Raw genomic sequence first — 55,968 nt, 5'->3', positions numbered from 1 at the left:
CTGGGCTCAGGGAGACTCTGCTGACCGTCTGTCCCGCGGTCATGCAGGGACTTCATCAAGCTTGGTTGTCTGTTCTTTGTGTGTTTGATTAAAGAATGTTAGCTACCGCTCACCGCTCGTCTGCAGGCTTTATTTAATGGAAAACTTCCACAACAGTATACACAGATGTGAGAGTGGCATACATTTTAAATCAGTTCACTGACTGAAAGCAAGAACACATAATACACTTATGTCAAACTGTTTTTAACCTCCTAAGACCCAAACTTTGTCATGGCATGCATTTTTAATTTCTCTCTGCTATTTGGGCTGATTGGGACCTGATGAAGGTAAAAACAAAGAATTATCTGATTTTTTTTTTTTTACCTGATTTTTGTTTCTGAGAAAAAAGAGCTCAACATAAGAGGACATTCATTTAAAATTTTGAAAGAACAGTGGCAGTATAACGTCCTCGTAAGTGGATATCAGGCCCATGTAGAGCAAAAATTAGCATTTGGGTCTAGACAACCCAAAATGTGATGTCCACATATTGGGACGCCAGGTCCTAGGAGGTTAAAAGTTGAACGAGCCCAATTTGTTTTGAGAAGGATGCCAGTGAACAGCGTGCTGCTGTATTCTAACTGTCCCAAGCAGCATACTGGGCAGCGAAGGCTGTCATCTGATTTTTAATTGCAAATGCAGTGGCCATAATCAGATCTTATTGGAATGTCTGTGCAAAGCCAACAACCTTGATCTGGAGCTGGAGACAGCCAGACATTGATTCCATAACCTTTTCTAAATTATACAGGCAACAGAAAGGATTGTGTCTGTTTGTCCCCTCTCGCTCTCACTCCATCTCCCTCTTATCAGCTGTCACAATAATGAGCAGCAGGGTTTTTTAGGGGGAGGGGGACAGCCTGTGAGCACAGCCTTTGGCGCAGTGTTGGGATGAACAGCAATTGATTAGCTGTGCGGCCATCTCAGACAGGGCCGTGCTTTGATACTGGATGACAGCAAAGTAAATGTCTGCTGAGATAATGAGGTGGCCTCAACACACCCTAGTGTGTCAGCGCGCTACCAGTCGTGTGTAAACAGCCAATAAAAATGGCCGTGTGTGTCTGTGGCATATATTAAACTGGCCCCAAAGGAAACAGGACAATTCACTGTGGCCTTTGTGCCAGTAGGGAGAGAGGCCACTTCAGTTGCTCTAGAAAGAGACAGGAGTGGTGAACGCCTGAAGGCTAAGGAAGCAGGCTTATGACTGGACATTTGCCAGTTAAGCTCCCAGATCAAGTGAAGGATTTGAAAGACTTCAAACCACTTCTGTTGGAACGTAAAACTCATAAACTACAACTATTTCACACAAATTACTGCCTCCTCTGTTCTTGGATGATATGACAAGCTGTACCCTTATTTATGTAAATTTAGATTAGCATTCGTTGTGGACCCATATCACTTACTGGCAAGACTGATATGATGAGAATCATAACTGAATTGTTTTGACATAACATGTCAAATAAAATGTCAGTGACTTAGCTGAGAGCGTCAAGCCATTTACTTTTCACAACACGCAGATGTGTTGCTGATGGCCTTTAGGGTTATTACCTGGCTCATAAGGTACAATATAAAGTGGAGACTGACATGGGTTTAATTCTTAATTACTTAATAATCTAAGATAGAAACAATAGCCAGGAGAGCATAACAATGACGTGTGAGAAATGGTGCCACTGCAAGACTACTGGGGTTTGCAGGGGGGTGCGAAAAGCAAAAAACATCACTGGCAGCCCAAATTTGAGTAGTACCATGCTGCCTTCTAGGGCTCATATGCAACAATTCCCTCTTTACCATTGCTTTGTGACTGGCAGTTAGTTCCAGTGACCCACATTTAAAGTAGAGTATTTACCATACTGTCATATGCCGGTCAGTGGTTTTCTCTACCAGCATTATTAGTTCAATTAATCTTCAATCACTTTGCCTTAAAGTCGCAGGTTATATAAGGTAACAACAACAACAACCTTTATTTATAGAGCACATTAAAAGCCTTAGGCATACCAAAGTGCTTTACAAAAAAAAACAATAAAATAATACAGTTAAGAACAGTTAAGGTAAATAGTATTTCCAGGTAGGATTTGGTTACAGATAGGCAGCAAGATATGGTTCACCAGCTCACCACTAACTTGCTCAGTCAACATAAATCCAATTTCCTGTTGTTTGAGATATTCTGCATTTCTTTGACATTAGCCTGCATAGCAGACGTGATCCCAGAAACCAAACTAGCCTTCCATCAACCAATCGTCCTACTGATGTTTACCACTGTTACCAAATGCATTCGTTTTCCCCTTTTGCCAGATAGAACCAGCTTTCTTCTGGCTAAGTGTTTGATGCCAGTGTCTTATGAGTCATAACATTTTGTAAAGGGAGGCTTTTCTCTTAGAACAACATATGGCTGCAGGTCCTAATAAGTTGTGAGCAGAAATAACTCAGTGATGTGTTTTCAGGGCAGAAAAATATTTTGGACCACACCACATAGTTGACAAGACATTTCACTCCAGTCCAAATATGCAAATCCCTAATAAACAACAGAACAGAATTAGCAGGATTCCCCCTAAGCAATGATTTTTTGTACCAAACATTGTGGTAATTAATTTGTGAATTGTTGTAATAATCCAGTCTGGTGACTGATATAGCTAAAAAGTACCGTCTGGCTGCTTTGCTGCTAGATAACAATTCAAGTCATGCAGACTTGCATTCAATTAGAAAAGAAATCTCGCATACAAACAAATACATGGTTTACTTGCAACAAACAAAAGACAAAAGGGCAGTACTGTAGTAACTAGCAAAACTCCATCAACTAACTAACTAACTAACTCTAGAGCAAAGCTAGAGCAGACATCTACACATCCTACTTTTAGAAACAAAACAATGCAGGGAAAAGAGCCATTCTTTTGAATCTAGTTTCAACAAAAGAACAGCATGCCCAGCCTGTTCCCTCTCTAGTAGATGCCCAGCTGGTCCCAGAAATCACATATATGGTTTCTGGTTCCGGCTTGTGTATGGGAACGCACAGTGAGGTTCATGACCAGAAAGCCACTGGTGTCAGAATAGCGCGGCCAAATAGGCAGACGCTGCTCCCGGCAGAAAGTTGTCTGTTGGCTCCTGGAGGAAGGGTCGCCGGTGTGAGCGAAGGCACCCCAGTAGCACAGCATTCGATTGGACAGCAGCTTCTCCGACGGTGACAGGGTGAAGTTGGCCACAGAGGCTGAATGAAAAAGAAAGGGCAGCTCTGCACCATGGCAGGAATGCTCATAGCAGAAAGTGAGACCTGACCAGACACTGCGGTCTGAGATCACATGGTCAAAAACATACATCCAGAACTTGCTCCCCGCTGCTGTGCCAGCACGTGCTGACCTCCTCGATGGACATAAGAAGACAAAATCCGTAACAATCTGAGGAAAGGAAAATAAGAGGGAGATGGTGAGGTCACATTATTTTAAACTGATTTCAATGATTTCTCAGCACTGTAGTGGCTCAGACTTAAATAACTTTATATGTCTTAATTGTCTTGTTATTAAATGTTTTACAAACAAGCATGTTGCATGAAGATAAAACCCACTAACTCTGATGATCAGCATTGTTTTTCCTGTAGTAACACCACCTGATCTTTGTGGTTTTTGCAGATTAAGATCAGATAAGACTGGAGTAAAACATAAATTATATAACTCCAGAAAACACAACCTTACTAATAGTACCACCAAAGTCCAATCAGACATCCCATGGGTGGGTTGGCACAAAATTGTCTTAGTGCCTGAACTATAATGAAATTTGGCAAATCTACACTCTCAGGATGATTTGTAATGACTTTCACAAACCTGGACTTTTTATCAGCTTTATGAGGCATGGGAATAGAGAACCGGTTCTTGTAAAGGACCAGCTCCTAGTACTTTAGTTCCTTGAAATTGTTGTTCTGCTTGCCTATCGGTTCTATCTGAACTTGTGCAATAGTCTGCTGATTGTAGGAAATGTACCAGGGGAGTGTGTGGAACTGTAGTCTATAGGTTTATATTTTTAGCTGACAATTATGAGACAATGCGTTTCAGGTTGTTTTGTAACAACTGCATCACTTAAGTGTTCCGGGTAATATGTGCACTACATTACTTTTTTGAGCAATAACACCAACACTGATCATAACAAAGAGCTGAAATACCTTGAACATGCAGAAACATTTGACCACACAGCATGCACAACAAGAACGAATACATGAATGTCATGTCTTTGATATGCTGCTTAACGATGGTGGCCACTCTCAAAGTGCAGCCAGTGAGAACCTAATGAAAGTCGATAAGAGAATCAATAAGATGAGGTTTATATGTGTATGAAAGACGCTATTCAAAATTGCCTTTTGCTTGACATGCAGTTCACTCAATATTCCTCATACAGTAATGGATCAAATCTTCATCAAACAGTTTTTTCTGGAACAATAAATGGTCATCATCATCTCACTCTTCAAAGTGAAGTTACTAATGAATTGCCTTAAACCCGCACTCATGTCTCTGGCCCTCTGCTGTAGTCTCAATTGTGAATTTCAAATCTCAGTAAAGCTCGATGCTCACCTTACCATTTACGGCTTAGAGAAAAGCACTATGTCTATTGGGTGCTGCTTTCGGAGTGACAAGTTGCTACCACAAAGTCCTTTAAATTTGCAGTCAGATCCACCATTCACATCTATGATGCTCACCTAAAGTTTGACACTGGCAAGGGTCATGTCAAGGTAGGTAAGCCCACCTTTGCGAAAACTGTCATTTACTTATGACCACTCAAGCTTTTCAAATAGTACTTTATTTCTGCACTTTACCCATCAGTGCAGTGTAAAATATTTGCTCCCTTCTGAATTCTTTTTTGCAAATTTGCCACACTTACAGATCATCAACTCATTTTAGATCACACACAAAGATTACCCTAGTAATTACCATGTTCTTATTATATTACTGTCTGTCTCGCTCCATATTACAGCTGAGATAGGCTCAATTCACCCCATGACCTTGAACTGGGGAAACAGAAGTGGGTGTGTGGATGGATGGATGGATGGATGCCTACTGCCTACCCTTTGCTTAAAGCCATAATAACCTGTGGGTTAAGGTTAAGTATGGACAAATTTCATGGCTGTATGTTCCATATGCTGGATAAGTAGCTCTATATTAATTAACTAGTCAGAGTATTACTAGTATTGAATAGTATTAAACCTGGAAACAAAATGAAAACAACGAATCTGATTTAAAATTAAAGAAACATCCAAGTCGGTACTTTACTGCGATTCTTGTGGAGTTTGCCGTGTGTAGAAAAGAAAAAGAATAACTAATTAGCCTTGCATCTACAAAGAGATGGGCTAAGGGCAGAGCAGCGAAAATGTTGTTCCCTCTCGGCTAAAAAGAAGCAAAGAAAATGAAGGTAGACCGTCTTCTCCTGCCTGTTACCTAGAAACCAATGTGTCTTTTTCAGCAGCACACAACCTGCACCCACACAGCTGAACATCTGAAAGCTGAAAACAACTTGCTGACTTTGACGGGACTCTCTCTGTCTCTCTCACTCAATTCTTTTTATTTACTTATTTATTTTTTGCCACACAGGTTTATGATCATGTCTTACACATTCAAGGCAATACGAGCACAAGTTATGTTTATTATATCTTTTGAAATGAATTTCTCCTCACAACTTGGCACTATTTTATCAACCGATTCACACTACAACCTGGTTTGCCTCTTATCTGTATTTAATTTAATAACGGTGTTACGTTCCCCTGGGGGGGTCTAGGCGTTAAGGGGGAAGCAACAAAAGTGACCGGGTCAGAAAAAGGAGTCAGGGAGGCGAAAGAGTTAGATAAAACAGTTTTATTGAAGTAATTCAACTAAAAGAGACGGACAAGCCGCTATCACCATAAAAGTAACACAAACAAAACTCAGGCGTTGGTCAGTAATGCCAAAAAGTCAAAAGGAAAACGCAGCTCACCAGCTGGAAACACCACAAACACTCAGCTCACTAGCTGTACCCACACAAATGGCACTCTGGCCCAGAGCTCACCCTGCTCTGGGCTTAAATACCTTTAATTGCTGATGGGAGTCAGCTGTACAGGAGGGAAAAGGTGGCACCTCAGGCAGGAGGTAGTGGGACACGCCCACACAGGCACCCTCAGGAGAGAGAGAGGCCCCGCTAGGGCCGTAACAGTACTCTGTTTTGGGTAACCACTGTCCTTGACGTAAATATGTAAAAATTGTGTATGTTTCTGTTCTGTGTCTTGTGTACTGTTTGTTTGTATATGTGTCTTTCTCGCTGCTGTTACACCCAAATTTCCCCTTGTGGGACAATTAAAGGATTATTCTATTCTATTCTATTCTATTCTATTCTATTCTGTTCTTCTCTCTCCCCCGTCCAACTTGCTCTCTCGTTGCTAAAATCTGTTCTTGTTTTTGGGCACGCTTCTTTTCTCCAGTGTCAGATTATTGTCATGTTCAGAAAGAACAAATGCTTTAAAAATTCCATTCAGTAGCTGTTGTGCATTTGAACGTATTCATCTATGGATGTCAGGCATAACATTCTGAGCACTGACAGGTGAAGTGAATAACACTGATTATCTTTTCACTGTGGCACCTGTTAGTGCGTGGGATATATCAGGGAGCAAGTGAACATTTTATCCTCAAAGTTGACGCGTTAGAAGCAGGAAAAATGGGCTGGTGTAAAGATTTGACCTGGTTTGACAGGAGCCAAGCTGTGATAGAAGACGGGGCAGAACATCTCCAAAGCTCCGGCTTTTGTGGGATACGGTGGTTAGTATCTATCAAAAGTCGTCCAAGGAAGGAGCAGTGGCAGCAAAAGAGGGAACGATGCAAAATTACCATGTTACCAAAGGACATTTCAATTTCAATTACTGACATTTTTATTTACATAAGAGAAGCAAACAACCATTTTTAGTAAATGTGGCCACTGAGGTCATGAGTTGGCTGTTCAGCAATGAACACTACTCATCTCCACACAGTTTCCAGGCTTTGTCATCTCTCCTAGGCCACAGCCACCAGGAAGCTCTTTCCACCACTTTCCTAAATGAGTTCTTCTCTTGGGAACCCTTAAGCCTAATGTTATCTGGAGATTCCAGAATGGTTGCGCTGGGCCACTTCCACTGTAAGCAGTCATGTAATGCTGGACCATTTGCTGATACTAGATTGTTTTCCTGTCTGCTGCTGCTTCCTAATATCCCACCTTCTGTTTTACTATTAGTTCCACCTTTGTGGTTTTATTTCCTACATGTGACCACATGATGACATCTGGTAAATACCACTTCTGAGACCTAGAGTGTTCCACCCAGACCGATCCTCATCTTCTACCCCTGGAATAACTTGCCCTTGCCTCTTTTCAGTAAAGTTGATTGTGTTCAATATATTGTTCTGTGTCATGGCACCATTTGCGTCTTCATGGAGATAATGTTTGGGGGGTTTTTAACATCCTGATAAGGTTCCTTTTGGGAATTTTTTTTAGTAAGAGATGATGACAAAAGACAGATAGCAAACAGAAATCTGCTTAAATGCCAAGCTTGGGAGTAAAAAATAGGTTATGGCTCTTTTTCATTCAGGTTGTTTGATAAAACATCTCAAGGTGCACCAGAGAGGGGAGGCGCGGCATCTACGTCAGAGCCCAAGTATGAGATTTTTCCAGTCATCAGTAGAAATCACACAGAAACAACACTACCCAAGTTGCATCACTCTGTATAAAGCACACTGCAGGACAGTCCAAGCTTTGGCCTCACTAGGCAAAGCTTTTTCAGCTTAGGCATGTCAGGTTTGCTCTTTCACCATAGTGCACCCCAAACAGTACTGTTCACACTGTGCTGTAGGACAAAAACAAGCTCAAGACCAAACTCTGAACTCTAGCTTGCTGTGTGCCTCTCACTAACTTTAGAGCATTATAGACTAAACCTGGTTAAGGGTCAGCTCACTGATTCTTGTCAGACTAGCTCACCAGACTTCAGAGAACTTTTTGATGTCTCTACTAGCTTATGACAATATTTATTTATTTATTGCATTTTGAGAGGTTGGCTAAGATACGACAGTGGTCTGCCTCTGGAGTAAGTACATTTGAACAGTTGGGGGAGCTTGTTTTGCTGGGCAGTTATGGTCCACTCTTCCTAAACGAGTAGCTACATACTTGAATGAGGAGAAAGTGAAGGCTGAGGCTAAATCTGCACAGGGAACTCGTTCAGTGAAACCTTGCCTTTGCAGTTTTGGCTGCCCCCATTGAAAGGAATAAGGTAATAGCTGCTGTGCAGTTTCACACTAGGTCTGCGATTACTCCTGGGATTATTCAAAGAAATTCACTGGATTTCCAGTTCACTGACCCAGGGTATAGACCATACGTATCTGCAGGTTTAGTCTCATTGGTGGGTCATGACCAGAAGATAGCTGTAAACATTCTTAGAGACAGAGGTGCTTTGGATTTATCATTTATTTATCCCAGTGTTGCCCTCAGAAATTGATACTGGTTGCTGTTCTAAAGTCCTGGGTATGAGTTGAAATGTAATGACTGTACCGTTACATCATCTGTTTTTGTCATTAGAGCTAGTACAGGGTGAAGTTGCTCTTGGAGTGTGCCCCAGGCTACCCACTGAGGGAATCCAGGTGATTTGGGGAAATGATTTCGTTGGGACTAAAGTGTGGAAAAGGGGTCTACCATCTCAAAATGTGCCACTAAGACACAGAGATGAGGTAAGCCAGAGTACTGTGTGATCACTCGGGCCAGGAGTAAAGACTCTCCCGAAGATTCTTTTTCAACAGCTTCTAGGAATAAAAACACAACCAATGTTTTAAATGTGTCACTTCCTCTGTGAGAATATGCTTTGTCAGTCATGTGTAGTGAGGGATGACGCATCTTTACAAGAACATTACAGTTGGTCCACCCTACAGATGAGATGGAGACAGCCAGGTATTTTTTGGATGATGGCTTTTGGTTCAAAAATGGACTCATCATGATAAGTTAAGCTGGGCAGACACTGTGCGATTTTTTCAGTCGCGTTATTCAGCTTCTGCTCAAACTGCACGATTGACTCGCAGGGGTTAGAAGTTGGTAGGTCACGATGCAGAGTCTCACACTATACTGCCTGATGCTGTGATGCGATCTGAGTGCTCACACTGTGCATAACATGAAGGTTATAACAGAACTTCTGTCGCTTGCTCTCCCTTTCTGTCTTTCACCACCACCATCAACTTTGCTAAATTGCTAATGAAAAACATTGATCAGGCAGCTGTGATTGAGCAGCAGTGTAGATCCAACTATTTTCACGGTTGTTGTGGTCGTGATAATTTTGTGAGGCCACATCGAAAAGGCTCAGATGAGCTTTCCAAAGTTCTACAAGTTGTGCCTCCATCGCTTGTGTCCAGATCACACGCTGCACCGCCATGCTGCTCCGTCTTTTTCACCGACATTTGTAGGTTTGCGCTTGCGCAGTGTGAGAAGCTGCAGTGACACCCTCACGACGGTCGCAAAGATTTCAAAAAGGTTCGAAATCCTCATGACCAAGCGATTGATGATCGGGAGCCGGTCGTGAGGCGTTAATCGCTTCTCGTTGCCCCACGTATACTACACGATGCCCGACACACGATGGTGGCCACCATCGTTAAGCAGTATATCAACTCGGGCCGATCACCAAAACGGTCGCACGACTGAAAAATCGGCTCAAAATGTTCCAAAAATCGCACAATGTACGCCCAGCTTTAATGGGACATGCTTTCTGTCATCTCACATAAACTTAGAGAGGATGTCTTGAAGACGGCTCATGATTCCACTGCTGGACATTTAGGTGTTCAGAAAACTTATGACAGAGTCCTTTGCCATTTTTTGGGGCCAAAACTGAAAAAGTTCATTTCCTTGTTCATTAAAACAGGTCACATTTGTCAAGTGATTGGAAAGCCCAACCAAGCAATTGAGCACCTTTATGTCCCGTTCCAGCAATTGACCAGCCTTTTGAGCATTTGCTGATTGATTGTGTGGGGCCGTTACCCAGGTCAAAGGCAGGAAATATCTACTTATTAACAGTGATGTGTTTATCTACTCGCTACGCAGCTGGTTACCCAATACCCAACATTACCAGAGAGCAGTGGTTAAAGCCCTGTCACAGGTTATCTCGGTTTTTGGTATCACAAAGATTGTTCAGAGTGACCGAGGGACAAATTTCACATCAAGTATGTTCACAGAAATATTGAAGCTCCTTCAGGTAAAACATGCCCAGTCCAATCCATACTATCCACAAAGTCAGGGAGCTATCGAAAGGTTTCACCAAACCTTGAAGTCCTGTTGCGTGCTTATTGTACGGAAGTGGATCGTGACTGGAAGGAGGGACTGCCTACCAATAACTGTTGGACGTAGAAACCAAAACAATGAGGGACTGGCTCATGCTAGTGGTACGAGAAGTTACTCAGGCTGGGACTGGGTTCAGCCCAAATTAATTGGTTTGTGGTCACACTGTTCAGGGTCCACTAGCAGTTTTACAGGATGATTGGAAGACACTGCGGCAGGTGTCAGATCGAAATCATCTGGTTGCTACTCCCAACCACAGAAGGAAATCACTTTTTCATGCATACCTGTTAAAGCCTTATCATGTCTGTGCACGTGGTGCAGAGGATGTTACACCAATGCGCGCCTGGCGATTCCATTTTACAGGGACATCTGAGCCACTCAGTAACTTGGTTGCTTTGTTGGGATTGTTGGCTACTACAGATAATTCAGTAAGAATTTTCCACTGTAGCTTCTAACCTTCTCAGCTACAAGCTTACGATTTTTGGACGCCACCTTGTCAGGAAGCCTTTCAGGAAGTGAAAATTTTGATTTCCTCTGTACCTGCTCTAGCGGCTCCCTGCATGGATAAGCCACTCAAACTACAGGTAGATACTGGTATGGTGGGAGCCGAAGCTGTTCTGTTGCAGGAGGGGGGAGGATGGAGTGGACCTTCCTGTCAGTTTTTTCTCCCAGAAGTTCAAATTATACCAAACGAACTACTCGATAGTGGAGAAGGGCGCATCGGCTTTAATATGGGCTCTACAACATTTTGAAGTGTATGTAGGGGCAGGGGGGAATCCTGTTTTAGTTTACACAGATCACAATCGCCTCACCTTCCTTCATTTTCTTCAGAATCCCCAGAATCCCAATCAGCGTTTGAGATGGTGCCTTTTTCTTCAGCCATATAATCTGGAAGTTTGACACAGGGAGCAGACAATGTTTTGGCTGATGCATTATCAAGGGCTGTGTCCTAGTAATACAACTTCAAGTGTTGGCAAAATGTTAACTAACTTCATGGCTGTCTAAGCCCTATTTTTATGGGTGGGCGCGTGATGGCCTGGTAGCACTGTTTGGGCCCTTTTGTGTTCCCTCCCCGCAGCACTGGTCAGATCGTTAATGATCTAACAGCACATGAGCGGTGGGAGTGACCGGAGTATAAAAGCTAGATCCTGCAATCTCTCTGGCCTTCACTCTCTCTTTGGGAGGCTGCTCGCCAACCTCCAGATGCTTTTCTTTCCAAGCTCCTTGGACTACGATGACCTGGATGACCGAGAACCTTCACAGACATAAAAATCTGTACCACGTCATTTCTAGTAGTCTGACAGAAGCTGCCGCTTTACTGAAACTGCTCATAGTGATGGCAGCACTTCACACAGAGTCGATGAGCTTGTCAGTGATTCAGCTGAAATTCCCTCGCTTACAAAATCAAGTCTCATTTTTCCTTAGGACAGCAGAGGTGTTTATAATTCTGCCATAGCGAGACTTGTCACAGAGCTCATAGACTTGGTTAGTGGGGTTTTCAATGGGAAGGAAGTTGATTATGTTAGTCGTATTGTTCAAAATGCACTCAGAAATACTGTGTTTGTCTAATGCAGAGAAAATGTATATACTCCATAAATATAAAAATTGTAGGACTAAAGCTGAGCTCTTCACATCTGCTTCCACTGTGACTGGTTGGTCTTTGCGCTGACCACTGCGGTTGGGAAAAGTGGCATTTATAAAGACACACAGTGTGTGTACGTGGAAGAGTAAGCTCCTGTTGTAATTTCACCAACTCCCAGCTGCAGAGTGAACTGCGACTGAATATTAAATATATCCAGCAGTGTCACCTCCTGACCCCCCTGGAGTTCCCTGGGGGAAGATACCTTCCATTCTGAATTGAAAAATGTGACAGAAACCTGCTGAAAGAAAGAAGAGTCCTGCACTGCCATGAACTTTATATTTGAAATGCTAACTCAGACCTGTAAAGTCTGAGGTGCATGTTTCACAGAGCATTTCACAATCTGACTTTGGGGTGAATTTGCTGCAACGATCATTTCTGCTATTGAGTTACGACACACCTGACTGCTTCAGACCAGCAAATCTTTTGCTTCAGTGCAGAAGTGGGCACAGCTGCTAATGACCAACTAATGAAGTGCCTTTGATTATCAGCCTCTTGATTCCTATAGAAGCTGTAAGGTTGTACTTCATTTTCCTCATGTGTATAGCTAAGGAATATATGAGGTTTGCTGGTTTTATTGGTGTTTATGATTTAAATTCAAGCAATAAATGCATCTTTCTGAAAGGTAAAAATGTTTTGCATGATTTTCCTTGGGTGGGAAAAGGCAGCACATAACCACAAACACTCACATCTACACCTACAGCCCATTTAGAACATCACCTGAGACGGCCACAGTGAAACATGAAGAACATGAAAACTCAACAAACACTGCTGGAAGATCAGAAATCCAAAACCTTCTAGCTGGCAACAGTGCTAACCTCTGTACACCATACTGAGACTGAAGTGTGGAACCAAGTCTTCCAAACGTACGTTTGGACAGAAAAAGAAACTTTCCAGTTAGTAAAAACGCAGCAAACGCTAAACATTAGTGTCACACGTGTGAAAAACGCAGCTCAAAATGGCAAAACAAGACTGATGCCATGTCATCAGTATGCTTCTTTAATTTTGTGGCAATTATACCTCTAATAGTTCATTCTGAATTATTGCAAATATGATGATGGTTATTTATAAGGTAGAACATATATATTTTACTTTTCAGTAAGTCGAACTTGCCCCCATGGCTCAGTATCGTTTTGCTTCAAAGCCACAATTTTGGAAAACATGCTACCAGTAATGGTACTACTACATATTGCAAGATAAAAAGCTGGCTAGCTGCATGTTTAATCTCAATCTGGCACTTGTATTTATTGCAGTTTATCTTGATTTTTGGACAGATACATTCTGACTTTGGATATTTCATTTTTTGCTTTGTTTAGTCTTTCTGGAAATAGCTTAACTGGAAAAATCTCCAGCATGTTTGCCAGCTAGTTCCTGACTTTATTTGCTGTTCGATGCCGACAGATAGTGCTGAGTATACCTCAGGCTATTTACTCTGGATTTATTAAAGCTCCCTCTCTGAAAGCAGCTACTTGAAAATGAGGTTGATGACATCAGTGAGACTAAACCATAGAAACAGCTGTTGGACGTAGGAACCAAAACAATGATGTAAGTGATGCTAAAACACTCAGTGGGGAACTGCAAAGTCAACAGCTAATTCTCTGTGGGTCAGTCTCAATGACTAACACTGCTCATATTACATGTAGCAAACGTATTACAGTTTTTAACATCAGTGATTATGACATTATTTAAGATTACACTCAGGTGACAGTTGTTTTTATATACTTAGTTTGAGCTGATGCAGTATAACACAGGCTGCAAGAGATTGTACCTTTATGGAGTTTACAATCTTATAATCATTTTGAAGGCCAATCAGAGTACGTCATTCTAAGAGATGTTTTTGTTATTCACTCTGCTCGCATTAATACAAACAGGGTGTCTTCCTCCAGTCATTGCTTCCTCCTCTGGAAGCCTGTCCTCTACTTCATCTGTGATTCCTCAGCTCGTCCCCCCTGTCATTGTAGATGTTCAGGAGAGACGAGTTGCTTCTTAGTGGAGCAGTCAAGCTGAATCTCAAGCAGACAACCTCCCTGACTCCAGGTGGTCCCAATGATTCACCCATACAAATGATGGAGGTGAGAAAAAAAAATACTGAATGAGAGACAGTGGAGCTGTAGCTCCCTCTGTAGGCAGCGTTAAAGCATGTTGTTTGATTTCCACTGAAATCTGGAAGGTTACTTATAATGCCAAAGTTTGATGCGTGGTGAAATCTTCCTGTCTTTTCAGTCTGGTCATAAGGAAATGCAACATTTATTTCAAACCAACTTCAGCAGCAAGAGTTCAATTGTTTTCAGTTTCCCATCACTCATTACACACAGACAGGCGGCAGACAGTACAACACAGCTGGGTCCTCATTACACACCAAGCACTGGCCAGGAGGGTTATCGATCCATACGTGATGTCCTGCCTCACACAGCCACGCAATGAGTAGTTATTGATGCATGTGTGTGGCAGAGTGTGTGTGAGGATTTACTGTTCAGTCTGTGAGCAAGAGGAGGAATGGAACAGAACAAAACCTCTTCAGATGCAGCTCATTATGTAAATGCATCCTTTTTTTTCTTTTACATAAGCTGTTTGACTTCTTGAACACAGACAGCACATTAGGTTTGTAGAGATGTTCGGCTCTGCAGGTTCTTGCAAATTATTGGCTGAATGTAAAGCTCCCTGACACTTTCCTGACAGCCACCAGATAGAACAACGATAGAAACGAAGCCACAGCAAACGGAGGAATATTAATTATATGCAATTTGTCGGCTCAAAAGCAGCATGCTTCAGAAACTTCCTCTTCTGTGAACTGAATATTTCTCTATTTCTGTGAACTCTTCTTCAAGTGTTAATCAGTGCACCCTGTAGCAGAGGCAATGCAAGCAAGGGACTCTAGATAATTAGCCTTTGGTCTCTTCAAAACTTTGTCTCTGGCAGGCAACCATAATTATTGTCATAATTTCAAGGCTGGCAATGGAGGCTAGGGGTTACACTTTTAATGAGTGAGGGAAAACATTTCCTCTTTATAAAGGAACAGCAATAATAAATCACAGTAGCATGGCAGGAAAAATTCAAAACAGCTTCTTTAAAATACATTTCCCAGCAATGCTCGGATATTTGCACTGACCCCCGGTCCTGTGAAGAAGCACCCTTCACGAAGAAATGCAGGACAGCCTCACTGCAGAGTCAGCTGTGACTGAATACTAAATAGGTGTCACCTCCTGACCCGCTCCCAGAGGCTGACACCTTACACTATTCATCAAAACCGCAGCCAGAATACTGCTCGGGGGTTTTCTCATTTTTCCCTCATGAAAATTAATGATAAACACAGCACACAAAGACGTTTATGCTAGCACATGCCAACATCAGACAATGTTGGTTTGCTTACCAACCATCATGTTAACCATTACAAATATCTGAAGCAATTTATCATAAAATTAGTGTCCGCTGGAAATTTAAGCAGTCATGAATAATTATTGATCTAAATCTGCTACTTCATGCTGCTGGTATGAAAAAAAAGACTACTACAAACAGCTGTAAGTGACACGTCTCCAAAGGTTGATTCTGTCCTGGCCTGACGAGGTGGCTCTTCTGTGTTGTGCCATCCGCTTCGCCAGAGGTTGTTTGGCTTCCCCGATGTATAAATCCTGGCAATCCTCCTGCACTTACCAGTGTACACTATGTTACTCTGTTTGTGTCGGGGGACCCGATCCTTGGGGTGGACCAGTTTTTGGCGCAGCGTGTTTTGGGGTTTAAAAGCCACAGAGACCCGGTGTTTAGAAAAAATGCATCTCAAGTGCTCCGATACTCCTGACACATATGGGATCACTACAGGTTTTCGCTTAGGCAGCGGTTGTCCTTCTCTCCTGGATCAGCTGGAGCTTTCTTTAGGTGCCTTCCCAGCTTTGACAAAAGTCCAGCTGGGATAACCACAGTTACTCAGGGCCTTCTTGATGTGATCTTCCTCTGCTTCCCTGGCTGCTGTGTCTGTGGGGATGGTGTTCGCTCTGTGTTGTAGCGTCCTGATGACACCCAGTTTATGCTCCAGTGGATGATGAGAGTCAAACCTTAAATACTGATCCGTATGTGTAGGTTTCCAGTACACATCAGCTTTTAGATGTCCCCCATTACTGATGGAAATCTCACAATCTAAGGAGGCTAACCTGCCACTTTTCATGGGGCCATTTATGTGAAAAGAGAAAGACCATCTCTGAATCGAGGAGGGGGCCTAAGGGTACATCTTTCACCATCTTACATGCTGTGATTGCAGCCATTCCCCAACTCTCTGTGAATGGGACTCATGGCCATTGATCAGTGGTTGTTGATCAATGGCCATGACAGTTTGCATAATTATGAAGGAGCTGACCTCCCAGCCCTTTGTCCCTTCAGTGGGCTGGTTTCAGTCATTATGCAAATGTACTGTTTATAAGATTGGAAACCTGCAGTCAGCTGAGGCTGAAGAAGTCACCTGGATGAGTGACGAAACATTTCTCCAACTGAAAACGCTACGTCCAGATGGACTTACCTGGATGATTGAGAATGCATCAAGAGGATGTAAGTGACATGGATTTTCTCCACCTGTTAAGTATGAGTGTGTGAGATAGAGATCAAAACCATGAGAGCTGTTGAAAAAACTAACAAGCTAGCACAGAGAGGACCTACGCGCCAACCAGCATGTTCAAACCAGAAATTGAACTTCTTTTACATGTGGACTACATTTGACCTGTTTTCAGTGTTAAACTGCACACCAGCCCTACCTATATAAAACTGAGGCTTAAAGTCAAACATTGCATCCTAATAATATGCACCATACTGGCACTTTTAAATATTTGCCAGTATGGTGCACTTTATATATTTAAAGTGGTAAAAGGTGTAAATTTTGATCATTTAGATTATTTCTTTTTTTTTCTTTTTTCTTTTTTGCATATATAAATATTAGACAAAGATAGCGCAAGTAAATACAAAATATACTTTTTAAATGATGATTTTGTTTAATAAGGGATAGAAGCTATCCAAAGTCATACGTGAGAAAGTAAAAAATCTCAAAGAAACACCACCATCATGCCATATTTTGAGGAAACTTGAGAATAGATGAGAAAAACATTCTGGAAAAGTTTACAAGGTCGTTGGGAGGAAAACTTTGAACAGTGGTGAAGTTCTCTCCAAAATGACTCCAAGCACAAACACAACTCATCCAGGAGACCACAAAAGAACTGAGAACAACATCTAAACAACTGCAGTTTTCTGTTGTCTCAGTTAAGGTCAATGTGTTCATCATTTACAATCAGAAAGCGACTTGGCAGAAATGGCATCTGTGTTCTAAGACGAAAATCACTGCTTACTAAAAAGAACAATAAAAGCTCAACTCACATTTGCTAAAAACTGATGATCCCCAAGACTTTGTGAAAATATTTTCTGGGTTGATGGGACAAAAATGAACTTTTGTTCAAGTTTTGTGTCCAGTAATCTCTGGTGTTTCATTAAAAAAATATCAAATAGTCAAACATGGTGGTGGTAGTGTGATGATCGGGGCTGCTACAAGACAAGACTCTCTGCCAGAAAGTGCTGAAGGAAATGCCAAAATGCTTTAGCAGGGCTTTAAACGGGTCATTCAAGTTTGAAAACGTCTGCAAGATTCTGCAAAACAAAAGCAGGCCGAAATTCCTCCCCAGCCATGTGAAAGACTCTTTTCCAATTTAAGAGCAATACTAACACTAAAAAGACGGTATTAAACTCCTCTTACCTGAGCCAGCATATTTCTGTGGTCAGCATCCCTGTACAGGGGCAGGTACTTGTGTAGGATCTGTAGGGTGTGTTGTTTAAAGATGGCTGTGATGTACACGGTGCACTCCACTGTGGAGACTGGCTTGTTGAAGACCCCATACGCAAACAGAACCCCCTCCTCGGACGTTGTACCTGCAGGACAGAAAACAACATTACTCTAAAGAAACAAGTAGATGTCTGTGTTGCCTGTGGACTTGCTGTGATTCTTTTGCCCAATGGCTTTTCTGATTGTCTCTGTACTTAAAAATCAAACATTGCCTTCAGCTTTGTCATGATGTCGGAATTTTCATATCAAATAGTTGTATAACAAGAACCAGTGGGAGTTAAGCAGAAAGCTGAGAGAATAAAATATAAATCCTGAATAATAACAGTAATAATACAATGTGGTTTCTCTTATTGCTCTTACCCAGCAGTATTGGCTTTTCTTTCTGCCAGCGCCCCTTTTGAAAGGCAGTGACAGCCTGCTCTTTGATTAACTCCCCATCGATATACGGACCCCACGTCTCAAAAACCTCCAGAAACCTGAATGGGTTCAAAATCTTGGAACCTGGGATCAAAAACAGATTGGCAAGTTAAAACACAGAGGGGAAAAAAGTATATTAAGCAATGCATCGTATGCAGTGTTATAAAAACTCAAAATCCTATTAATGTGATTTGTTTGTCTAAGGAAGGGAGCTTTTCAGTCTTATACTAAACTTCCTCTCCAGAGTGCATTTTCCTGCCTCAATTATAAGCTATAACCGTGAGTTCATCCATCCTGAAAACTGCTGTCGATGATGTAATCACAGTGATACAGATCAATAACAATGTCGGGCCTGCAGATATATCAAATTTATTCCTTGCTGTTAGACAGTAAAATTACTCTAATTGCCCCTTTAGAGGCTCATTGTTCAGCCATAATGATTTTGTTTACAAGTATCTCACTATGAACATGTTTTTCACAGTCATTTGCAGACAAATATACTATATCCTGCTTCCTTATGTAATATGTGGGCAGCAATGAGTGTTGCTCTAAATCTGGGGTTTGTGGCGTCCTACTTGTTTTCATCTGGGCAGCCAGGATGGCCTGCGGAGTGAGAGACAGCAGGCAGACAAAGTCGCTCACAGAGCAGTTCGTCTGTTTAGCAAAGCCTTTTCCCAGTTTCAGGGCATCATGTCTGGGAAAGATGTGCAGAAAAAAAGAAAATTACATTTCAGCTTGAAGTCATCCTGAAATGTGATCAAGATCTTTCACGTAATCTAATGCTCAGCTTTAAATCAAAGCATGCATCCATCTCACATCCATGCCCAGTATTGCCCTGAGCTGTTAGTTCCTCACCTGGTCTTCAGAGGGATGGAGAAGGGCAGGCTCTGCAGGATGGCCTGGTTAAACAGAGGCTTGCTGCTTTGGATCATCAGGTGAAGGCTTACCGACTGAGCGCCTGCACTCTCCCCAAATACTGTGACCTGATTTTAAAAAATGTCGCTACTTAAAATTCTTTAACTTAATTTCTGTTAATATTGCAAAAAAATATTAATTTCATATCAAACGAAATACAAACAGAACAATGAAAGTTAGGCTTAGTAAATGTACGACATCTACATCCAGGTGATCGTAGTCTAAGGAGCTTGGAAAGAAAAGCAAGTTTGCTTCTTCAAGGAAACTTTGTAATTTGGATTTGGCTTGACCTGAGAAAGGCTTAACTTATCAGGGTGTAACAGAAATAACCTGTTCCTTACCAGGTAATAAAATGAGGTAAAATAAGCTCAGATGAGCAACAAAAGAGGACATATTATACCATGTCATTATTTATTTAACAAAAATTAAATTAAGCCAAAATGTAGAAGACGTTTGTGAAAAACTGAGCATGCCCATAGAAAGTGAAATTATAAAGTAGACCGGTGCTGATAATCAAATGCACAAACTGTTCATCAGCAAAAAACTTCTGCTATAAGAGCAGAAGTTCTGGCGCTTTGCTGGTCTGGATAATTCAGGTATATATGAGGATAAACAGCATCAACAATAGTGGGCCACAAAAATTGCCCCACAGGCCTCAGTTAGCATGTTAAATATGATAATGATAAAGGAATATAAGAGTTGCAAGGAGAAAGTCTCTTTTCACTAAAAAGAACATGGTTGCATGGCTAAGTATTGGAAGGTTGCATCTGAAAAAGAAACACAAGAATTCTGGATCAACGTCCTTTGGACAGATGAGACCAAAGTGCAGATATTTGGCTATAATGGACATTGACATGTTTGTTTGTTTGTTTGTTTGTTTGTTTGTTTGTTTGTTTGTTCGTTTGTTTGTTTGTGCCAAACAAAACAAAACACAGGATATCAGCATAAAAACCTCAAACAAAATGTCAAGCACGGTGGTAGAGAGGTGATAATTTGGGCTCATTCTGCAGACACATGACCTGGGCACACTGCAGTTATTGAGTCAACTTTCCTGTTTAGCAAAGTATTCTAGAGACAAAAGTGAGTCTGACAGCTAAAGCTTGGCCTCGGTCTTACAAGAGGACAATTATCCCAACCACACCAGCAGGTAACAGACAGAAAAAGGTAAGAATTGTGATGTCAGATGATGTCACTGAAAGCAGATCTCCTTAAAATGGCCATCTAAGGGCACCTGAATGCTGTTCCAATCTGTTGTTTGTGAAGGGCAACAAATCCCAACAAAGTTGGATTAAAAGAAAAGTGGAAGAGGTTCAAATAGCATGCTTTAAGTAGAAGGTTAATTAAGATGCTGCATTTGACAGGAGATAAACAAAAATGACTTTAAACTGTAAAAGTTACTCTAGCAAAGTCCAAGAATTAAATATGGTGATGGAAATAATAATAATAATAATAATAATGGAGTGGATTGATATAGCGCTTTTCAAGACACCCAAAGCGCTTTACAATGCCACTATTCATTCACTCTCACATTCACACACTGGTGGAGGCAGCTACGGTTGTAGCCACAGCTGCCCTGGGACAGACTGACAGAAGCGAGGCTGCCATATCGCGCCATCGGCCCCTCTGGCCAACACCAGTAGGCAAGTAGGGTAAAGTGTCTTGCCCAAGGACACAACGACTAGGACAGAGAGCCCAGGGATCGAACCGGCGACCTTCCGGTTACAGATACGCTAGATAGCATAATACTTTTGGTCTAAACCAAACCAGAGTTATCAAATTTGGAAATGTGTTTCCTTTTTTCCCTCTTATACTTTTCTTTAATTGTTTATACTTTATGAATTTGAGAAAATATGTCGGAGCTTCTGAGCATAAAGTTTACAATGAGTATCTTTAATTGTTGGAAGCAACTGCTTCACTATTTTCCCCACTGTGGTCATTCTCTCAGTATTTTCCCCTTTTTCTTCTTTTGTCCTGTTTTCTTACAATGTTTATTCCCACCTTATTAATAAATGCCTCATTTTAAAATAATTATCTTAGGTGTGTGTGTGTGTGTGTGTGTGTGTGTGTGTGTGTGTGTGTGTGTGTGTGTGTGTGTGTGTGTGTGTGTGTGCTTGCTTGCCTTGGCGGGATCCCCTCCAAACACGGCAATGTTCTGTTGGACCCAAAGAAGAGCTGCCTGTTGGTCCAGGATCCCATAATTCCCTGCAGCTGATGTGTGAGGATCTTTTCCCGACACAAGGAACCCAAATGCACCTTTAATGATGCAGGATTTCACATGATCAACAAGACAACAAGACGTAAATGACTCAGGCAAGACATTCATTTCCTCCGAGCTCCAAATTACTGTTCACATATCAGAGCTCCTGTTTTCAGTCTTGCAGGAAAGCAGAGTAATTACCAACAGGCTCGGCCATTTTAAAGTGGCACACAAACATTATTCAGGCTCGTACTGTCTCACACACAGACGCACACATGCTCTCTATAATAAGTAAATTCTTATTTTCACTAAGTGATTCCACGAGTTTCTTGTTGTTGCCTTTGAGACGTCCACTGCTAAAGTTCATCTGAATTTTATCCCTGTGTGCACAGTGAAATCTGACGTGGGATCATAGAGTGACACAGGCATTGAGATTCAAATACACAGGCTGTTGCACACTAATGGGTCCATTTAAACGTAATCCTTCTTACCCAGTCGGTACTCCAGGCTTACAACAACACTGTGGGTGAAGTTACTAATGAAACGTCCATCATACAGAGGCTTGGAGGCAGAACCAGCAATGAAATCTCCACCATGGATCCAAACCATGACAGGCAGGTGGCTCTGCAGAGGAGAGCTCAAGTCCACATCCAGCGGTACAAAGATGTTGAGGTAGAGACAATCCTCACTGACCTTTTTGGAGACATTAGAGGATGCAGGTCATTCAATTTTTCACTTTTTGTTGTCACTTTTATCTTGTTTTGTTTTTTTCTTTTGAATTTAATAGTTCTGGCCGTGTGTGACATGGATACACGGATACATGGATACGAGTTAGGAGGCAATTGCCAGCCAGGTGAAAGGTAAAAACTGCAGATAGAATATAAATTATTTATTTAGTGTTTATGGTACAAACTAATTAGTAGGCTCACACAGCAGGTTTCTTATACTCCTTACACCTTATTTAGGACTGAATAAGGACATTTGTCCCCTTTGAGCACCGTCTCTTGGTTAGTGTACTCAGTTTGCTTACTCACATATTCTGAATGAATTTTATTGATATTGTTTGTTAGTTGTTTTTAATAAAGTTTAATTTCGCAGAGGTTAGGTAGTCCCAGTGCTGCATATACGAGTGCTTGGATTCTCCGCTTTTTGTTAAATGTTCTGGTTCTTATATGATGCTTTTGTAATTTACTGGAGCACTCAAAGCATTTTATATAACATACTTTATTTACCCATTTACACACATTCGTACTCCAACCCACTGTGCAACAGCTTGGGGTTAGTATCTTGGTTGGTGGTTGGTGATCTCAGCCAGATCGAACCACCAACCTTCCAATTATTGGATGAGCAGCTCTACCTCCTGAGCTGCAGACTGTTCATCGCCTCAGTTATCTGCTGTCATTTTACCGACATACATTCTGCAGTTATTTTAAGTGGCTGGCACTTTTTTTTGTTGCTGTTATGTTTTTAAATCATATTTAGACAGAAAGTTGATTCAGAAAGCTTATTGTATTAGTGTAAGGACATAGTTCTTATTTATATACACAGATATTGTTAATAGTCTTGGTAGGTTTGCCGGTTTAAACAAACAGATGGATAACTGGAGCATGTTGTTAAAAACTCTTAATATCACTAACTTAAATTACATTTGGATTTTGACTACTTTTCTACTCACACAAGATTATTATCAGCTGTCCTTAAAAATCTGGCATACAGCAAACTAGCATAACTGCTCTCCCTCATTGTAAATAACTGTACTAGTTTGGAAATTGTATTCTGTAAATACAATTTAAATATATAAAAAACAAATATACATAGGTTTTTATTTATAGATATTTGTCACTTTGAGAATCTTTTTGCTAAATATAATTTATTAACAATGGCCTCATAAAGGGACGCCGCTCCATGTGACGTGAGCCTTACAACATGGACTCTAACGACTTTCACTGGGCTGGATTGTTCACTTTTACTCTAATGAAATTGGTTTCATCTCTAAGTGCAGAATTTAGCATCCATGGCTTCATCACACTGTCAATGGCAGCTCTTTTGATCCACCTGCTGCATCTAACCAGTCTAATTGAACTGGATATGAAATATCTTTGACATGTGAAAGTTTGCGTGCACTAAGCCTATGCAAATTAAAATTTCAGTGTTATACTGTTAGTGTCATTTTATGATAATTAGCATGTCAGCACATTAATCACAACAGCTATGTATTATCACAAAGCAGCAGAACAGAAGCAATTAAAATAACCTCAAGCTGTAACATTAAAGTGATATAAAACATCGTAGCAGGATATAAAGAAATACAAGGTTGTAATACACCTACACTCTTAGGGCACTCCTCAGTGATAGCTTTACTGCAGAATTGCATACATGCGGCCCTGGGAAAGGAGGCATCATAAACCCCGTGCCAAGGACTCACAGGTCTGGGGGGCTTCCAGCGGTAAGCCCCAACAGGAGGACTTGCGTACGGAACACCATAGAATACATGGGCCTTATCCACAGTAATCCCCTTGATCTGGCCATCTTTGGTTATCACCGCTGGTCCAGCAGCCCCATCTGTATCCTGAGTGACAGGTTTGTCCTTGGTTTGCTGTATGATTGCAGGGTCCCCCGGGCGTCCCAGCTCCTCGACGGAGTTTATCTCAAAGTCTCGGTTGATGATGAGCAGCTCGGGGTAGACATTTCTCAAAAAGCTGACAAGGTCGATGTCATCATCATTTTTTGTAACTCCTCCAGAGGAAAGCTCTAAACTCAGTGTGCACAGCAGCAGCAAACAGTGCCAGTTCTCCATACTCTTAATACTTCCCCAGACCAGCTGCCTGGATCATGATTTGACTTGACTTATGGCTGCGGCCCCCATACGCCTGAAACTCTCTGCACACTCTGCATGCTTGTGACTCCAATTTGCCTGGTTCCTTATTAAGATTAAACAGACAAAAGCTGCTCTGTCTTACTGTTGAGTGCTGTCCAGTAGACTCTGAACAGCTGGATGCAGACTCTGCGGTGCAGGACCACTAATAGAGGACGAGTCGTCTTTCCTTTTCTTAATGTAATCGCAGTCACGCACAAATGGTAAACAGGGATGAGCCAAGCAGTGGGCTCCATGAACGCCGGTTTCTGTGCTTATATAAAAATCTGTTTCTCCTTTACCATTCAGACTTATCAGTCACTGATGTATAATTAAAACCAATACATTTATTAATACGCTTTTCTTTACAGGCAGAGGACAGCAAACACAAGGTACACAGTGCCATCTACAGGCCTTATGTACAACAACATGCCACAGTTATTCTGTAATTGGGGTTATGTCATAGAAAAGTATGCATATGCTTTGATTTTTAATTTTTATTATTTTATTTTACTAACACACATTTCCCCCTTTTGGAAGATCTCAATCTTTAGCATGTCGGCTGTTCTCGAAAAGAATTAAAAGTCGAATTTAAATCCAGAAAATTCGTAAAACCTGCTTTTTTTTTTAAAGTATGGGATTAGATAATTTTCTTGTTTTCAGTAATAATGATTACAGTGTGATATTTCTTTTTGAGTTGCACCCAGAGTTCAGACTGTAGAATCACTTATATGATGGAAGCAGTTTCTCGTGTAATTTCACCATCAAACATATAGATGGTATGTTTTTTTTTCAGATTAACCCTTTTTTATTTCAAAGTGTTAATTACTTAACATTCTGACGATAATTGATTGTAGTAATATGTTATTATAAATAAACGAATGCGTATTATTACAATAAAGCTTGGCCTCACCTGTTGAGACATTTATAAAAAATCCTGGAAACAGACGTGTACATATCATATCTCTAACCATAGCGGAGTGTCGACCAGCGTGCGCTATGGCATGTCGCTGAACAGGAGATGAAAACATTTGCACATTTGCAATCAAGTTGTGTAATCCTTCGTGGTCTTCCCCTCTGCATTAGCAGATATAGAATAATACAACGTATCGCTATTGGTGCAATACTAGGCGGGCTTTTTTCTGTTTCTAACAAATAAAAAAGACTTTTTTACGTCAGTAATCCGTCACCGAGGATCTGAGCAGGTGAGCTGAAAGTGCACACCTGTCACTTATTAGCAGCCTGCTGATTCAAGCCCCGGCCTTCTTTTAATAAACGCGACCTACTTTCCTTTGCTGGATTTCCAACGAACATGTAAGGAAATAAGTTATCACTACCGGTTCATACAAACTTATCTCACTCAAATTCAGCGGATTTATATGCTTCTAATATTTTCAGGAACTCCTTACAGTACTCGTTCGTCTTCTTCATCCTGGTGCCTCATGTCATATCGCTCGGTGAGTTTGGTTGCTGAGGTAAAATGGTAAAAATAAAACGTGACATCTGGAGGTATTCTCATCGACTTTCTTCCAGGACGCTGCAAAGATATTTCCTTCTCGTTGTGTTGGATGAGCAAAGGGAATGATCTGGACAGGTAAACGTGATTCATAGATTTGCATAATCTCCCCCTGTGCTGTTCAGAGACCTCAGGACAAATGTAAAAGGGATGAAATAAGTATTTAGTTTCTTAAATAAGTTGGTAGTACAGAGGTTTTAACATGAAAAATATGCGTCAGGTACCTTAATTAAAAGTACCTGTATTTACAGAACTGCATACATTATGATCAAATAATTCTTAATGTCTGTTTATTAAAGTTTAATGTAACAAATGTTTTTAAGGTCACTACAACCTCAAGAATTCATACACCAATGACAAAACTTCCCACTATTACATTAGAACTACTCAACTGAAGTAACTGAGTAAATATACTATGTTTAGTTTTGATCAAAGAGGTCTAATGAGCTTAGCCAAGATGACTTACTGTATTAGATGATAAAGAGAACGGCTTGTTAAAACTTCAAATGTGACCAGATCATGTTATGCTGCCCATGTCTGAATAAGGGTGACGATAAACAGGCAGCTATTAATCAGTCACATGGAATGATCATGTAATATACGGGAGAAAATGAGGTGTACTGTTTCCCATTCTTGAAGGAAAAATGGAGACATATGGCTCAATGGCACATCATTGAAATCCATCAGAAAGGTGGGCGAAGTGACTTCTGTGACTCTGTCGCCGGGTGTTGAAAACCAGCTAACCCTCCAATATGGTGGCTCTGTCCAGGCATGGACTCTAACAGTTCCCCAAAGCCCACGTAAGCAACATACCTTCTTAATCCCAATTTAATTTGACACCCCAACCTCTTGTTTAATGTTCCTTTAAATGTGTTTACCTCACCCCAAGGTATAAAGTTTACTAAAGTCAGAGGCCGAAAGCAGCCACTACAACATCCAACAAATGCCACTAAGGTACTTTTGACAGCAACTTTTACACAGATGAGTGGTTATGTTAGATTTCATGCACAGTCCACCTCACTGCATAGTTTGATTGCTGTTGGGATCTGATCGTTCCTCAGGATTTCCTCAAGTTGTTGAGTCCAACTGAAGTGTTTGCATGTGAAAATGGAACAGTATACTTCCAACAGGAGGAAAATTTCTTCCTTGCTTTGGGTGAGTGTCGTTCCTATAGTTGCACTTTAGACAGCAAAACTGGGAAGTCACCTGAACCAGCTATGAAATAGTCCTTAGCAACAGAATTGTATAAAACCACAGGGTGTTATTTATACATGGTTAGTTGTTTCCTAATGTTTATACCCTGTATTTATAATAAACTGGTAAAAGATGCCAATTTTGTCATTTAACTATTAGCAAGAAGGTAAGTGACCATTACTGATGTTGAATATTCAGGAAAGGTTCTAGTCTCTTCTGCCTTGCATTGATGTTTGCTGCTAACTTAATCCAACCAGTATCTAACCAGTTGATATTTAAGTTGTTTGGAGACCACGTGACCTGTAGCTAGGCTACCCTAGCATGGATATCATTGAAGTAAATGCTTTTCACCTCTACTCGAGCACTCAAAGCTCTTCATACAACATGTGTTTTTCACCTGTTCTATCTAACATTTGCACTCCAGCGAATGCATTGGAGGGTAACCTGGGCTTCAGTACCCAAGGATACTTAGGCATACAGACTGGAGCAGCCAGTGATCAAACCACCAACCTTCCAAATGGTAGATGACCTGCTCTACCTCCTGAGCTGCAGCCACCCAGTTGTGCTGTAAAAATGTTTACCATTCAAACTATTATGATGATTAAGATGAACATGTGTGTTACTGCTGCAGTTTTCTGCATCTTTAAAACTATTTTCTTCTCCTCAGGTCACACAATGCGCCTCGCTTGCAAACTGGTGTCCCGCAGTCCCTCCATGTTGCTGGTTTCCTGGGAGAGGAATCAACCAGATGTCATCTATAGTCACAATGTGACTTTGTACCATGTTGAACTAGGCTCCTATAACACGCATACTTTGGATGTTACCACTCACAACCACTACCGCTTCTCTGCTCTGGACCCCTGCACCCTCTACATGGCCTGTGTGGAGATTGCAGACACGCTCTCCTTAGCATGCCTCTCTACTATTACTGGTATGGACTAATGAGTGATGTTTAGTTAATTAAAGTACATTTGCAAAGGTTAAAGGCCTTAAATTCACATAACAACCTCTAGATGGCGCCAACTATGGTTTTTTTTTTTTTTTTTTTTTTTTTTTTTTTTTTTAAACCTCAAAGCTTTTTGGGGGTTTTTTGTTTTGTTTTAAGTGACACTGCTATCAGTTGTTTTCAACACATGCTAAAACTGCTGCTGTAGCTCTTGTTCTGTTTCTCGTCAGATCCAGATGTTCCAGAGAACTTTGAGGTTACATCATGGAACAGCAGCAGCATATCTTTATCCTGGGACTGCCCTGTGAACAGCAAGTACTCGGTCTTCCTTCTCACTGCCTTCCACCTCAACGGTACAGACCACATCACAGATGAGGTCTCGTTTTGGCACAAAGATAACTTTGAGGTCAGCTTGTCTGACCTGCAGCCCTGCAGCAGAGTGAAGTTTGGCCTACAGACTGTTTGCCAGGCAGGAATCGAGTCCCGCTACAGCAAGATGGTCCTGAATGACGGAAACTCTTGTATGTGACTCACATTTTTGACCGTACTGGCACTCGCTTATCTCCCTATAGAATAGCATTTTTAAATGTAAAACTTCATGCAGAGAAGCTATTAGTTATCCTTCAGTGAAAGCCCCTCTGCTTCTCCCTCAGTCCATTCCAACATTGAGGACTTGCGTCAAACATTGTTTGGCCCCACCAACTACACCCTGAGCTGGGAGGTGAGGAACACCTCTTCCATCTCCATGTTCAGAGTGTTTCATGAAGGTGTGCTGCAGGGTACTACTCTCATGAACAGCTACACTGTGAGGGGGCTGCTGCCATGCCAACAGTACCAGGCCAGGGTGGAGGCACTTTGTGGAGATGGTGTGCTCATGAGTGCTAAGACGGTCACAGCACAAACAGGTAAAACATGACCTGTGTGCGTTGGCCAGCCAAGTTGTGTAACTGGTGGTGTTTGGCATTTAATAATGTAACTACTTCTAGTGTTAATGGGATTAATGAAATATTGAATTATAAGTATAATTATATTGTAAACTGGTAGTTGCCATACATTACTGAATTTAAAACGGCTGTCTCAGGATGGTTCAGTAAGTCAGCTAAAGACATGTTTGCTCTATTAGCTTCTCTCTATTTTCACTGTCAACTTATCTTACTGCTGCTATTTGCAACATGTTGGGCTTCATATGTATGATGTTATTTACTTGTCTTTGTGTCCTCTGTATTGATTTTGCATGTGAATCCAGGACCTCACGGTGTGTCTGAGCTGACGTACCACTCTAATGACTCTGCTGCTGTGTGGACCCCTAGTAGCCCACAGCAGCAAGCTGTGGGCTTCATATATGAGCTGTCCCTGAAGAACGGCACCACCATCGACAGCAGCCGTGTGTCGGTCACAAAGCTACGCCTCCTCGGGCTGGAAGAAGGGAAAACTTATGTTCTCAATGTGTGGGAAGAATGTGACAACCAGCTGGAGTCTGAACATTCGCATTTGTTTTTCATGGCAGCCAATTCATCTAAAGAGCTCCATGTGAGGGCTGGTGGACCTGCTCACGACATGGGTTGGTTTGACATGCCTTTATTTCAATAGTCTTTGATGTAAACCTTTACCCACTGTTCCCATTTCCTGGTGTCTTTAGAACTAGAGTTAGATTATGACAACACAGGTCTCACAGTGGTTGTACCCTGGAAACTGCCTGAGGATCTAAACAACGGCACATCAGAAGCTAAAGATAAAATAGAGGAGATCTTCAACAACAAGGTGAGCAAAACATCAAAAATTAATATCAGCAGCTATGGACTAAAAAAAAAATCTGTAATCTGCTCGTCTTAATTTTATACAATTCTGTATAAAAAGTGAAAACCCGGCTAAAAATATTTCCCACTCTTCTACATCTAATGTTAGCCAGGGTGCTTAGTGAGAGGGAAAAACCTTAAGATGACAGATCTGAGCGTGCTGATTTACCTGCTAATAGTAGCTCTGTTTCCACACAGTGATCTCAGTAGTGAAAAAAGGTCAGCAACACCTTGTTTAGCTCACTAGACTCTCATCGGTCTCATATTTGGAAGGTGAAGTTGTGCCAGAAATTTTTGCTTTTATGTTTTAATATCAATTTTTAGCTTTCAGGTTTGAGACGTTCATATTTAAAAGCTGGCAGACTGCAAGGTGCCATACATGAGTAACCTCACTCTCTATGCTTGCTATTCCATTTAAACTTTAAAACTTATAATCAAGGTTTTTAGTTTCTTATGAGGATTACTGAATTTAAGGTTGTTGGGTTTTTTTAAATTTATGATGACTTACAAAGTTTTAACTTGGCATTGTCCTCCAGCTGCAGGAGCTATTGAAAGATAAGCCAGTTCGGATAAAGTTGGACTCTTTTGAACCTGCAGATGAGCCAGGCAAAACTGAGATTTTCTTCACGGCTTTTGATGCCTCCCAAACCAAAGAAAATGTGCCCGTACCTATTGAAGATCTTCTGTATTACACTGGCTCTCTAAATGCCACCAACATCACTGTTAAAGGTGGAGTCATTTACTGGGATGGTAAGTGTTGGTAAAAAGCTGGCTCAGCCCTTGCCAGTAAAAACCTTCATCTTTTTAGTGGAATTTTATTTTCTTTGCTTGCCTGCTTGTTTGTTAGGTCCAGACCTGTGTGCTTCCAAACAGCCTTTATGTTCTCACAATTCTGTGTGCATCAACACTCTGGGCTCATATTCTTGTGTATGCCAGCATGGTTACTATGACGTCAGCTCTGTGACTGAGCGTGCTCCAGCTTCACATCCAGTCTGCCAAGGTACAGAGACCTCTCATCAATCTCTTAAACCTATGTATTTTATTTTAAAAGCTCATCCTTTAAAAAAAATAAATGCTTGTGTAGTAGTACAGCTGCTGGTTTTTGTTTTTTGACCCTCGATTTCAAACAGAAAAAGGTCTCCTCAGCCGGTGTCTGGATAAATTGATGGCTGGTGTAATAGCAAAGCCCTACCTGCATTCTCGCATGGGAGGAGCAGTTGCAGTGAAGCTGAATGATGGTCGCTGCATTGTGAATGAGAGTGAGACACTGTACTACTTCCGTACCTCACGAAAAGTCTCTGAATGTGGAACCGAGAAGCAGGTGAGTAACTAAGCTCAGCAAGAAGCTCCGAAAGCTTTGTTTGCCAGACAGATTTCTTACCAATATTAAAAAAGACACTGTGTTAGTTTTCACTCAGTATCCTAAGTTGTCAGCCTAGCATACATCGGTGACCTCTGAATATTTGCCCTCGACAGGATTGATTGCACAGCATTATGTGATATGCATGTCATGCCACAGGTGAGGGATGGAAAGATTTTGTATTTTTGTGCAGTCCTAGTGATCTTTGTTTTGTAAGGCAAACGCATGTGGTGGGTGCCACTGCCTACTTCATGACTGGATAATTGCTGGATAATTAATGAATCATAGTCTGCATAAAGCATCCTGAGTCCTATAATCTTATTTAACAATAGTCTGAAAATTGTTGCTCACCAAGTGATATGATGTATACTCAAATTAGGGTTTGTTTTCCCAACTTGAATGCATCTGTTTAGCTGTGTGCAGTCAAATTTGCTGAGTTTTACAATAATGGAAAATCTACCTGCTGCACTTGTACGTGCAGTTTTCTTTCTTTCTTTTTCTTTTTTACTCCTTCCCCTCATACCTGTGGTTTGAGTTTTATTTCTGTTTGTCGGTTTTGTCTAGGTTAACAAAACTCACATCAACTTCCAGAATACTCTGAGTGTCACTTTGACCAAAGGGCAGATGATCAGCAGGCGGGACCTAAAAGTGGTGTGGAAGTGCGTTTACCCACGACATTATGTCCGCAATGCTCAAGTCAGCGTGGATATGGAATGGTGAGATTCATCAAATCCCAGTGTTTGTAGGAATATTCATACAATTACCAGTTTTGGGTTTAAGTAAATGCAACCTCATAGAAACTACAAAACATATTAGACTACATTATATACAAAAATTAAGCCAAAATGCAGAAGCAATGTGTGAAAACACTGTTAATGTTTCCATAGGGATTAAAAAAGTAAGACAACAGCAGCAAAGTTTGTTTCTCAAAGATCAATATAATCTTCTGATCTTTGATCAGTGGGAGCAATTTGAAGTCTTCAGTATCACAAATGGAAAGCATTCAAGATGTTTGCATATCTTCTCGGGAGTAGAATCTGTCCCAAGGTCACACTGCAGTGTTCAGAAACTGCAAAACGCCCAAGAGCTGCATCTCAGACTCTACAGGCCTCAAAGTTCAGAACAGTACAGTTAGGGGGGAAAGGCTGAGCAGATATGACTTGTTCAGCCTTTTTGTAAATATGGAAGCATGGATTATGTTTACAAAACTCGTAGAACCAACTGCAAGACTTTAGACAGATGAAACCAAAGTGTGGATGTTTTGCCATAATGTACACCCTTTGGAAGGTTGGTGATTTTGTCTAGTTATGTAGCCACAGGACCCGAGCACCTTGCAGTCATTGAGTTGACCATACATTCCTTACCAAATTATTGTAAAGACAAATATGAAGCCAAAAGTTTTACCAAAAAATGTCTGTTATTCCAGTTAAAATCATGTGTCTGAATATTTGTTCCCCTGATGCATCCAAAATATGTTTTGTTGGTCTTAGATGAGAAACTCATTGCAATGAAGGTGAGGGGGGTAGTAGTAATCTTTAATGTAGGATGAGGAATACTGGAATACGTTTAAATTAAGAGGTTAAACCTGTTGGGAATGCTGTGGTAGTGCTTTCACGGGCTGTGCATGAACAAATCCATGCAAACTTCAGTGAAGTGAGGCAGGTGTGCTTTCTTTTTATCATAATGTACTGTAAATCAGGGCAACATGAAAGAAAATGACTTTTTAATTGCCCCTTGGGGATAAATAAAGTCTCTCTGATCCTGATTCAGCTCTCTGACTCTCTGCTTGTAGGCTCACTTCCATGACCTTGGTGGAGTTTAACTCGTCAGTGCACCTGGGCCTGAAAATGACCTTGTACAGGGATGAGTCTTACACAAACAGTTACAGGGATGCCATAACCCTGGAACTCGAGGACACACTGTTCTTCCAGGTGGCTCTGGAGACAAACGGCTCTTTTGCTGTAGACCTGCTCCTGCAGGTGAAGTCGTGCTGGACGACTGAGAGCATCGACCCTCACGACCCTACCCAGGCCGTCCTTTTGCAAGATGGGTATTCATGAAATCTCGTTTTATGTTTGACAACTAGGATCCATTGCTGAGCATGCAGCTGGCAATGAATGGGCTAGACTTTGAACATACCAAATAGCTATTCTTCTTTTTTTATATTATTAGAATAAACCTTTTTAAAACTGTATGGTTATAGATATCATACTGTGTGCGTGTGTATGTCTCAAGCTTTCTCAGTTGCTCTGTTAAGTCTGCTTCCTCTGTGCCCACAGACTTGATGACTTTCAGAAGATACATTTTGAAAGGTTGGGATTGCTAAATCTAACCACACGCTTGTGTTTCTTCCTTGTTGCGTATGCCTTTCAGTTGTCCTGTTGACCCCACTTTCCACTGGCTGTCTGTGAACGGTCTGGCACATAGAAGCAGGTTTTCCATTCAGATGTTCAACATGCCTAAGAAGTTACCTCTTTACTTCCACTGCCTGGCCAGCATATGTGGACATGATGAAGACTGTCGACTGGTAAAATGGCCAATTGTTTCAAGCTTGAGATGCACTTGGTAAAATAATGTAGTTCATCCATTTGATGTAAGTGTCTGGCTACAGGTTACTCAGACAAAAGGGACAGACAGGTGGGAACATTGTCTTGTTTCTGCCCCCACTCTGATTGTGTCTTGGCATGCAACAACTACTGCACGTGTGTGTCACTGCATGTCAGTCGCAGTGCATTTTGTTTCCTGCTTGGCTGTCATTATACTGAAACAACATTCATATAGTCATGGCTGTAAGTTTTGACAGGTTGTTTTTCATGCACTTTGCCACTTCGGTTTTTATTTGGAGTAGGACTCTTATTTTAGTTTGGTTTCTATGAATAGAGGAAAAAATATCTTTTTTTGTAAGTTTCCAAAACATTTATTGTGGAACATTTAGTTTGGCTATTTTGCCAAATAAGGCCACAGTGAGATTCAGCCAAATCCCATTTTGAGGTGGTCAGCTTTGCACTTGGATTTGATATCAGCTGTTGGAATCTTTAAAGTGCCGGTACACTCTGAAGACAAGAGCTCAAAGCTTTTAGGTTACAAAAACCTACAGGCACATGAAATTCCCTTAGGTGACCATTATTGCTCATTTAACATGCTGCTGTGGTTCAGTCAGATTTGTGTTAAATTTATTTACCTTATTCTATCCAGATTTCAGAAGTAAGTTTGTTTGTTTGTTTTGTGTTTCTGCATGAGTCTAAAGTTGACTCTCATTCTGTTGCAGAAATGCACTGGCAAGCAGTACACAAAGAGGTCCGTGAGTCAAATGGAGAGTGAGGGGAAACACGCTGCTGTCGTGTCTGCTGGACCTTTGATTGTCAACACAAGAGTGAAGTCAGCTACACCGTCTTACTGTAAGCTTGTCAAGGGATCATTCAGTTCATTCATTCAAATTCAAGACTGAACTCCTAAAAGAATCTGCATCTGCTTCCATAACCATTCTTAGATTACAATGCATCAATGCATTTCTGTTAGTTTTTTGTTTTAACTTCAATTCTACTTGGTTCATATAAAAAAGGCAGTCCTGATATACACTGTCACTGATCTTCTAATATGTCTTGACTTGATGAAATGAACCTATATCCATCTCTTTCCAGGGGCAGAGTACATGACTGTAATCGCCATTGTGGCTGGATCAATAGGCTTTCTGGGAGTAACGGTGCTCTTAGTGAGTGCTACCAAAGCAATCATGACTTACTATGAACAGCTACGGCCCCAATAAAGTGTCTGAAACAGTATGTGTAACTTGTTGTTTTCTGCTGTAAACTCTCGGACTGTTTCTCAATTCTCAAGTACCCGAGTTTGTACTTGTTCTCGCTAATGAGTTTGCACGCGAGTGTGGACTTCCCAGGAACGCAGCGCGATCATTTTACAATTTGAACGACAGTGTACTTGATGACGTCTCCGTTCCAGAGTTTTTACTGCCTTCCCCTCTTACTTTAACTGTGATTAATATTTGCAATGGAAATTACACATGCCATGAGAAAATTATACATGATGTAGTAGTTTTGTTTTGATTGTTTTGTTGTTGTTTTTTTTAAGAAAAACAATCAAAACAAAACTACTATCTTAGAACTTTGACTAGAACTTTGGCAAAATTCACTTTTACATGTCATGTTTCATAATGTCTAACTAGAAAAATTTGTCAGATGAATGTTTTGGTGTATTTCAGCCCATGAAACATGTTTTTCACCAAAGATTTTAGCAATTCTAAAAATTCAAACTATTCAGCTATTAGCATTCACACTGCATTTTTGACAGGCAATGCATTTTATATACCAGTTACTGTTGTTCATATGTTATCAGAATGGGTTGAAATTGTATTAAATGAATACCATCAATGTATTATGTTACTGGACTTGTGGAAGTATTTTGAGAACCATAAGAGACACTTACAAATTGAAAGAAAAAAATCTTGAATATAGATGGAGACTCGTGTAGAAATATGAATGAGTTTATAAAACTGGATTTGTGTTGTGACAGGCAGGTAGTAGGACCCAAACACAGGACTCTTACGTGGAATGAAACTTAAATCGGCAGCTTTTATTGCTGGAAAAACATTTTCATTAGAGATAAATGTCACAAAAAAGAAAACTCAAAACTCATATAGCAACTCAACTGGACTCCAGAAACTAAAAACTAAGAAACAAGCACTAGGAAAACAAATCAGGAACTATGAACAAGAATTAAGTAAAGAACACGAAGGGGGAAAAAACACCCAGCCCACTGAAAACTTAAACTCCAAAATCATGAACAACAATCATCAAGGAACATATTTACATATTTACAGTTACTGGAACACCAACACTGGGTCACAGTTTCAATGTCAGTCTGTGTCCTTTGGTCTGCAACAACAGCAGAACAGACTTCTCAGTCTTTTGAAGAAGCCCTTTTTCTTCTTCTTGATCTGAAGGTCTTTGCACTTCATACTGGATTCGGGTTCAGGAAAAGGTTCCTCACAGGGAACATCAGGAACTGGCCCAATTTCCAAACGAGATCCTTTGATCTTATGCTCTTCGCCTTTAACACTGGATTTGGACTCGGCATAGGGTTCCTCACGGGGAACGTCAGCCACTGCCACACTTTCTGAAAGACCTTCAATCGTAAGGTCTTCAGCCTTCAGACTAGATGAACTTTCAGAAAGAAGTTCCTCACAGGGAACGTCAGGCTCTGGAACACTTTCTGAAAAAGATCCTTCGGCTGGTGGAACATTTGCCATTAAAAGACCGTCAGAGGAGCGCTCTCCATTTGTGTTCTTCACATCAGGAAGGCTTGAAGGGGGCTCAAAGATTTCACATATCTGGATCATTACTACATCAGCAATGGTCTTCAGCAACACTGGTGCAAAGTTTGCAACTTTGATAGACAGAATTTCTTGAGAAAATTTCTGCCTGATCTCAGTCAGGATGCTGTTGACCATATCGTCTCGGATAGAGCGGGTGAAGATGGCCTGTGTTTCCATCGCCGTGAGACTCCTGGAGACACGATCTAAAGTGGCCTTGGTGACACTCGTGGAGAGGATACTTAGACTCTGGGAGGCCATGTTTAGGAGGGGACGAGGAGGAAGCTCCCAGAAGCCCTGGAGAACACGGGGAACTACCTCGATCACTACCTCCTGCACGGTGAGCAGTTTGCTGTTATGCTGTTCCTGCTGCTTCTCTTTCAGGATTTCAATGTAATCCTTCACCACGCTCAGGAGTTTAGGTGCTCTGTAGAAAAACATGATAAGAGGTATCTTTTAAACATATTCAAAGTATCACTTAAATATTGAAACACTGTAGCTGGACTGTTAACCCTGTAACCACCTTTGTATCATACATGAGTTTCTGAGACCTCGATCTCATCAACATGATCAATACTTGCTATAATTTCAAAATATTATGGACAAAAAAGTTTTTTTTGTCTAAAATTAACATTGTCGTTAACAAAAAGTTGCCAAAAACACCCAGTGTGTCAAATGCGATACAAAAAATATGATAAATACCTAATAAAAGTAAATCATACACAACATGACATAGCAAAGAACTAATTTGTGGCTTTTGTTTAAAGGGTTAATAAACATCTCAGTTCCAAAGAATCTGAATTTTCTGGCTGTTTTTTGATGGGTTGGGTCGTACAGGGTTAATGACTGTATACATGTGACTCACTGAAATTTAGGAGGCACGGCCTCTGGGAACTGAAGAAGCATCCTGGCTTCAAATTCAACGTCCCTCATTTTATTGCTGACGTTCACCGCCCACACCTGAAACAGAAAACACATTTACAGTGCGCTTATGTGTAAAGGTTATGTGAACATAATGAAAAAAGAAATTTCCAAAGTCTTGTGGGTTTTCTCGTCTTACCAGCCTTAGAAGAGGTTTGGCTTCCTCTTCTTCAAAATCCTCTAATTCAAACTCCCACAGCCTTCAAAAGAAAGCAAAGCAGAGGTTTTGCACGTCATCACAAACAGACTTTCAGGTGTGACAGTAACTCACTGCTCTCTGAGTGTCTCCCGGCTCTTCTCCACCAAAAGATCTCTCAGATCTTCAGCAGTGAGGTTCGGTGGAATTAGATCTTCCTGCTGAAGTCTGAGAAACTCCGTCATAATCGCAATCTAAAAGTAAAGGAGACATTTAATCACCACCACTCTCAGGTCCTCAGAAATGACCTGATATTTTCTGTCAGCTTTGGTTTGCATGAATCTGGGTCTAACCTGAGTCCTGTAGCCCGGAAGATGCCAGCAGATCTTTAGAGCTGTTTCATAAATCGGTGTGTTGAACAACACCTGTCAAAGAAATAGCAATTTAGTCATTGTTACTTAAAAGGATTCTCAGTTTGTCAACTTTTAAAACTACAACAAATTCTTCAAATTATTGAAATGCAGTAAAAACTAAAACGGTCACATACCCTGATAGGTTTATAGATTCCTTGACTTGATTCCATTTCGACGTTTTCAAATCACAGTCAGGAAGAAAAACTTTAACTGCTCTCCAACGATGGCGTACGGGGGATCTCGACCTGAAAATGCTCTCAGCTCGGTGGTCTCGCACAGATGAGCTCTTTTGACAGTCTGATGTTTATTTATGTTTATTTATCTGAAGCCTGACAGCAGCTGGTATATACACAGATTTGGATAAACTGGCCCTTTAAACAGCCCAGAGGAAGAAGAGACCTCTGCGTTATCAGTAGAGCCTAAAGCCAGAAGCACAATAATAATAATACTGTTAATATTATTTTTTATAGCAATAATACCCCAAATAATTAAGTCATTAACTACTAGGATGCCTACTGACATGTTTTCTTAGTTACTCACATTTAGAGAGGCCACATTCGTCATGCTTCACAGGAGGTCAGGAGTGACCGATGAAAGTGATGCTACATTAGAGTCTGTCCCTGGACTGGTTGTGTGCAGCTCTATGAGTTCAGCAGGAGGAGGTGAACCCACAGCTGGGAGCGGTTCTCTAGTGGGTTCAGTACTTGTGTTCATCCTGGTCTGAACCTGGTCAGAAGAACTGACTTCACTTTTGAAAATTCAATACTAGTCCCACATTTATAAAAGGTAACCACAAACAGTCTACAACGGTTGTTTTCTCTTCACCAAAGCAAATTTGTTTGAAGAGCTTTTTGTAACTTCACTTCTCCAAAAAGCAAATAAAGAGAATAAACAAAAAATTACTGAACGATCGTCAGAATTACCAGAGCTAACGTAGATCAGTTTATGCACTTGAGTCAGGAGGGATAAGAAAAGTGCCTGAATTGACTGCAATCTGCAATCTACTGACATCTAATGGTGACATTTAAACACGTGGTAACTTTAATGATACTTGAAAATAGGCCAGGATCTGCACTGCTTCAGCCTGAGCCTGTTCAGTCAGCACAAACAGTCTGTGTAATAATAATAAATATGACTTTTCCTTCCTTTTCCATAAAAAGGGATGTCTCACGTGCTCACTGCAGTTACAGTAGTGTTACTAGAAATATTAAGACACAAATGGCAGTAATACTTTATAAAAGGCCTAATGACTAAAATCAGGTAACTTAGGTACAGCTGCTCAACTGCTCATTAAGACAAATCAGCCAGTCACACGACTGGAAATCGGTGCATTTACAGTAGGCATGCAGACCTAGTCATGATGACAAAGGTCAAACTTACCACCTTTAGGTGACTGAATGACATAAGACAGCAACGTGCAGGTATTTGTAATTTTTCTGCGACCTCTATCTCTGTGTTTGATCATCAGTCTGCAAAGGCAATGTGTTTTTTGGTACTCTGAAAAATGTACACATGTACTCTGCATACAGCAACAGAGCACTGATCTTTCCTGCCATTTCACATTTGTTGTGCTTAGAGTGCAATATAAGATTTTCCATTTATAATATGTTCCATACTTAACCTTTTTGGAGACTTTTATGTTGTTTGGCAGGATAATGGCATCACATTGAATTTTAGGTGTTAAAAATACACAGTGACTGATTTTCATGTCAACAAGTAAATAAATATTCTGATGAAGAGCCACTAAAGGTAGCTTTTGGAATAACTCTCAGCAGTAATTTGGGACACACACACACACAGAATGCCTACAGCTAGGGTTGCCAACCGTCCCTTAAAATACGGAATCGTCCCGTATTTCGAAACAAAAGTACACGTCCCGTATTGAGCTAATAAGGGACGCACTTTGTCCCGTAATACAGTGAGAATCAAAAGTAGTCTATAACTTTTAATGGAATTAACACTTTGTTTGAAAACATAATTCCCAGCCCCTCTCCTGCTTTGTGACCAATGAGCTGACAGCACACTTATGACAATTCGAGTATGACAATTCAGATTACCGCTCATCTCATTGGTCGAGGAAAGGTCGCTTACGGAGAAAATACCGGAAGACAACAGATGACCACAACAAGAAGCATGGCCAACAGGGAAACAAACGCCGACACTGCGGTGCAAGTCTCGGACGACAGTACACCTAAAGCTGGGCAGACACTGTGCGATTTTTTCAGTGCATTCGCTGCTAAACTGACGATGACTCGCAGGGGTTAGAAGTTGGTAGGTCACGATGCAGGTCTCACACTATACCGCCCGATGCTCTGATGCGACCTGAGTGCTCACACTGTGCCTCCATAAAATGAAGGTTATAACAGAAAATTCTGTCGCTCGCTCTCCTCTCGTCTTTCACTCACACAGACACACCACCACCATCAACTTTGCTAAATTGCTAATGAAAAACATGATCAGGCAGCTGTGATTTAGCAGCGATGTAATCCAACTATTTTCAGGTTGCTGTGGTCGTGATAATTTTGTGAGGCCACATGAAAAGGCTCGGATGAGCTTTCCAAAGTTCTACAAGTTGTGCCTCCATCGCTTGTGTCCAGATCACACGCTGCACAGCCGTGCTGCTCCGTCTTTTTCACCGACGTTTACGTGTTTGCGCGCTGAGCAGTGTGAGCGGTGCCTCACGAGCGATTGATGATCGGGAGCTGTCTGAGGTGTTAATCAGCTTCTCGTTACCCCACGTATACTACACGACGCACGATGAAGGCCAAAATCGGTCCGATCACTCAAAAATCGGCTCAAAATGGGCCTAAAACCGCACAGTGTGGCCCAGCATAGAGAGCATGTTTGTTCCCCTCAGAGAAAGGGAAGAATGGGAAAAGGAAAACACCTGGCTGGAAAAAGTTAATATGGGCATGTGCAGTGAATATCAGCGCTATGTGGCCAGAAGTGTGATAATATAATTTATTTTGTGTAATAAACAACTGCAAGGATAGATGATTACAACAAATTGATGACTAATACATAAAAGTAATACATAGATGAATAATGATGATGAGTTAGATGCGATAATCAGGGAAGCAAGCTGGTACAACTTAGCAGTGATAGCGAATAATACCTCAGACTGAAGCCAATTGTACTAAATGCACTAATGTGCACTGTTACAGAATAGTTTTTCTTTCTATTGTTTTTATATAATTTTAAGTTAAGCAGGACAGAGTTCTTTTAAAGAAAGATTTACTTATATTCTCAAAAGTTAAGCATGACAGGCTTCTGTTTAAGAAAGAGACCTGTTTTATTGTGTTAATGTTGTCATTTTGAGCTAAAAATAAATGGCTAAATGATCATTTGTTTCACATGTGTTCATATCACAAAGAATATGCATCTGCTTAAATCAAATTCAAGTCAAATGGTTAAAAAAATAATTTCACACACAAAAAAAGAGCTAGAAAATTCACCACACTGGGAAGAGTGAAGACAACTGGGTCGCCCGGCCCTGGCCACGAGGTGTCCCTTATTTATTTTTCAGGGAGTTGGCAACCCTACCTGCAGCATTCACACAGTAAGCTTCGTACAGTTAAGCACAATCACTACATGACAGAAACACAAGCTTAATCGCTCTATCATTAAAAATGGTATCCATGTTTGCCTGAATAAAAACAAACAGGTGAGATGTTAGAAAGCTTTTATTTTTATTTTAGTAGACGCTCCAGGTTGCACCAGGAAGAGTACTGTACGTCACTTCCGTTTCTTCTCAGCAATGGCGTCCTCCACAGCCAGTGACGGCGTGAGTGAGGAGCAAACGGGGAAAAAATCGAAGAAGACTAAAAGCCAAGGTGAGTTTGATTGTTTCGCGTCAGGTGAGGTTAAGTGACACCAGCGAGCCGTCCCGCGTGAAGAACAGGATTGTTTCCCAGCTTCAGACGACGGCTGCGAGCCATGCTGGAGTTCTGCTAGCATGGCGGCTCTCGCGTTGTAAACAGATTGTTTGGTGAGTGCAGTTACCCTCACTCGCTAAATGGTCGCATCAAGAAAAAATAACCCGAACATTTACTTTTCACATACTTAAACTGACAAGTGTTTGCTGACGCCGGGCAGCTAGCTATTACCTGCCGGGATTCAAACACGTTTCCAAAGTCTGCAGCCTGAGTCGCCTCAGCCAGGGGAACACGTCGATGATGAGAATTTCAAACGTGTCTCCGCGTTCCTTCAGTATATCTTTTCAATATTCTGTCTCTAACTCACTCTGTTCCCTTTGCTTAAGTATACCTCGTGTTGGTAGTCCATGCCTCCGTTGTAGTAACGTGGTAGTAACGTGACTTCACGTGCGTCCTGCAGTGGATGAATCCGAACTCCTGACAGTTCCCGATGGATGGAAGGAGCCACTGTTCACCAAAGAGGATAACCCCCGCGGGTTGCTGGAGGAGAGTAGCTTTGCCACCCTCTTCCCCAAGTACAGGGAGGCCTACTTGAAAGAGTGCTGGCCTCTGGTGGAGAAGGCTTTAGGAGAGGTGGTGAGTCAGAACAAGCTGCTTGCACTGAACACAGATGATAATACTTGTCTGTCAGCTGTATCTCAATTATAATGTAGCTCAATGAAGGAAGTAAACCTTTTTTTTACCACTTTCTTTAGTCTAATCAGGTTGTATGCTATCTTGTATTAATGTATACATATAGTGGATATAAAGTCTGCACTCCCCTGTTAACAGATTTACAATGTAAAAAAGGTTCCAGGATAAATAATTTCAGGGTTTTAAAATGTTATTGTGACCTATCACCTGTAAGTTCAAATGAAAAAACACTGAAATCTTGTAAGTGGAGGAATAGAAATGAGAAATTCAGCACTAGTGGTCCAAATGTGTTAGTTTGTGTTCTTTTACTCGGCCAAATCACTACAACAACATATGCTGACCACACAACCTCCTGAGAGGTTGTGTGGTCAGCATATGTTTAATGCCTTGGAAATTGTGGAATGTGTCACTGTTTAAAGATGCCCACGACACCTTCAAGCAGTGAGACTTCTTTGATGCTTTGTAAGCTCTTTGTATCTTTCAGCAAAGGCCACGGTCCACAGTGTCAGAAAGTCCTACAGCTGAACTATATTTGAATTCATTTTGAACACTGCCACATCCCCAGTTATTATCACACATTATTTTGGTTTTATTTCTCTCCTCTGTAACATTTTCTCACAGTTAAGTGTTAAGTTGGCTCTTACATTGGCAGCTTTACGAGGCTGAATTGCCGACCTGAGCTGTTCACATACTGAATCATTTGTTGTTGTTCTCAGCACATTAAACCTTCTTTGGACCTAATAGAAGGCAGCATGACAGTCTGCACCACTAAGAAGACCTTTGACCCTTATGCCATTGTGAGAGCCAGAGATCTTATTAAGCTGCTGGCGAGGAGTGTGCCATTTGAACAGGTAACACTACTGTGCCAGTTTGCGGCATGCACAACATGTAGATTTCATCCTTTAATGTTTTGGAGTATGTGTGTGATTGCTGTCACTAAGCACTCAGAGTGATGCAGACTTTTTGATACCTCGGTGATGTGTTGTTGCCTCCAGGCTGTAAGAATATTACAGGATGACATCGCCTGTGACATCATCAAAATTGGCACTATGGTGAGGAGTAGAGAGCGGTTTGTGAAGCGAAGGCAGCGGCTCATTGGCCCCAAAGGCTCCACCCTAAAGGTGAGTCTCACACCAGAGTCCAGCTTTCTGAGGTCTTTCTGTCTGAAGTTAATCACGGCTTCCACAGAGTGTTGTGATGGATGTTAGGAAAAAGTAGGAGAATCCAATTTGTTTCTAAATCATGAATTGTGCATCTGTGTCACTGATTTTCACCAGTCTGCAATGTAAACAAGTCTGTGTTGTGTACTTTTGAATCAACGTCAGTAGGTGGCAGCATTTATCGGCCCATGTGTCTTTGCAACTCTCGTTAACAGATGATTTCTTTTGAAGTTCTGTCTGTGTGCTTCATGTTGCCTGTTGCTTCTCTGCAGGCACTGGAATTACTGACCAACTGCTATGTGATGGTGCAGGGGAACACGGTGTCTGCACTGGGACCCTACAGCGGATTAAAGGAGGTAAGACTGTCAGTAATGGGTGACTAAACATAATAAGATCAGTTGTATTAATGAAAAGGTGCCTACGCTGACTACTTTAGTGTGTTTGTTTATCCTGTGACATCAGGGTATACAGAACCTCCTGACAGCTAAACATCTGAGCCCACTGTGTGGGTTCATGCGTGGGAGTAAAAGAGAGAAGTTGTTGGTGTAATACAAACGCTCTTCAGTTTGGGTTTAGCTAAACCTGATGGAGAGGTGAACTGTGACTGTAATGAGGCAAAGAATGTTGAAGCATTTATGATTTTCTTCTGCCTCTGCTTTTCAGGTTCGTAAAGTGGTGTTGGACACCATGAAGAACATTCATCCCATTTACAACATCAAGGTGCGTTCAAACTGCTGCAGAAACAATAGTCAGAGTGAAACTGCGCTGCATTCATGCCCAGTGATGATGTTTTCCATCCTTGTTCTTGATTTCCTGACTGAAGTCCATCTCTCTGGGTTTGCACGCCAAGGTTGGCTCAGCCCAGAGCTGAGGGCATGAAAGGGCATGCTTCACAGAGCTGACTATTTAAAATAGGACTTCCTGTTTTGTATGAGTCACAGAATGTTATTTAAATTGCCTAACCAGTAGTTACAGCTTACAGCACTGTGCAGAAGTCTTTAGCCAGCCATCATTTTAATATATTTTACTTCCATGGAGCCAGACTTTCTTGTAAAAGTGTGAGTAGTAGCTCTACATTTCTTTTCATTGGGTCTTTTCTTCCCTCATTCCTTTACAGTCGAGGTACCTGATCATTTTCATAGGAATGTTTTTCCAATATTTTACAACAGAAAAATATTCCTCCTGAACAGAACATCACCTGTTGAGCTGGTTCAGGCATCAACATAATGCCTCCTTGAAAACCTTCCAGGCTTTGAAGAAGCTATTCTTAAGGGAAATTAACTGGGAAAAAGGGTTAAATTACACAAGCCCTGAACTAAAAATGTCAACAGGTCTGATGGATTGAAACTCTAAATGTTCCTGTCCGTATTAGAGGTTAGGACAGAGATACAACAGTGAGTTTCCAGCGTCTGTAAAGCACACTGGAGGTTCTGTCGTGGTTTCAGTGGTGGAGGTCTCGTCAAAATTGGTGGTGGTCTGCTGATTGCAGAAAAATACCTTCAGATTCTGAGCTGTCATGCACTACCATCTGGAAGACATAACAGCGATCTCAAACTCACTGCCAATGCAGGAAAAGTAGAGCTGGGCGATAGAACGATAACGATATGTGTTGCGAAATAACTTTTTCTCGATAGAAAAATTAAACTATTGCGATAGACCTCACTCTCTTGTGCTCTTAAAAAAAAGAAAAGAAAAAGAAAAAGAACAGCCAATCCAAATTAAGTAACGCAGAGCCGAACCAATCACAGCCGCAGCATCACGTGACTTGTTACGTACAGCACAAGTGCCAAGCCGCACATGTGTATTTGTTTGGGAAGCAGCCAGCCGCCGTGCCGCCCGGGTAACGGAGGAAATGATTGCGCCGACTAGAAACATCAACCGAGCGTGACCGAAGGTTACCGAAGAGAACACAGATGATGGTTCCAACGCCGGAGAGATTGTCGAATGGAAGAGCCACAGAAGCTCCGTAGTGTGAAGGTATTTCTGCTATTTCAAGTCTGACAAAAACAGAAGCTGCACTGTAAATGTGCCGAAAGCAAGTCTGGAAATACAATAAACTGGTGCAGCTCAGTCTCTGACTGGAAGCGCTGATTCGTCATTCGGCTTTTGTCAGACTAACGTAACTGTTACAGCTGTTTGAAAAGCTCAGCTACACAACAAGGAGAGATTGAGAATTTCCTTTTAGTTCTCAGTTTATTTAATGTTGACAAAAGTTAGTCAGTTTTGTCTGTTCTTCTGTAAAACAAACTAAGATTTATTTTTAGAATTCATATTTTGTTTCTAAGTGGAATTGACAGTTTAGTCTGTTTCGTTTGTTCTATTTTGAAACTTAAACGCTTTAGCGGCTGCCTTTTGTGTAGTTTGCAATATTTGCCTTTATTTATCTGAAAAAGTCTCATGTTCCTTAAGTACATCTACCCTGTTGAACTTATTATGGGAAACAAATATTTAAATAAAAACAAGCTGCTGATTATTTCACATTTTACTTGTGAGCAACGGCACATTTAAATCTTACAAATATAGTTATTTGGCTGATATCGTGATAGATATCGTTATCGCCTGAAATGAAAAAATCTTATATCGCCCAGCTCTAAGTAAAAGCATATCTGATGGAAAAGCAGATCAGTGCTATTCAAACTGTGTGGGATCATCTTGTGAACAGAACAAAAGAAGAGCCTTGGAATTTCCTCTGAGACGTTGACTTGTTGGAAATGTTCTTTGGTTTCATTGGTTTCCATTTATGTTTGCACGTTTCAGTAAATCCCTCCACTTACCGCTGCACTTATTTCCCAGTTTTCTAGCAAAAAACGAAATAAGCGACTTTTGCACAGTGCAGTCTTTAATAAAACAGCATTTTACTGCAGTCACTACATAAGGTGTAAATACACAACATGACCAAAGTATTGCATCTTTATAACTGCTGTTCTGCCCCTCCATCACCACCACCCACGGCTGCAACCATCAGACTCTGATGATCAAACGGGAGCTGTCCAAAGACCCCGAACTGCGGGTGCAAAACTGGGAGCGCTTTCTGCCCAAGTTCCGACACAAGAATCTTGCCAAGCGCAAGGAACCCAAGAAGAAGAGCGTGAAGAAGGAGTACACCCCGTTCCCTCCTCCACAGCCAGAGAGCAAGGTCAGGGGAAGCATGGTTGAAGAATTTCAGTGTTTCTAATGTATAACAAACACACACAACCGCTGAGACTAAATTGCATGTTGAGGCAATTTAAAGTACGTTTCAAATATGTGGACTTCCTATGCAGGTTGACCAGGAGCTGGCCACAGGAGAATTCTTCCTGCGGGAGAGTGTGAAGAAAAGGAAGAAGATGGAAGAAATCAAGGTGAGAATTTATGGTGGCTTTGTCTCTTTCGGTTTTCTTCAGGCTGCTTTTGAGTTTCAGTGGCAGCAACCAAGCATTGTGTAACGTCGCCTTTGTAAACTTCCTTCCTCTTTGTAGGTGAAACAGGCCACCGCACTGACCAAGAAGCAAGAAGAGCGGAACAAAGCCTTCATTCCTCCTAAAGAGAAGCCTCTGATGAAGAAGACTGCTAAAGGTAGAAATATTAAAACAAGCACTGATCTCAGAACCTAGCAGTGACAAATTAAAGGAAAATCCTGGATTCTTGAGCACTTGGTATAGCTTTGCCCTTAATTTGTCCATTCTTGTCTCCTCTATGTATCCACAGCTCCTACAGAAGGCAAGCTGGACATCGAAGCTATAAAGGACAAAGTAAAAAAAGCCAAAACAAAGAAACTGGGTGCTCCACCATTAAACCCTGCACCTCCCACCAGCAGCACCACTGAAAAGAAGAAGAAGAAGAGCAACAAAGCGAAAAGCAAAGGCTAACTGTGCACTGTTCCCTGTGCTGTGGCACTTGTTGGACAGAGAAAAGACTCTGAGCTCACAGCAAGAAGAATTTCAGTGAATGTGTAGAGCGTGGATCAAGATGATGCTTCGTCTGTCTTGACTTTCCTTTTTACATGTTACACAGTGACGGGAATGTGTTGGTTTTTTCCTTCTGTTTGACTCGCTTGCTATTAATTATTTCCAGAGGAAAAAAATGTAAAATTAAAGGAGTTATTTTTTCTTTTTTAAATAAACTAGGTCTTGTTTTCTTACATTTCCCTTAATTTCCATTTTTGCTGTGTTACCATAGATGTCCAGTCTCCAAAACCTTAAAGAAATACACCCATTATTAGGCACACCTTTCAAGGCCTGGGTTGGACCCTTTTTGCCTTCTGAAGTGCTTTCTTTGATTTGCACTATAATGGGAATAAGGCATTCCAATCACTTCCATGGCTACAGGTGTATTAAGTCAAGTATCTGGGCATGCAGAGTGCTTCTACCTGTATTTGTGAAAGAATGGATTGCTCTCAGGAATGCTATGCTCCTAAATATTTCACAGTAAACTGTTGAATGGTATTACATCCAAGTGGCGAGGCGCAGAGTATGCAGAGATCACCATCTTTCTTTAGAGTCGATCACTACAGACATTTTCATGGCCCCAACTTTGTGGGAGCAGTTTAGGGACTGTTCCAACATGACTGTGCATCAGTGCACAAAGCAAGGTCCAGAAAGACCTGGACAAGCAAGTGAGGTGTGAGTAAACTTGACTTGAGTCTTGACCTCAGTCCAACAGAAAACCTTTGGGATGAATTAGCAACAGCGAGCCACGCCTTCCCATCCAACATCAGTGTCTGACCTCACATAAGGGCTTCTGGAAGAATGGCCACAAATTCTCATTTAAAAAAACTTCCTAGAAGAGTTGAACCCAGGCCTACTGCTCTCTGGCTATAAGACATATGGTCGCCTGTTCACCCACTGAGCCTAACTGTGCCCCCCACTCTGCAGCTGGATGTCACTCAAGTTCATGTGTGTGTGTGTGTGTGAAAGCAGATGAGCGAATACTTTTGGGAGTATCGTGGACGTTAACCACGTGCTGGACCACCTAGTGACCACAGATCTTGGTCCATATTGACATGACGGCATCACACAGTTGCTTGTCTGTACATGAATGGTGCAAATCCCCCATTCTGCTCTTACTGGAGCCCAACTGATACAAGGTTTGTGTTGTGCATTTAAAAATGCTCTTTTGAACGCGTGGCCGAGTCACTGTTGTCATCAGCTCGTAGCAGTCTGGCCATTCATCTCTGGCCTGACCACCTTAAACGTGCTGTCAAATGAAAGATTACTTTTGAGCACTGACTTTGTCGTTGGTGCTATAATGTGAGACTGATAGTGGAGTTGATAGTTGATAATAATTAAGCAGAGATAAAAGTAATTTTATTAATTTTCATACATGTTACATTTGTGGGCCGAAGCCTCACATGGACAGAATAATTTGCTTAATGTCTAAAGGAAATCAGTGTTGCTCAGGCCAAGCTGCTTTATTCATAGCAGAATGCATCAGGGTAGAAGTAGTGGACTACATACGCTGTAATGAAAGTGAAGCTGAGGGCAACCGGCCGAGCGATCAGAACGCTGACAGAGCTAGAGCTGCTGGTATCCGAGGTGTCCCAGTCTGGGCTCCAGTTGTAGCCTGGAAATGCAAAAATGGTTTTTATGACAAATTCTGAGTCCAGAATCTGTGCTGCTTACTTCATTACTACACACTGACAAACTTCAGCTGTGGACTTTTAAAGCCACCCTTCACTGCTATTATTTTTTGCCTTAATCACCATCAGACTTACTTTTCTGTGAATCACGTTCAGGACTACCTGCAACAACATTAAGACACATGAGAACAAGATGACATTTTTTAAGATGTAAACGCACAGCTCAATGACTGTGAGTAATAACTGTATTTTACCGCATTCATTAATCCTTAATCATCCAAGTAGCATACAGGCTACTTAGACTTATTTAGTGACTTTGGTTATAAAATAATAGGAAAAAAATGTAATTTTCTCTCGAGCCCAAAATAGTTGAGGAGTTGCAGAAATGTGAAGCAAACCTGGGCGGAGCGGAGTTCCCTGTCTCTGTTCAGACGCTACCCTGTGATTGCCTTGTGCTAAAGTGAACATCACCATGAAGCTTGTTGTCTCTTTTTTCTGAAACCATTTGAATTTTGCAACGGTAACCAAGTTACGGTCATTTAAAGAGAGGATGTAAAATGGACCTCATGGTTCATGGTAAAAAGATAAGGGGGTTAGTCATGGTGGAAGATTAGGTGCGCCCCGTCCTCCACCTGCTTCCTTCTTTTTGTTTGGTCTTTTATAAGTTTGTCCTACACCAGCTTTTATGTCATACCTTTTCTCTTTTTAGTTTCAGGAGATACATGCAGTCCAAGTGGGGTTTTATATTATTATTAAATACTTTAAAAAATGTTTAAAACCAGTGTCACTTCCAAGAAAACACTCTGACGTTTTTGGCCTCCTCCATCCATCCATCCATTCGCTTCCGCTTATCCTTTTCAGGGTCGCGGGGGGCGCTGGAGCCTATCCCAGCTGTCATAGGGCGAGAGGCGGGGTACACCCTGGACAGGTCGCCAGTCTGTCGCAGGGCTAACACACAGGGACAGACAACCATTCACACTCACATTCACTCGCACATTCACACCTAGTGACAATTTGGATTATCCAATTAACCTATCCCCACAAGCTGCATGTCTTTGGACGGTGGGAGGAAGCCGGAGTACCCGGAGAGAACCCACGCAAACACGGGGAGAACATGCAAACTCCACACAGAAAGACCTGATGGTGGAATTGAACTCAGGACCTTCTTGCTGTGCGGCAACAGTGCTAACCACCGTGCCACCGTTTTTGGCCTCCTTTAGTCAGAATTCTGCTTTTTTGATGAAGGGATGTGAGTTTTTCTCTTGGAGCTCCTTCACACCACCATAAATGTGTTTTCCTATAACAGAGGGCCTGGGCAGCATGCACGGTGAGCATTCCAGGTTGCAGATTACAACCCTCAGACAGCACGCATGAACTTGTTTATTTACAGTGAGTCACATTTGCTGACACAGGACATGATTCATGAATCCTGTAGGTTTGTGAAAATGACAGCAAGAACATTACTGTGCAAATGTCAGTTAATGAGGCCCACTGTGTTAAAGAGTTAATATCCATGCTGATTTCTAATCAGAATTTTCACATCTTTAAAATGAGCTGGGCTGAAATTTGAACTTGTGGTTTGATTGAAGATAAGCAGCAACTTTTCACACTGAACCAGAGACACTTGATACTTACGACAGAGTTTATTCTCACAAGTGCCGCTGCACCTCAAGCAGGCTCCCCCCTCAGATGCATATGGGTGCTGTCCGATTATATTACCCCTGTAAAAGAAAAGAAACAGGCTCAGTCACCTCACCACACTCTAGGTGGAAAATTTCTGGAATTATCTTCACTTCCCCTTATCATCTTACCTCCGCCTCCCACGTTATCACACACACACACCACACACACACACACACACACACACACACCACACACACACACACACACACACACACACACACACACACACACACACACACTCACACACACACACACACACACACACACACCTGCTTGCTTCAACATAGGGTCATTTTAAAGATGACGTTTTTTTCTTTCATTGTTATTGTCAAAAGATCCCAGAAAAACATATAAATCAGTGATATTAATTTGTTTCTCAGTACTTTCTGCTTATAGTAACCTCTTTATACCACAAAAAAGGTTTGGGGAGAAGGACAGGATAAAAGTGAAACTATGGAAAAGAGCCAAAGATTATTAATAACTTAACACACAGTGTTAAGTTATTAACAACAGTCCATGCTGCTTAGGGAGGGTCCTAAAAGTGAGAGAAGTGGCCTGTGAGTATCTGTGTGGCATCCATACTAAGAGCTGTTCCAATTCAGGAGCTACAAACATCCTTGCTAAAAACATGCTTCCTTTAGCATAGGATACACTGGACCTTTATGAAAGGGGAGGAGAAAACACTGTCCCATAATTAATTGTGGCCATTCATAAAAACAACAGACATTAATTTTAAAAAGTGTCTCAGATCATTGTAACTGCACCCTTGCTCCCTTTTTCAGTTCATTCACTTGTCATTAGTACATGAGGATCTGCCTGGCCCAGGCTGCTGCAGACTGGCCCTAAACTTTCCTTAGTCTTTAAAATTTCACCTTTGAATCATACTGCATGATATTTTTTACAGACTATTTTCGTTTGTATGACTTCCATAAAACAACGGGGTTAGAACACATCGTCCCAGGTAAGATTTTGTAGTCTGTCTTCTGCAAACAGGAGTTTCAGAACGGCAGACATCCAGCATCACATTGTCAGGGAGAGACCATAGCTGGACTGGCCATCGGCCCACCAGGCCTGGTGGGCCGATGGTGATTTTTAGTTTTTATGGGCCGATGATTTTTTGGGGGTTTTTTTGTGACGGTATAAACAGTGAAAGGTGGTGGATTGTCCAGATGCTGACCGGTGTGTAAAAATAACTCAGTTGTTTGGTGGTGGCTATGGCGGAGCTTCCACAGAGACCAGCAGGTGGATGAGGGAAAGGTTAGGCAGGAGGAGCAGAGACCCGAGGTGGCCGCCGGTCCGAGCGTCAGGTGAACTGAACTTCAGGTAAGAAGTTATGACTAGGGATGGGTACCGGTATCCAGTGCCATTGTGGCACCGCTTCTGACATAAACGGTAGTAACCAGACCGAAAAGCAGCGCACATTTTGGTGCTTTATTTCTGTGCTTTATTTTCCCTGAGATGTCAGACACTTTGAATTCTAGCCAATCATTTTACCTTTTCAAGGATAGTAGGCGGGCCCAAGTACGTACGTTCTGTTAGAGCAGAGCTACAGATTAAAAATGCCCAAGGCGAAGCGGTCAAAAGTCTGGCTGTACTTCACAGCAAAATATGCAAACTCAGCAGCAACAAGTGCTGTAAGCTGACACTGTGCAAAGGAGGTAACTTTTCATAAGGTTTTTGAGACAAGACGGGGCCAGGGAGCCAATGACAAGAAGCCAGTATGGGAGAGATATGCTCAGTCTTTCTACTCCAGGCCTCGAGGGCCGGTGTCCTGCAGGTCTTAGATGTGTCCTTGATCCATCACAGCTGATTTAAATGGCTAAATGACCTCCTCAACATGTCTTGCAGTTCTCCAGAGGCCTGGTAACGAACGAACCATTTGATTGAGGTGTGTTGACCCAGGGTGAGATCTAAAACCTGCAGGACACCGGCCCTCGAGGCCTGGAGTTGCCCACCCTGGCTCTAGTTCCTGTGGGTACTCTCACAGCAGGACGAGTTGACTGCGGCATAACACATACGTATAAACAAATTCCTTTTTTCACATGACACTCAGGGCAGCCCAGAATAACCTGCTGAGACAAAAGTTTTCATTTGCTAATTTCACTGTGTTATTTAAACATGTTTTCAACTTAGTTGCATACAAAGAGGACACCTTTTTTATTAGTGAAGTGCTTGATGCCATCTGGGCACAGCTGTACTGCACATCCAACTTTGTAGGTGCTGGCCCACACAACCTGCAAAGACCAAAGAGGTTAAAGTGTCACATGCAGAAAAATATACAAATCATGGTTCACTTTTTTCTCTTTTTTTTCTCCACATTATGCGTGCAGTAGAAAGGTCACATACCTGTGTGTAGTGGCCACAAACCTTATTGCAGCTGTTCTCTTGGTAGCTGTAGTCTTTTACTTCATCCACCCATCTCTTTATGGCTTTTGATGTATTAAATTGTGATGGTGGATGGGCTGTCCATATGTTTTCTCCCACAGAGGGAAAGGTAGGGTGCACGCGGGAAGCATCTTTGAGGTAAATGTTGTGATCAAATATACAGCGCTTTGCCCACGCTTTCGCAGTAATGGCTAAGGCCTCATCCCACGTCTGGATAAGCAGATACAGAAGATTTGAAGCATTAGACCTCATCTTTTGTTAATTCAGTTTTTTCTAACACACTAGTTTCATTTTCGTGCATACACATTTCTGACTTCCTCACTGTTTTTCTAAGTCAGTACATTACATTTGTGATACACAAGCAGAAGTAAAAAGTCAAATGGCTGAGTCGACTTCCAAACTTGTGGCGAGGTTTTTGCCACAACATTTGCAGTGCACTTTAGCCATGCCAGAAAGGCAGTTTGAGTGCAATCTATTGCACAGTTTTGTTGTCACCGAACTGTTCTTTATTTTTTTACTTACCGAAGATCTTTTCTACCTGTGACTATCGGTGGCTTTGTCTGTCTTTTACATTACTTCCTCTGACTTCTGCTTAATAACGTCATGTGTGAATGTGTTGCATGAAGCTTTGTACAACTGTACATGCTTTAATAACTTTCTTTCCCTCACCTCCTCATTCCCAACAAAGTCTGCAGACAGATCACAGAAGACATGAACAAGTCATTTTTTCTATCACTGCTTACTCACTGTGATTTTATTACTGCTTTCCAGAACTAGAGAGAGGAAACAAACGCCATTTCTTCACGTACCATGTACAGCATGTCGGTAGCAGGGGGACTGACAGATGACCGCGCCAAGTTGTGCTCCTTCACACATTCCTCAATGAACTTCAAATCACTGATTTCTGGCAGTGAAATCGAGCGCACACCAGAATCCAGGATAATGCAGGCCCACAGCAACCTCTCCACTGCACTCGCCATGCTCCAGATCAGTAAAGTGAAACAAGCTAAAGCGGTGATGTTGTGGTTTGTTGTCGCTTTGACATCTGTCAAGTTGCTGCAGGAAATTACACTTTGAAGAGGAACAGGATGTTCTTACAACACCTAAGAAACCAAAACATGTTCAGAATGGTTCATGTATACATACATAAAGAATCTGCTAAACTGAGATAAAACAGATGTGGCTCATTTATGCTTCTTCTCGCCTTTTTGAAGTCTGAATTTGTTACTTTCTCTGAATATTTGCCTAGTTATCCTGACATGTTCAGACAAGATCTGGCCTGGGTGCCATGTTTACATTTTTTTTCTTTCTTTCTAGAAGAAATAGTGATGTAAGAAAAAAAAATTGTCCCCATCAGCATCTGCATAGTCGGTTCCTTCTCCAGCTCGGCCTGTTATCTTAGAACGTTTCTTACCCATCTCACTACCAGAGCTGGTAAAAGTAGTTTTCAATGAAAGCATCGTCCTGTTCACTTGACATTTTATCTGCATCGTTACTCAAAAATGTCTTCCAGTCTATCGGCCCCTGTGTGCTCACCATAATTGACACTTCACCGGTGTCTGGTAAAGTCCCTGCTTATTTTAAAAATGCTGCCAAATACTTACAGGCCAATCTCAAAAATACCGTCAAACCCAATATCCTTGACAAATATCAGTCTGGCTTTTGCAGAGCTCGTTCTACTGAAACAGTCTTCAGTCTAACATGCAGGAAAATGTTCTGTTCTCCTGATGTTGGACCTCATGTCGGCCTTTGTGACCGTTAACCATCACATTCAGCTTGAGAGGCTGAAATATTGGCGTTTTGAGGACATTTGTTACCACTGCGACGCAGATGATATCCAGTTATACATTTCTTATAAACCCCAAGATGTTTCTAAGCTTCTGAATTAGTGCTTAGAATCCATCAAAGGTTGGATGGCTGACAACTTCCTCCAACTTCATGAAGGAAAGACTGAAGTCCTTGTATGTGCTCCTGACAGACCTGACATAATGAATGCTCTTGGTCCTCTTTCAACATTTATAGAGGTAACTTTTGACCCGGATCTCACTCTGTTCACGTCTGGTTCAGTCCTGCTTTTATCATTTAAGAAACTTTTCTAAATTAAGTCCTATTGTATCTCGTACTGAACTGGAGATTGTTGTCCATGCATTCATTTCATCACGATTGGGCTACTGTAATTCCCTCTTTACATGTCTAACAAGGACTCCCTGGAGCGACTGCAGATTGTCCAAAACGCTGCAGCAAGGCTTCTGACCAAAACATCTAAGTACTCTCATGTGACACCGTTGCTAACACAGCTGCTTTGGCTCCCCATCGAATTCAGAGTCCATTTTAAGATTCTGGTTCTGACCTTTAGAGCTCTTCATGGACAAGCGCCAGCCTACATCACTGAACTTTCACAGCCCTATGTCCCCAGCAGGTCTCTGAGGTCATGTGATCAGGGCCTATTGGTTATTCAGCCTACAAGGCAGAGAACTAATCAATCAAAAATCAATCAAAATGTATTTATATAGCACATTTTAAAGACCGAAGTACACCAAAGCGCTTTCCAGTAAAATCATGATACAGATAAAAAGTCACAATATAAAATATAAATTACAGATATTAAAATATAAAATAATTACATAATCTAAATGCAAAGCCAGATGTAAATTTCCCTAATTAGCCTTGAATGCCAGGTTAAACAAATACGTTTTTAGACGTGATTTAAAAGACTGAATGGAATCTGATGCGCGAATATGAAGAGGAAGAGTATTCCATAACCTGGGTGCGGCAACGGCAAAGGCACGGCCTCCTCTGGTCTTCAGCCGAGACCTAGGTTGCACTAAGAGCAGTTGGCCCGATGATCTTAGCGCTCTCTGC

The 55,968-nt window shown here is 41.5% G+C and overlaps 5 protein-coding genes across 5 annotated transcripts; 2 read left to right on the top strand and 3 right to left on the bottom strand.

The window, feature by feature from the left end:
- Positions 1-2,852: 2,852 nt before the first annotated feature.
- Positions 2,853-24,269, bottom strand: LOC102290165 (cAMP-regulated D2 protein). Its single transcript, XM_005941966.3, has 8 exons — positions 23,621-24,269; positions 21,783-21,984; positions 21,214-21,347; positions 19,035-19,162; positions 18,755-18,873; positions 18,123-18,263; positions 17,676-17,848; positions 2,853-3,422 (listed from the first exon to the last, which is right to left on the bottom strand). Exons 1-8 carry the CDS (start codon positions 24,086-24,088, stop codon positions 2,970-2,972), a joined length of 1,818 nt encoding a protein of 605 aa, XP_005942028.1. The 5' UTR covers positions 24,089-24,269; the 3' UTR covers positions 2,853-2,969.
- Positions 24,270-25,302: 1,033 nt separating this feature from the next.
- Positions 25,303-35,476, top strand: LOC102290470. Its single transcript, XM_005941967.3, has 19 exons — positions 25,303-25,459; positions 25,544-25,602; positions 25,679-25,739; positions 26,301-26,461; positions 26,551-26,615; positions 26,723-26,816; positions 27,523-27,786; positions 28,032-28,322; positions 28,455-28,706; positions 29,048-29,362; positions 29,441-29,562; positions 30,134-30,347; positions 30,445-30,597; positions 30,728-30,918; positions 31,522-31,673; positions 32,750-33,007; positions 33,331-33,484; positions 34,226-34,355; positions 34,599-35,476. Coding segments are annotated over exons 1-19 (3,063 nt in total). The 5' UTR covers positions 25,303-25,457; the 3' UTR covers positions 34,724-35,476.
- Positions 35,477-35,569: 93 nt separating this feature from the next.
- LOC102294219 lies at positions 35,570-41,405 on the bottom strand. The gene is made up of 7 exons (XM_005941982.3): positions 41,297-41,405; positions 37,888-39,558; positions 37,694-37,765; positions 37,476-37,594; positions 37,344-37,404; positions 37,149-37,243; positions 35,570-36,710 (listed from the first exon to the last, which is right to left on the bottom strand). Exons 2-7 carry the CDS (start codon positions 37,921-37,923, stop codon positions 35,828-35,830), a joined length of 1,266 nt encoding a protein of 421 aa, XP_005942044.1. The 5' UTR covers positions 37,924-39,558; positions 41,297-41,405; the 3' UTR covers positions 35,570-35,827.
- Positions 41,406-41,431: 26 nt separating this feature from the next.
- Positions 41,432-47,603, top strand: krr1 (KRR1 small subunit processome component homolog). The gene is made up of 10 exons (XM_005941968.3): positions 41,432-41,586; positions 42,089-42,264; positions 43,038-43,172; positions 43,317-43,442; positions 43,754-43,837; positions 44,145-44,201; positions 46,447-46,617; positions 46,745-46,822; positions 46,940-47,036; positions 47,169-47,603. The coding sequence occupies exons 1-10, from the start codon at positions 41,511-41,513 to the stop codon at positions 47,327-47,329; spliced, it is 1,161 nt and encodes a 386-aa protein (XP_005942030.1). The 5' UTR covers positions 41,432-41,510; the 3' UTR covers positions 47,330-47,603.
- Positions 47,604-48,744: 1,141 nt separating this feature from the next.
- Positions 48,745-54,429, bottom strand: glipr1a (GLI pathogenesis-related 1a). The gene is made up of 6 exons (XM_042227045.1): positions 53,916-54,429; positions 53,068-53,316; positions 52,852-52,955; positions 50,674-50,780; positions 49,174-49,200; positions 48,745-49,022 (listed from the first exon to the last, which is right to left on the bottom strand). The coding sequence occupies exons 1-6, from the start codon at positions 54,084-54,086 to the stop codon at positions 48,871-48,873; spliced, it is 810 nt and encodes a 269-aa protein (XP_042082979.1). The 5' UTR covers positions 54,087-54,429; the 3' UTR covers positions 48,745-48,870.
- Between the last annotated feature and the right edge of the window lie 1,539 nt (positions 54,430-55,968).

This window comes from Haplochromis burtoni, unplaced genomic scaffold (genome assembly GCF_018398535.1).
Source record: "Haplochromis burtoni strain Fernald_Lab_line unplaced genomic scaffold, NCSU_Asbu1 Contig_241, whole genome shotgun sequence".
In the NCBI taxonomy this organism is placed as follows: domain Eukaryota; kingdom Metazoa; phylum Chordata; class Actinopteri; order Cichliformes; family Cichlidae; genus Haplochromis; species Haplochromis burtoni.
Note: the sequence above shows the minus strand (reverse complement) of the source record. Positions and strands in the feature narration are given on the sequence as shown.

Bases quoted from the DNA above. Each gene is read 5' to 3' on its own strand.
- LOC102294219 (XM_005941982.3), bottom strand. From the start codon at position 37,923: ATGGAATCAAGTCAAGGAATCTATAAACCTATCAGG. The intron at 37,595-37,693 runs GTTAGACCCAGA...CTTTACTTTTAG, and splicing joins TTCCGGGCTACAGGACTCAG to ATTGCGATTATGACGGAGTT. The intron at 37,405-37,475 runs GTGAGTTACTGT...TTTCTTTTGAAG, and splicing joins CGGGAGACACTCAGAGAGCA to GCTGTGGGAGTTTGAATTAG.
- LOC102290165 (XM_005941966.3), bottom strand. From the start codon at position 24,088: ATGGAGAACTGGCACTGTTTGCTGCTGCTGTGCACACTGAGTTTAGAG. The intron at 21,348-21,782 runs GTAAGAAGGATT...GCATCATTAAAG, and splicing joins AAGCCTGGAGTACCGACTGG to GTGCATTTGGGTTCCTTGTG. The intron at 18,874-19,034 runs GTGAGGAACTAA...CATCTTTCCCAG, and splicing joins TCCATCCCTCTGAAGACCAG to ACATGATGCCCTGAAACTGG.
- LOC102290470 (XM_005941967.3), top strand. The intron at 30,598-30,727 runs GTACAGAGACCT...GATTTCAAACAG, and splicing joins TTCACATCCAGTCTGCCAAG to AAAAAGGTCTCCTCAGCCGG. The intron at 30,919-31,521 runs GTGAGTAACTAA...GGTTTTGTCTAG, and splicing joins AATGTGGAACCGAGAAGCAG to GTTAACAAAACTCACATCAA.
- krr1 (XM_005941968.3), top strand. From the start codon at position 41,511: ATGGCGTCCTCCACAGCCAGTGACGGCGTGAGTGAGGAGCAAACGGGG. The intron at 42,265-43,037 runs GTGAGTCAGAAC...TGTTGTTCTCAG, and splicing joins AGAAGGCTTTAGGAGAGGTG to CACATTAAACCTTCTTTGGA. The intron at 47,037-47,168 runs GTAGAAATATTA...ATGTATCCACAG, and splicing joins GATGAAGAAGACTGCTAAAG to CTCCTACAGAAGGCAAGCTG.
- glipr1a (XM_042227045.1), bottom strand. From the start codon at position 54,086: ATGGCGAGTGCAGTGGAGAGGTTGCTGTGGGCCTGCATTATCCTGGAT. The intron at 53,317-53,915 runs GTACGTGAAGAA...CTGCTTATCCAG, and splicing joins CTACCGACATGCTGTACATG to ACGTGGGATGAGGCCTTAGC. The intron at 49,201-50,673 runs GTAAGTATCAAG...ATGTTGTTGCAG, and splicing joins TTGTGAGAATAAACTCTGTC to GTAGTCCTGAACGTGATTCA.